At 45.7% G+C, this 72,089-nt stretch overlaps 1 protein-coding gene and 1 pseudogene across 1 annotated transcript; both read left to right on the forward strand.

The window, feature by feature from the left end:
• Window positions 1-25,569: 25,569 nt before the first annotated feature.
• Window positions 25,570-27,013, forward strand: LOC123116489 (uncharacterized). Its single transcript, XM_044537441.1, has one exon. It carries the CDS (start codon window positions 25,580-25,582, stop codon window positions 26,702-26,704), a length of 1,125 nt encoding a protein of 374 aa, XP_044393376.1. The 5' UTR covers window positions 25,570-25,579; the 3' UTR covers window positions 26,705-27,013.
• A 10,816-nt stretch (window positions 27,014-37,829) lies between these two features.
• On the forward strand, window positions 37,830-43,027 carry LOC123114891 (uncharacterized; annotated as a pseudogene).
• Window positions 43,028-72,089: the final 29,062 nt, after the last annotated feature.

Below are 72,089 nucleotides of genomic sequence, written 5' to 3' on the forward strand. Positions count from 1 at the left end.
GCACGTGATGAAGAACCTTTGCGCGAACCTGCTAGGCTTCTCGGGCGTGTATGGGAAGACAAAAGATACAGCTGAGGCACGGGAGGACCTGTAACGTTTGCACGAAAAAGACAGCATGCCTCCAAAGCAGTATGAAGGTCCTGCCAGCTACGCTCTTACCAAATAAGAGAAGGAAACCTTCTTTGAATGCCTGCTTAGTATGAAGATCCCGACTGGCTTCTCGTCGAATATAAAGGGAATAATAAATATGCCAGAGAAAAAGTTCCAGAAGCTAAAGTCTCATGACTGCCACGTGATTATGACGCAACTGCTTCCGGTTGCATTGAGGGGGCTTCTACCGGAAAACGTCCGATTAGCCATTGTGAAGCTATGTGCATTCCTCAATGAAATCTCTCATAAGGTGATCGATCCAGAAATCATACCAAGGCTAAGGAGTGATGCGGTGCAATGTCTTGTCAGTTTCGAGCTGGTGTTACCACCATCCTTCTTCAATATCATGACGCACGTCCTAGTTCATCTAGTTGACGAGATTGTCATTCTGGGCCCCATATTTCTACACAATATGTACCCCTTTGAGAGGTTCATGGGAGTCCTAAAGAAATATGTCTGTAACCGCGCTAGGCCAAAACGAAGCATCTCCATGGGCCATCAAATAGAGGATGTCATTGGGTTTTGTGTTCACTTCATTCCTGGCCTTAAGAAGATAGGTCTTCCTAATTCGCGGTATGAGGGGAGACTGACTGGAAAAGGCACGCTTGGAGGGGACTCAATAATATGCAAGGACATATATTCTTGGTCTCAAGCACACTACACAGTTCTACAGAACTCTACCTTGGTGACCCCGTATGTCGATGAACACAAGAACAGTCTGCGCTCCAAACACCCGGAGCAGTGCGACGACTGGATTACATGTGAACACATCAGGACTTTCAGCAGTTGGTTGGAAACACGTCTCAAAGGTGGAAACACTGTTTGTGATGAGTGGTACTCGTTGTCCAGGGGACCATCTTCGACTGTAATGACTTACAAAGGATACGAGATAAATGGGAATACATTTTACACGATCGCCCAAGATCAAAAGAGCACCAACCAAAACAATGGTGTCCGCTTTGATGCAACAACTGAGAGGGGAAAGGACACATATTATGGTTACATAGTGGACATATGGGAACTTGACTACAGAATAGATTTTAAGGTCCCTTTGTTTAAATGCAAATGGGTCAATCTGTTAGGAGGCGGGGTTCAGGTAGACCCACAGTACGGAATGACAACAGTGGATCTGTACAATCTTGGGTACACTGACGAACCGTTCGTCCTAGCCAATGATGTGGCACAGGTTATCTATGTGAAGGACATGTCTACCAAACCGAGAAAAAGAAAAAGTAAGGAAGAGAATACATCATATGATGAGCCAAAGCGCCACATAGTTCTTTCAGGAAAAAGGGACATCATGGGAGTGGAGGGCAAGACATACATGTCCGAAGATTATGAAAAGTTTCATGAAATTCCTCCCTTCAAAGTCAAGGCTGACCCAAGCATCCTGATAAATGATGAGGATTATCCATGGATACGGTGCAATAAGTAAAGGACACAAGTGAAGAAAAAGTGAAAGACTTTCTCCACAACTATTATGATGATACCATGGAAACTTTCAACCTATTCGTAGTTCATTTGAAATGCCTGTTGTCACACACAAGTTTCCGTATGAAATCCTGATACTTCGAAAGAGATTGTCCGTTTTGTACATGAAGTGCATCCAGTTTTTGCCGTAACCCTCTCAACTTTCTTGCACATGCTATGTGGATAAAATGATGATACCATGCCAACTTCCAACCTTTTCAGGGTTCATTTGAAATGCTTTTCAATTTCAGGGTCTTATAGCTCAAAATAATCAGTAAATGCATGCAAAATAACAAATGAAGTCAGAAAGGGTTGAAAATTGATGATGTGCCTTTGAATGATGCATTTTGAATGCACAAAAAGTCAGGAGTTCAAATAAGTTTTAAAAAATGAAATCCCTTTGTAACACATGAGTTTCCGTATGAAATCCTGATACTTCGAAAGAGATTGTCCATTTTGTACACGAAGTGCATCCAGTTTTTTCCATAACCCTCTCAACTTTCTTGCACATGCTATGTGGATGAAATGATGATACCATGCCAACTTCCAACCTTTTCAGAGTTCATTTGAAATGCTTTTCAATTTCAGGGTCTTATAGCTCAAAATAATCAGTAAATGCATGAAAAATAACAAATGAAGTCAAAAAGGGTTGAAAATTGATGATGTGGCTTTGGGTGCATTTTGAACACACAAAAAGTCAAGAGTTCAAATAAGTTTAAAAAAATGAAATCCCTTTGTAACAGACGAGTTTCCGTATGAAATCCTGATACTTCAAAAGAGATTGTCTGTTTTGTACACGAAGTGCATCAAGTTTTTACCGTAACCCTCTCAACTTTCTTGCACATGGTATGTGGATGAAATGATGATACCATGCCAACTTTCAACCTTTTCAGAGTTCATTTGAAATGCTTTTCAATTTCAGGGTCTTATAGCTCAAAATAATCAGTAAATGCATGCCAAATAACAAATAAAGTCAGAAAGGGATGAAAATTAATTATGCAAGTAGAAACCAAACAAAATAAAATAAATTTTAATAAATTATATAAGTAGAACAAAATAAAATAAAATAAACTTTGATAACATAAATAAAATTTATGGACCTAAAATTAACAAAGTATTTTCTGTTCAAAACATTATAAGCAAAAAGAATTTTCCTGAAATAAATAAAATAGCAACGGTAAGTATTTTGTTGTAAGTAGAAACAAAATAAAATAAATAAAGCAAAAAAGAAAATAAAAAATTGGGAAAAAATTTAAAAAATGCCACCTACTAGGTCACCACGGCCTGAATACGACTAGAAACCCATCCATGGGCCAGGATTCAGGCCCGCAGAAGGCCGGGCAGGCCCACGGGCATAGCAGTGCGAGATTAGGCCCAGAGGCCTGCGGTTGAGAGGAGCTCAACAGAGCTGGTGGGGCAGGGCTTATAAACCGGTCGTGCCGCTCCTCGGCTAGCGAGGTGGGACTAAACATCCCACCGCACCGCGGCTTTGGCAGAAGGACATTGGTCCCGGTTCATGGCACCAACTGGTACCAATGCCCATCCATTAGTCCCGGTTGGTGCCACCAACCGGGACCAAAGCCCTCTGCTTCCCGCCCTTTGGGCTGCTGAAAAGAGGCATTTGGTCCCGGTTGGTGCCACCAACCAGGACTAAAGGGGCATTGGTCCCGGTTGGTGCAACGAACCAGGACCAAAGCCTTTGCTATATAAGCCAGCAATTAGGAAATTCTCATATTTCCATAACCAGTTTCCCCCCGCCCGATGATGCCGCAAGCTCGATCCACGCCACCAGGCTGCCCCGCCGCCGTCGCCGTCGCCCGTGCCCCCGAGCCCACACCGTCACCCGTCGCCGTCGCCCTCTGCCCCCCGTCGACGTTGTCGTCGCCCTCCATCGCGCGCCCCTGAGTCGTCGCCCGTCACCGTCGCCGTCGCCCTCCGCCCCCGGCCCACCGCCGTCGCCGTCGCCCTCCGCCCCCGGCCCGCCGCCGTCACCGTCGCCCTCCGCCACCCACGCTGTTGCCCTCCGCTGCCCACGCCGTCGCCCTCCGTCGAACGATGTGAGCCACCGCTCGAGAACGAAAGGAGGAGCTACCATCACCGACGGTCGCAAATGTCAGAGAGGAATCAGTGAGGGAGAGTCTCCAACCATATATATATATGATAGGACGAAGAATACTGACTGTTGTCGTGGGGGTAGCATCTCCTTCATTCCCGTGTGCTAGACAATTTGGTGTAATATAATGCACTCGGGAATGAAAGGAGTAGCTACCATCACCGACGGTCGAATATGTACACCACATGAGCTGAGAGTTTTCAAGAAAAGGCTCGACAGACCGATAGTCAACCCGTGATGAATAATAATGATCTAATTTAGGTTTTTTAGTACATATATGTAATTGTACAAGTTTAATATTTGAATTATGAACATAGGAAATGTCGTACTCGGACGATGAAAACCGCCCAGGGGAGTGCGACTGGTGCCACGGCGACCGAGGTATGTGCGACAGGTTCCTTGAGCTAGATGAAGATCGGCGCTTCAGCATTAAGCTCGAGGAGACCTTCGATGTTGAAACGGTACGCAACGACGACAATAGTTTTTTTTGTAATTAAGCCCGACTTCAACTATTTTAACGTGTACTTTTCATCTTTTCCAATTCGACTAGCTTATCCCATGCTATGCAAGACGCTATGTCTTGGAGAGGATGGGTTTTGAAGACCATGAAAGTATGGAAACAAAGAAAATTCACCTAAGGACCCATCATGGTGTGGATTTTGAAGTAAAGTTGTACAATTCTGAGAGTGTAACCCAGTTTGGTTGCAAAAATTGGGAAGCATTTTGCAAGATGTATGGTTTTGATGAGGGTATGCTTGTCACGATGGATCTGGGTGATCCTAAAATCAAGCAAGACAATATGGACATTTGGGTCGTTGTTGATACGCTTCCAATTCTTCCCCTATGTGAGCTTCTCAAACATAGTTATTAAGTAATTTATATTGTTTATTTCAAAATAGTTGACAACTTATTTCCATTGACAACTTATTTTCATTCTTCAAAGAATGTGCGGAAGATGGTAGACAAAACCCACTACACCGATGGCTCCGAATTAACTTATAAGGAGAAAAATTATCTGATCGCATTTTGGACTGATCTTGAGAATTACAATATCTACAATCAAACTCCTCAACATTATGGTCAATACGTGCCACTAGTGCACGTGTTGAACTACGGTAACTACCATGGAGATACCCTCGTAAGATTTTTTACTATTACGACATCTGTGCATCTTTTGCATACTTCTAAAACTAGTACATCATTGCTAACTACAAAGTTATTACTATGTTTTTCAACAGATAATCCCAAATGATTGTGTGCCTCATCTCATGTATACGCATGGTTGCCTTGATATTTTGAACATACAACCAGGTCATCCTATGAATCTCAATTGTCCATACCGGATTTCTAAAAGAAGTGGAGACATGACAATCAAAGAATGGAAAAATGTATGGACAGTCGTAAGGAGGTTCTTGGAAGCAAAAGGAAGCGAAGCACAAGAATTGGAGACAGGATGATCTCCATTCTCCATAATGGAGAGTCAGGGTCTATATTGTTTTATGCTATTTTACCTTAAGGGTATTTAGGTCCTACCTGATACTGATGATCATGTGCTAAGAACAATTAAGTAGGGTTGGTTCGATGACTATGAGGATGATGATCGTATGACTTGTTATTAGTAACGAGTAGAAGTTGTATGATGATGCATGATTAGTAGGACTTGTTATTATATATGATGATGCATGATGCGAGCATGAAGAGTTATTATATATCAGTGGGTGAAATGAACATAGCAGTAGCGTTGGTAAACCAAGCACGAAGATATAAGAGAGGACACTTCTCTCTATTAGCTAGCTAATAACAACCTAAATTAACCCCCAAAACCCCTAAACCAGCCCCTTTAAAAAAAACCTCAGCTCCAGCCAGCTGCTGACGCGTGGATGCCTTTTGGTCCCGGTTTATGTCACCAACTGGGACCAAAGGCCCCCCTGACTGGGCTGGCCGCAGCGGCCACGTGGAGGCCCATATGTCCCGGTTCGTGTAAGAACCGGGACTAAAGGCCAAGGGCATTAGTACCGACCTTTTAGTCCCGGTTCTTAAACCGGGACAGAAGGCCCTTACGAACAGGGACAAATGGCCCTTTTTCTACTAGTGATCGTCTGTTGTCTAATAGCACATTATTTTGCAATTACAGGAACCATTCTAATATTTAGGTTTTTAACAATTTGGTCTTGCACATGAAGGTCCTGCTATCAGAGGTTTCGATCCACTGTTCGACCTGTTTTGCATATGGGGCAATGAGTTGTCCATGAATATCAATCAAGTCAAGAAACATATAAAGATTGTTAAGATAAAGAAATTAGCGACAAAAAACAACAAGATCTTTGTCTGGACAATGAAGAAGACATCAGTTCACTACAAGATGATACTAACTATTATACCTTGCCTTTTTTTATTCCTTTGCCCCATTTCCAATATAGAGAAGATATTTATGCACATCCTTATTTTCAGGCCTTTCCAAAGCAGTTCACTGATGATTACCTCTCAAACCACCTCTATGGTCAGGAGGCGAGGAAGGTTTTCATACAACACACACGGTTCAATATTGAAGTGTTCCTGAAGAGGACGAAGGATGGACGGTCAATCATCCACAAGCATTGGCCTAAAGTTGCAAAGACCTTCAACATGAATGAAGGCTCAATATTCGCCTTCCACTTTAGCAGTTTTCCATATGAGATGCATCTATCTATGTACCATCTATGATGCTAATTTCAAAACGTTCTAGATGTTGCATATGAAACTTGGTGCTGGTGCAGTTGTATAATGGGGTAGCTGAGTGCTGAAGCTATATCATGTTGTACTCTGATGTATTTCAATTATGAAATCATGCTTCCTTAATATGCAAATGAAACATATTATGTGCTTAATACAAATGTTAATTAGATTAATAAATGGATTATTAATAATAGGGCAATTAGCCTGCTAATGGCTAATTAGCCTGCTAATTGGGTTTATTGCAAACGGTTATTAAGAAAACACCGTGGGCGATGACCTCAGGCAGCGGACACAGTTTCTAGGAATAAACCGTGTTGGATCAATGAACAATCACACACGACATCCTCTTGAAAACTGTTTGTGTTAGGCCACCTTGCGCAAACGTTTACCACATAAAAATTGTGTGTGATGGACAGCCTTTTCCACATAGTTTCTTCTACGCACTGTGTGTGATGCATTCAATAACGCAAATGATAAAATTGTTAATATCGTGTGCAATGGCAACGCTATCACAAACGATTTAACGGGAAAAATTGTGTGTGATGTACCTGCGAACGGAAACGTTTTCCTTGGCGCGACTGTGTGGGATGTATATACGGACGGAAACGTTTAGCGGGGACTGACTGTGTGGGATGTACTTATGACCGAAAATGATTTCGCATGTATAATTGTATTTTTTAGCACTACTGTATGTATAATCGTATTTGATCGCTCGCCGGTCGCACACGACCTCATTTTGCCGAGCGTGTGTGCTAGGAGGGCATATCCCCGATGGTTTCTGGGTCGTGTGGGAAGGACCCCCTATCATAGTCACTCACTAGGTGACGGTTCAAAACACTATCGTGGAAAGGGGTTAAAAACCATTTGTATAGCACCTCGCTGTACCAGTGGATGTTGGACGGGTTTAAAGGTGACAAGTACCTAGGCCATGGCGGGTGCTTTGCATCTTGCCAGACGGTGGGAATCAGGTTAGAAACATCAAGGGTGATTATGTTGTGCTGGCTGTTGGGGTCCAGTAAGGAGATCTAGAACCGTCGAGTAGGGTGTTTGTGGAGTGGCTCCGGTAGGGCGGACTACGGTGTGGTCGAAGCGGATCTGAGGCCGTGGACGAGGGCATCAGTGAAGCTGCTCCGGTGGTTGGGTTCAGGATGGTGTCGACGATGCGGATCTGTGGCCCTGGACGGGGCATCAGAAGTTGCTCCGGTAGGTTGGACGAGGGTGCGAGGAAGTGGATCTGAGGCCGTGGACTTGTGCGTTGGCAAAGCGGCCCGGTAGGGTTGAGAATGGTACATGCAAAGCTACTCCGGTAGGGTTGACGATGGTGTTGGCGAAGCGGCTCCGGTAGGGTTGAGGAAGGTGTCGGCTAAGAGGATCAGAGGCCGTTGACAGGGGCGTCGGTGGGCGGCCCCGGGGGTGTGGACGAAGCGTCTTCGGTGGGGAGTATGAAGGAGCCGCTGCAGATGCGCTGGAGTTGACGAAAGTACCGGCGAAGCAGATCCGGCGCCGTGGACAAGGCCGACACTGAATGGGCTGTGGTACAATGGCGGATGAGCAGTCTACTTGTTTCTAGGGAAGGTGGGGGGTAGATGCGGCCACAGAAGCAGATCCGGCGAGGTGGACTCCGCTGGCAGTGAATGGGCTCTGGTACGCTGGTGGATGAGCAGTCTAGGGTTTCGAGAGGGGAGGGGTAGAAAGGCCGATGAAGTACGGACGGCGTGATGTAAGATGCTCTCGTGCTATGGAGTTAGTCATTTTTGCGGGAGGGGGAGAGGAAATGGGGGTGCCGTGTGGTGGGGGGAATCGGAAGTTACCAAAGCAGCCCCGACCTATTATGTAAATGAGGGCCGTATTGTAACTATTGTTCTCCGTGCACCAAGGACAAAAGGGGAATTTCACATGCTAAAGACTAGATGGCAGAAATTTTAGGAGGCGAGAGATTTTGCCGCCCGCGGGATCGTTCATATCTAGTTTCAACTAATTTTGGACAGTGCTAGCGGGAAGGTCATGCGAGACTGTGTACACGGGGCACACGTCAGCAGTTAATAACTGGTGTGACGTCCACCCCAGAAAAAAGACAATAACTCGGGATGATGCACCGATAACTTGGACGTTCACACGGGCGCAGCCAATCATACCGGTGTAGAGGCACGTTCACAAAAAAGAATCAAACACTCAGCCTATGTATTTCTTGTGTAAATATATAATTTAGTGCCATTGGTTATTTACTTTAAACATAATGCATTGACGTGTTATTGTAGAGGCGCACAAAAAGAAATGGATATTGTAGTCCGCTACTTAAAAGTGTTACCTCATATGATTACATAGCCTCCATTTCATAAATTGCGTACCCATTGAATTCATATATGAATATTACATATATTACTTCATAATAGAACCTTAAATCATCCAAGACTAATGAATTTGAATGCAACACTAACAATGGTGCATGTACATGATAGCTACAGTGGTTGTTTGAAGAAACATCATTGTAACTTTGGCATGCACAATTGAAAAGGATTATTGGGAAAAAAATGTGATATGTGAGTGTCTAATCTTTATAGCGTTGAATCGATATTGTATCTTTGGCCACGATACGAAGTAGATATTGATTTATGTTCAAGCGATGCACGTACACGATCGCTAGATAGTGATACATGAATGAATTGTGCAATCTCTCTCACAAGCATACATATCTCATTTCTCTGTGGGCATCGGAATCACACACGCGCACTTCGTGTATTTCTCTCCCTCCGTCAAGGTTAGAACTTGTCTTTCTACCACATGCTACAAGTCTCTCACACAGAAACACAGACGCTCTCTCTATCGAACACGCCCACTCCTTTAATTCCGCCCACCCACCGCCACTAATGTCTCAAAGTATAATTATGCCTCGCACACATATGCCTAAGGTTAACTCGAGTCCCGGAACCATATGAATACATACAATGGGATTCCGGGAGAGCACCTTTTGTTTTGAGATTACTCTCTCTCTCTCTCTCTATCTATCTATCTATCTATCTATCTATCTCTCTCTCTCTCACACACACACACGCGCGCGTAGACATTGTTTCTCTCTTCATTTTTTCGGCACTTGCATGCACACCGCTTGTTTATCTCCGTGATGCTTTAAGTATGCCTCGCACACATGCTATCTACCTATCCCTTAATATAGATATGTGTCACACAAACTCCTTCTCCCTATATCTAAGTGTCACTGCCCCCCCAACACCCCCACACACACACTTCCCGACACCGAAGGAGTAGGGTGACACCTCGATCTTGATACTAATCTATCTACTGGCTTCTCTCTCAAACACACACACACACACACACACACTACCCGACACCGAAGGAGTAGGGTGGCACCTCGATCTTGATAGATACGTCTTTCTCTCCCTCCCCCCTCTCCCCCCCCAACAATGACAGCAGAAGGGTGACAACTCGATCTTGATCTTAATCTATCAATTGGTCTCTCTCTCTCTCTCTCTCTCTCTCTCTCGCACACACACACACACACACACGCGCGCGCTAGTTGTGTCTCAATGCCTCGCTCACACACACTCGATTCGTCTTTCTCTCCGTAGCCCCCTCGATATGTAGACTTCTCGCGCGTGCACAGCTGTAGTGACGATGATGCTGAACCCAGTGTACCTTATTTTTACCGGCCTCATGTGATAGTTTTCACCCTATTTTCTGTTAATTAACAAGGCAACCTTTTCTCTGTTACTACTAGTGAATCTGAGATCATTCGGGGCAGACATAAAATATATCACCTCAACCGAATTATCGCAGTAACTATTTTAAAAGAAACTAGCTAGATGCATGTGCATTGCATGGAACATCAAGATGCATTTGTATGAGTAATTTATCTTGTGAGAAAGGATGAACGAGGGAAAGCCTTATTTGCAAATGTGGATTGGGGTGTGGGTATCTTTTTGCAAAATTATCATAGTTTCCTTCCTATCTGTTAGATATAAATTCGATGGCCTATATTGCAGGATGGCAGGCACACCATCATCACCAACTCTGTTTTCTACTCCCTCCATTCCTAAATATTTGCCTTTTTAGAGATTTCAACAAGTGACTACATACGAAGAAAAATGAGTGAATCTACACTCTAAAATATGTCTATATACACATCTGTATGTGGTAGTCCATTTGAAATCTGAAAAATACAAATATTTAGGAACGGGGGGAGTATAAGAGTAAACATAGAGATATATCTCCAGCATCGTCCACAACAAACATGTGTTGGACTGGTTAGCGCCGGATGCTCGCAACGCGATGACCTGAGTTCGAATTCTGTCTTTAACTTTAGATTTTTATATTATACTTGTAAGCTTGCACGTGCAACGCACGTCTTAACTCCATCACATAATTATGATTATGAAAAGAAAAAAGTCCATTTTACTACCCTGAATAAAGTGGGTAGTTCACTTTACCCCCTGATTTATTTTTCGGTTCCTATACCCCCCTAAACAATCTCATACCGGACAAAAAAGCACCCTAGGTGGTTTACCCAGACCAGATGATGACGTGGACACAGTCAAAGGTGGTATTTGACCTGCCGGTGGGTCCCACTCGTTAGTTTTTTTAAAAAAACAAAGAAACAGAAAAAAGAAAAAAGGGGTGGCCCCCTACTCCAGTAGCAGCCGGCCACAGCGGCGGCACCCGGTGCACGCAGAGCCAGCAGGCGGCCGTGGCGAGCGGAGCCGGCGCGCGCCGAACGGGGGAGGCCGAGCGCGGCCAGGCGTTGCGATGGGTTTGCGCGCATGAGGGCAGGGCGACACGGACCGGCTTGGCGTGGACTGGGCTGCGCGCGCGAGGGCAGAGCATGCGTGGTCGGAGCCGGCGAGCGGAGCCGGTGTGCGTCGAGCGGGGGAGGCCGGGCGTGGCTAGGCTCAACGATGGGTTCGCGCGCGCGAGGGTAGAACGGCGCGGACCGGCTTGGGCGCGGACAGGGCCGCGCGCGCGTGGGCAGAGCGGGGGCGGTCGGAGCCGGCAGGCGTCCGGGGACGACGGCGCGAGCAGCGCGCGAGGGCGCCTGGGGTCTACAACGCAAGCTCGGGGAGGAGGCGCGGCGGCGCAAGCGCGCGGCCGGAGCGGCGACGGGGCGGACGGTGTCGGAGCCAATGCCACGGAGGAGCGAGGCAAGGCCGAGCGGGGTGCTCACCGAGAGCGTCACGGCGAACGGCGGGTTGGCGTAGCCGCGGGAGGAGGCAGGCCAGCGCGGGGTGGAGCAGGTGGCGACGCGGCTCGTCGGCGGGGTCGCGCTGGAGCCGGAGCGAAGCGCGAGGGAGCGACGGGGATGCCCATGCCCGACCTGACAAGGGGGGCCCACCGAGGTCAAAACCACCGTTGACTAGTGCCACATCAGCAGCGAGTGGAGACAAACCAGCCGGGGGGGTGTTTTGTTCGGTTTTGGTTTGTTTGTGGGGTAGAAGGAGCCAAAAATAGATCGGGGGTAAAGTGAACCACCCACTTTATTCAGGGTAGTAAAATGGACTTTTTTCTTATGAAAACAATTTTTAGTTTTACGTAGTTTTTCACCAGCATATGTTTCACCAAAAAATAGTATTTGTGTGGGTGAAAGAAAAATTAAATCACATGAAATGTGTAAATAATACCCCCTCCATTCACAAATATAAGATGTTTTGGACAGGGACGGAGCCAGGATTTAACCATAGGGGGGCGAAGACATTGGCACAAGAGATATTTTTTTAGGTTAACCCGCTTTTCACCAAGTTCTTAATAGATTCTCAGCACTGATAGAAAGACAACTACACAATTCATGTACATTCATGGAATTTTATTTGTGCATATACAATTTATTGATTAGAAGCTTGCATATCGACTAAATTAATTATGGTCAGGCGATTACTTTGGTTCTTAGAATAATTATTAGATACCAAAAAAATTTAAATGTCTGAAATTAAATAATTCTTGCTTACCTCATGGCATCAATGGAATTCTTTAGCCTCAGTTAGGATTGGGCTTGTTCTCTTCACTAGATTGCACAGTAGCGTCATTTTCTGATGGTTGAGAACTTGAACCAACTGGTTTGGAAAAATAACGAATCGATTCATCTCTCTTCATCTTCATGTCTACACAAACACAAATAAATAACTGAGAATGTTATAATTCTTGATTAATGCCTTTAGTTTGTGTATGATTATACTTATATATATATATATATATATATATATATATATATATATATATATATATAGAGTTTTTAAAGGGACAAACTAATCTGATGTGAAAACAAATTACCTTTTTTTCCTTTGTATTGTTGCCGCTCAACCGCCGTGTGTCCGGGCTGCCGGCAACTTTTCCGTGGATCCGGCGCAGCGGCGCTTGCATGTCCCAGCGTCCGCTTCCCATCTTCGCTTCTCGATGGCGGCGCGATGGAGAGATCTGATCTGAGCGCCAGCCGGTATCCAGTCTCGATCGCAGCAGCAGGCAGCGGCTTGGAAACGAACAGGGCCTTTTTCTTTCCACGATGGCCTGGTTGGCATTTTTGTGCTTCATAACTATTGGGCTGTATCCATACATGGGCTGACGCATGAGGTTCACGTTAATTACGAAGGCCGAAGGGGAATAGGGGGGGCGAAGCAGAAATATTATGGATCCCCCCCCCCACCCGCGTCCCCCCTTGAATCCGTCCCTGTTTTTGGATAGCAAGCCCCTTTGTTGTGTAGCAAAAACCTTCGTCGGTGACAGCGTTACCATATAATTTTCTATCATTCCTGAGTTTGAGAGGTAGAGGTTAGAACAATTACAAAGTCAGCAAAGGTCTAGACCAATGGCGGATCCAAGATTTGAAGTTACCGGGGGCAGACTTTTAAAGTAAAAAATATCCAAATCCATGATGTTATCAAACATGACAATCAACACAATAAATTTAGCAAGCAGTATGCATACATATCAGACAATCAACACAAACAATTGTTCAAAGTAGTTTCAATCTCAAGAACTAGGTAAAAAAGCATTAAATAAACCAAAACAATTATAAGGCCTAACTTGGGCTCCCGCTGATTGAATCTTTCGTTCTTCATCCCAAAAAATGTCCAATCTTCAAGTCCAGGTACCTAAAACATGGATAGATTGCTCAAAAAGAAATGCACAAAAAATAAACTATAAATCGTAGCATAATATGACACTTATTCCAACAAAAGATAAGAAAAGAAGATCGAGGGAGAGCCGAAGAACCTGCTGCTTGTTTCCTCCATGGCTGCTTGCTTGTACTTGTAAGCGCGGCGCATGGCTATTCCGGTGGCGATGTTGCCAGAAATTGGGAACGGCGAGGCGGCGACCCGGCTCTTAGATCTCCATTAAGCACCATCTATCAGGCTTGGGCAGCAACACGGTGAGGCGACGAGCCGACGGTGGAAGACGTGATGGCCTAATGCCCAGATTTGTTTAGTGTGTCGATCGTGATGGGAAGTTAGAGAAATTGGGGAACGTTAAGGCTTAAAGCTGTACATAAAAATGGGCTCTTGCTTAATTGGGCCTTTACTACAAACTTATAAGACGTACTAGCTGGTCCATCTCAAAAGCGAATCGTTATTTCTCTTCTTGTCTTCCTCCTCGGCTGATCCCACGACCGAACACAGAGGTTTCAGGGAACTCGTCTCATCTTCCATGGCGGCCACTAGCCAAAGTAGTAGAGGTAGGTCCCAAAATTTACCCGGGGCGGCCGCCCCTACACGACCCCACGCTGGCGCCGCCCCTGGTCTAGACGAACATGATTGAAGCACTCAAAATAACGTAATATCTTGTTCGTGCATAAATCAACAATTATATGTCCAATTTGTACTTGCCAGTCAAAGGTCGAAGCCGGAATCACAGATCTTACAATTGTACTACCAAAAATACCCATTCAACATGAGACTTTTATCATTGCTAAACTCCGTACGTGATCTCCCAGATTAGTACAATAATAAAATAATGAACAAATAAAATAACTACAATTTGGAGCTTCAAGTAAAGCGAATGGTCAACTTAATTCTTCAGTGGTCGACTATGTTGGTACCTAAAGGAGTCATCATCCTCCTGCTGTCAGTTCAACACCTTGACCACCTGTTCTTGGCGCAAGCATCCATTCCCTAATCTCCAACCTGGTAGACAGTTCTGGTCAACAGATGGTAGCATGGAATACTTCCACAGCTAATTTAGAATAAGAATAAAATACATGCTTACCGTGTCAGCGTATGACACTGGCACCACCTCATCCAACGGCAGCTGACAAGCCAGCCAGGGCCACCACGACGGCGGTCACCTCTAGCAGCAACAGATATATGCCGTCTCGGGATGGCAGCGCCTTGAGGAAAGAGTGGCGCGGCACCATGGCGCCTACAGCCGCCGCTCATGGAGCACCCTTTGGTCAGGGAGGAGGGGTAGATCAAGCGAATCACAACACATTAAGAGCTAAAGTGATAACTAAAACCGTCTTATCCACTACATTCTCACGATATGCTTAAGTTAAAAAGCTTATACAAACAAATAAATAAATGATTGGTTGCAAATTGTAGTTCGCTCCAAAGATAAAATAACGCTTATTTGAGTCTTGTTCATAGATCAGTACTTCAATACCTACGACTAACTGGAACTATATATTTTTGCGATCCATGGGCATAGTCGACTTCAAACATAAACCAAAAAAAGTTGAATCCTTCATATTTTGAAATTTCAGCATTGGTGCATATCAGCTATATGGATTTGTCATATTATCAGGTTCGGTCAGTACATTAGTAAATTAGTCACATGCACTGTTTGTTCAAACCAATTCCAATAATAATCAATAGACATGCATTTCTCTGAGAAGAAAAGCAATACACATGAGTGTCTCAAGGTCAAGGGCCAAACTATTCTGGAAAATATCATAGCTTACATCATACTTTTTACAAACCTGTACTAAAAGGGGATGCAGGTACACTTATCTTGGCTTGATCACCTATACAATCAAATCTTACTACTGGACATTGGTACTCTCAGATGCTTCCCATTGAACATCATGCAATTTATGAATTACCACTGCCCTAGGCACTCCATAGTCCAGCTATCTTGCTTGTGAAGATCTTATATTTGCTCAGCATATCATCCTAATATACAGCCGCAGGATCGCGAAGTAAAAGCAGAGAGAACAATTATACGGAAGAAAGTGTGAACAAAAATTAGCTAGTGCCTGCGGCTAGTGGCTGATCATATGATGAAGGAAGCCACTGCATGGAGAAGGTTTCAGCAACAACTATAAATAATGCGGAATAGAAGGCAATCACATTTGAAATGACAGGAGACAAATTGTATCCGGTTCTTTGAGTGATAGAGGCTACAATACTACTTTGAGGTGCTGGGCATATATTAGAAATGTGAGATGGCACAATGAGATTCTGTTTATACCAGAAAAAAGGATCAACAGAGGTGTGGGAAGGCGTGCATTCGACCGCTTGCCATGTAGTTGTGAAGAACAAATCTCCTCCCAATTATAATTGTTTACATAAGCCAACAAACATAAATATTCAGTGTGATAGTTAAGAAAGAAAATACCAGATAAGTCGTTGGAGCTCAGTTGATTGACATCATCATCATACTGTAAAATGACTTGTGTGTCAACTGTCAACCTGCATACTTATGCATGTCTATCTAGCAGTGTATAATTGGTATAAGCACACGAAGATTAAGTATGCGAAAAAACAACACATTTTAGAAATGATAAGGTTTGTTGTTCTCAAGCTATTCATCATCTAAGATGCAGGTAATCCAGCTATGCTATCAAACTGAAAAAGGCCAACAATAATAAGAAGCTAAGCTGCTCACTGCTCACGGCTTCATGCATATATTCTCCATGGCTGCCACGGTCTCATTGCACCTGAATCAAAAACAGCAACTTAACATGAGTCACCAATGACATCGCCGAACACATCATATGTAAGTCAGAACTATGCACATGAGCAGAAAAATTATGCATAGACAAATGACAGGTGCATATCCTATACTTAAGCACTACCAAAATACCCAATAATGCAGGTGCCCCTTGAATCAGTAAGAGTAAGCCTTCATGAACTTCAAGACGGTAACGAATATCCCTTATGCTCACACTACCGGCAAGTTTCCTCTTAGAGCATCTCCAACAGGCGCGGCAAAAGGCGCACGCGCGCGGTAAAATTACGTTTTAGCGTGCGCCGGTTGATTCCGCGCGCTCCAGCGGTGGCGGGAACTTACCGCGCGCGGGAGAAAGCGGCACGCGGCGCGGTAGATTTGGCGCGCCGCTTACCGCGCGCCTATAAATTGCCGCGCCCACCACGCCCACCGCACACAGCCACGCGCCCTCCCCTCGCGAGCTCGCCGCTTCGCAGCTTTTCGCGCCACCACCGCGCCACCATGCCGCCGCGCCGCCCGGGTGCTTCGGTCTATCGCGGCGTCCGCGCGCGCCCAACGGCTGGTTCTCCGCCGAGATACGGTCCGGCGACATGCGGCTCGGCCTCGGGACATTCCGGAGCGCGCACGAGGCGGCCCGCGCGTACGACGTGGCGGCGTGGCGCTTGGACAGGCCCCGGTCGCAGATGAACTTCCGGGACGTCTTCACGCGCGAGCAGGCGCAGCGCGTCGCCCCTCCGCCGCGTCTCATCACCGACCTCGACCGTGCCGACCATGCTCGGCGGCAGCGCCGCCTCCTCGTCGCCGAGGAGGACGAGCGAGCCATGCGGAGTGGCGCCGTCGCCACTCGGAGGACGTCGCCGACGAGCACGCCTACTGGGCGGAGAGGACGGCAAGGCGCCGTGCGGAGCGGGCTGACCGGCGTCAGCGGAAGGCATTGGCGAATGAGCAGTGCGACATAGTTTCAGCAGGTGGGAGGTCGTTCTTCACGGCCGACGATGACCGTTGGGACGACATATGGCTCTCAACCTCGGACGACACCGACGAGGATGATGATGATGATGGTAGCGACTTGGAGTAGTTTCTATCTATCTATCTATGCCGTAGTAGTGGTTATCTATCTATGTATGTCGAACTATCTATCTATGTATGTTGAACTATCTATCTATCTATGTAAAATATCTTGCATCGTTTTTTTTTATCTATGCAAAAAAAAATGTTCGCGCGTTGTATTTTTACCGCGCCTGCTAGAGCTGCGCGCGCGCGCTGCTTTACAGCGCGGCTGCTGGAGCAAACGCCGCGCGCCGCGCCAAACCAGGCGTTGGGCGCGCGCCAAACCAGGCGTTGGGCGCGTGCTAAATCAGTTTTTAGCGCGCGGCGCGTTGGGCGCCTGTTGGAGATGCTCTTAGGACCTTCTGCTACTGTACGCCGCCAATTTTATTATCCTTCATGCACTTCTAAGATTAGATCATCACTGTTAACCGTAATAACCTGAAGAAAACACATTGTAATTCACTTAACATTTAGACCAGGTATGGACAAACAATTTCACTTGTCAAACCATCTGTCGATTGTACATATATTCATCAGGATTCAGGAGCAACAGAAATCCAAATATCCATTTGCTCCTCCTTCACGAACTCAGATCCAATGTCGTCTCCTCCCACAACAAGGAAACGTCATTCGGACTTGAGAAGTACAGAACTGCTTTTGAGAGAGAGAGAGAGAGAGAGAGAGAGAGATGAGAGAAACAAAGATGTGGATCTGTTGGTGTCTGTGCCCTGTGATACATACCATGAACAGAGGCATGGTTCATCGCCATCGGTAAGGCACAGAGATCTCCACCAGCGGATGGCCGCGAGGCAGTTGGGCGGTGGCCGTGCGTGGCGCAGTACCCATCGTCCTCAGCAGGGGTGGTTCCGGCTTGGATCTTTAGCGAGGGGCTCTTAGACCTCGGCAGATGCAGATCCCGAGCCGCCTCCGTCGCCGCCCGACTGCTTCCCCATCACCACTGACTGCTGGGGGGCGACGGCATGGAAACCATAGCGCCCCGACCCAACCCCACGCGCCAGGTGGCCGCCGGAGCACGCTTGCCGGCGAGCACCTTGTCAGCCGCCGCCAGGTATCTCATTCTCCTCCTGTCCTGAAGATGCGCCGCAGGCCGAACCAATGCATGTGAATGCCATACTGCTGAACGTGCCATACAGATCACCATGCCGTATGCAAATCCGATGAAGTTAGTCGGACGCAAAGCAATTTCGAATAAAATAATAGGATGATGTGCATGCACTCCATGGCAGTGGCAGAGATCAGTTTGGAAGCCAAATAAAATATTCATGAACTCAGTAGGCATTATTACGTTTCCATGCAACCAACCGAACGGACGCTTCCATGTTTTACTATGGCTTTTTCGTTCCTTTGTTTTGCAGGTGTGATCCTTTTCCATTCCTGCGCTTGCTAATATTCCTATGCTTTACTCACCTGTGTCCCGAACAGGGCCTTAATAACTTGTCACAACGTTTACAAGCCTGCACGTGCCTGTCGCGCCCTTCCCCTCCATGGCTCCATCGGACCAGCCCAAAAGATGCCCAAAGATCAACCTCCCAGAGATCGGCCAATTCCTAGGGATCTCCTATATGCCGCGTATTGCGGCGAACTGACGAGGTTTCGCACAGGGAGGTCGCTGGCCTGGGCCGGCCCATTTGCGTGACACGCGTTTAAAAATCAACAAAAATACCTGCACCTGGTGGGATTCGAACCACCGACCTCCTGCTTACACACACACCTTGCTAGCCAGTCAGACCAGGCGCCTCCTACTAAAGATTTGCAGCGCGGATCTTAAAGAAACGTGCAACAGCGGCAAAAGACAAAGGAATATCTCACAAAAATTTCCCAAAAAAACGTGTTTAGTGGGACCGAATAACATTTTCTTCTCCAAACGTAAATTATTTTTTCCAAAAAATTGTTTTGTGTTTTCAATTTTTGGTCGGTTGTTTCAAAAATGTTTCTGATTTCACGAAAAATTCACATATTCAAAAAATGTTCACTTTTTAAAAAAATGTTCACGTTTTGAAATTTTGGTTTGGGAGTTTCAAAAAATGTTCGGGTTTTAAATTTTGTTCGGAATTTCAAAAAATGACCCCATATTCAAATTTTGTTCATAGATCCGGAAAATGTTCATTCTTTTGAATTTTGTTCTGAGTTTCAAAAAATGTTCATGTTTTCAAAATTTCAAAAATGCTCCGATTTTTTAGAAATTGTTGAAAATCATGACCAGTTGTTTTTAACTGGGAACATTTTATAAAATTCTAGAACAAAAATTGAAAATATGAACATTTTTTGATTCATGAATAATTTTTGAAACTAGAACATGTTTTGAAACATCTAAAAAAGAAAACATGAACATTTTTGGAATTTATGAACAAATTTTGAAAACAGAAACATATTTTGAAATCCCAATATTTTTCGAAAAGTTGTGAAAATTTTGAATAAAAAATTCCGAGCTGAAAAAAAAGAATGTTTTTCAAATTCCTGAACAAATTTAAAAAATGTGAACATTTTTTGAAATTGTGAACAATTTCTGAAATTATAAACATTTTTTATTTTTGAATGTTTCAAATCATGAACATTTTTTGAAAAGTCCAAACAATTTTCGAAACATGAACCTTTCGAAAAAAGAAGAATAGAAAACAACATACACAAAACTGAAAATGAAAAGAAAAGGAAAAAGAAAAAGGAAAAAAAGAAAAAACAAGAAACACAAAAACAAAAGAAAAAGAAAAATCCGGAAAAACATGAAAACCGGTATAGGAATAAAAAACCAGTCAGGAAAACCGGCCCAGTTTTTACTTTTTTCTCTGATTTCTAAACTGCAAAAAGGTGCGTGAGAACTGGGTCTCGAACCCGCTACTAGTGTGATTGGAGTACGACACCACGACCAACGTACTACATAACCTTATGTGATAGCTTACTTATTTTCCCGTCTTTTAGTTCTTCTTATTTTCCTTTTTTCTTTCTTTTTCCAAATTCGTGAAACTTTCTTCCTTCATGAACATTTTTGCAAATCGATGAACTTTTTCTTGAATTTTGATGATTTTTTCGAAAATTTGATGAACGTGTTTTAAATCCGACGAACTTTTTTCAATTTTGATGAACTTTTTCCGAATTAGATGAACTTTTTCGGGATTCGGTGAACTTTTTCCGAATTCAGTGAACTTTTTTTGAATTCGGTGAACTTATTTTCGAATTCGGTGAACTTTTTCCAAATTTGATGAACTTTTTCGGGATTCGGTGAATTTATTTTCAAATTCGGTGAACTTTTTCCGAATTCGGTGAACTTTTTTTTGAATTCGGTGAACTTTTTTCTGAATTTGGTGAACTTTTTCCGAATTCGGTGAACTTTTTTCGAATTTGATAAACTGTTTTCAAAGGACAATAGTTCGTACTGTAGCGAACCAGTTCGTTTTTCCAAGAAAACTAGTACTTCTTTTAAGGGAAAACCAGTATGTACTGTAGCATTTTTTGAGTGAAGAAAAAAAGTGATCGAGAAGGGAGCTTTTTTTTTAGCAAGCGACACAGCTAGCGAGCGAGCGCAGGAGCCCACGATCGAGCAAGGCCAGCCAGCCAGCAGCGAGCAAGCAGCGGCAGCCAGCGAGCATTGCTGGGCCCGGCCCATGCAAGCGACGCAACGGGCGCTGACTTGGCTAACGGGCGCTAAAGGCGCCAGGGAGGAGGTCTCCAGAGATCGACCGCACCAACCGGACGACAAACTCTAAAGGGCTCCCTCTGCGCCCGGCCCATATTGCCTCCCATTTCTGTTTTAAAGTGGTGCAAAAAAAGAGCGAGCAACAGGTTTCTAACCTACGACCTCGTCATGCAAGCAAGTTACGACAGCCAACTAGACCAATCACAACGATGTCGTTATCAACAACCTTTACACACCTTTGTACTCCTTCATTTCCTTTTCCTTTTTCTTTTTTCCTATTCTTTTTTCATTTTTCTAATTCCATGAGAAAAGTTCAATGTTTTATGAATCTTTTTTGAAATTGGTAAAAAAAAAATCAAATTCGATGATTTATTTTTTCAAAACCTATAAATTGTAAAATCAGTGATTTTTTTCAAATTCGATCAACTTTTTTCAAATATAATGAACTTTTTTAAACTTAATGATTTTCTTTCAAAATCGATGAACATTTTTTCAAAATCAATTATTGTTTTTAAATTTTTTTATATTTTTTAAAACAATGAACTTTTTTTTCAAAGTCAGTGAACTATTTTTCAAAGGACAGTGATATTTGGCAACCGTGTGACAGATTGCAAAAATACCAACCCACCTCCCACCTTGCGATCCAACGTCCTCCCGAACAGTCCGCCTCCTTCGATCCCGCGTCCTTCCCGATTTTCTGGGCTGCTTCGATCCCGCGTCCTTCCCGTTTTACTGGGCTGCTCCTGATCCCCGCACAAAAATAGGTAAAAGAAACGGCGACCTCCTACCCTTCGATACCACGTCCTCCCGAACAACCCCGTGCTTCGATCCCGCGTGTACCCCATGTTTTCCCTGGAAAGAGTAAAAAATAAGGGATTGGTGGGGGGTCGAACTCACAACCCACATAGCAAATTTAGCAACGACATCCAGTTGGTCTACTCAGCTCTACTTATTACAAACAATTTACACACTAATTGTATCTTGTTGAGACAAGATTGAGCAAAAAAGACAATAACTTAAAATTCAAACCGGCAGCCCCACTAGTTCGGGTATTAGGACTATACACCCTAGTTCCATATATTTTTCTACATGTTTCACACCGGTTGACAGAGTCCACAAATCCGAGCGTCCCTTTCCCTCCTTTTCAGATGCAAAATACCATGGTGACTGCACGTTTATCATGTATGGGGTTCATCTTTTATCATGCTAATTACATAGAAGTTACCGGGGTATATTTTTGGTCAAATATTACCGTGGCGTTTGTACTTAAGTTATTAGGTATGCGGTTCGTATATTACATGCTATTTAGATACAAGTTTTCGTGGTATATTTTTCAACAACTCCTTCCCCCCTCCCCATAGTAAAAAATGTTACCACAATGGTTGTACTTAAGTTATCAGGTATGGATTTGGTTTATTACCATATAGTTTACATAGAAATTATCAAGGGTATGTTTTTCAACAACTTTTCTCCCTTGGTCAAATTTACTGTGGCGTTTGTACGTAAGTTATCAGGTATACAATTCATATTTTACCGTGCTATTTTCGTACAAGTTACCGGGGGTATGGCTTTCAACAACTTTCCCCCCTTTGGTGAAATTTACCTAGGTGTTTGTATGTAAGTTATTGTCCATGTTAACAAGGGTATGTTTTTCAAATAACTTTGTTCGTTTGGTATCCAGTGGCATCTTGAACACCTGCCTGTCGAGCGCTGAATTTGTTTGAGCCGCGTCCAGACATGGGTACGATGGTGCCATTCCAGCAACAATGCTCAACTTCCCCATCTGGATATCATTGTACTTGAACAGCCGTGTCCAGACTTGGGCAAGATGGTTCATCCACGGCCGCTCGCGAGCCCTCTACCACTTCCGTCGTCAACCTTCCGCCGTCTCGAACCCTTCTCGGCGCATGTGGATGCGACCACCCTCGATCACCTCCGTCGCGTCACGAGGGCGCGGATCCGGACCTACCGCAGTGGCCGTGGTGGATCTAGCCGCCGACTGACCTGGATGCTCGATTTGGGGCCTCAGATAGGATGATGGGGTGAGGGAAGGGGAGGTGGAGATGCTAGGGGTAGCGGCGGAGGACGGCGCAAGACGGTGAGGTCGCCGGCGTAAGCGATAGCTGTTGGTTTGGGGTTGGGGAGTAAATCGAAAGAGAGGATGAAGAAAGTGTGTGGTTGGGTTTCCCCCACGAATCGAGCGGGGATGGAGGAGGCAGTGAACATCGTTTTGGATCTAACGATCGGGATCAAAGGGCAGCCAGGTCATTCGGCAGTTTTGTCAAAACGATGTGGTGTGCCAGATAGATATTTTGTAGAAGTTATTAGGGGATATGTTTTTCAACAATTTTTTACCTTCTTGATTGAAGTTACCGTGATTTTTGTAGGTAACTTATCGGGTATACGGTTTATAAATTATCGTGTTATTTTCACATATGTTATCGAGTGGTTATATTTTTCAACAATTATTCACATCATTGGTTAAAGTTATCGGGGTATTTGTATGCAAGGTATTGGGTATGGGGGATATATATTACCATAGTATTTACACGTAAGTTAGCCAGGGCATGTATTTCAATAACTTTTTTCCCGTATCAAAAAGTTACCAAGGTGTTTGTATGTAAGTTATCGGGTATGTGGTGTTTATATTACCATATTATTTACACAAATTATCGGAGGCACGTTTTTAACAACACTTCATTGGGTCAAAGTTATCGATGTTTGTACATAATTTATCAAGTCTGTGAAGCATAAAATACTATGATATGAGCTTAAGTTAGAGAGGTTATTCCCTGCAAAAAAAAGTTAGCGAGGTTATGCTTTTCAGCAACTCTTTCCCGGAGACAGTGTTACCACCAGATTGGTGTGTAAGTTATCAGGTGTGTGTTACGTACGTTATCACACTATTTATCCAAAAAATGATGGCGGATATGTTTTCAGCAACTCTTTTTTCTGGGTCAAAATCGTCCAAAGTTATCAATGTCCGTACATAATTTATCAAGTCTATGAGGCATAAAACTACCATGATATACGCATAAGTTAGCGAGGTTATTCTCCGCAAAAATAAGTTAGCGAGTTATGCTTTTCAACAACTCTTTTCTCAAGTCAAAAGTTACCATGAAATTTGTGTGTAAGTTATCAGGTGTGTGTCTACGTATATTACCACACTATTTATACAAAAAAATGACGGTGGATATGTTTTCAACAACTCTTTTTTCTGGGATCAAAATTGTTACCACAGTAATTGTCAATAGTTTTTTTCTCGGGGCCAAAATGATCCTCATTACCTACTATTCTTTTTACCACCCACAAACTGCTCAACACCAGCATGGCAAAAAAAATCAGAGATACAAACAAATTGGGCAAAACTACGAATTGATCCCTGGTGGTCTAGGCTATGATTCATAGCACTAGCCACTTGGTAGTAGTTAGTTTCATGTTGTTGTATCGGCGCGAGGTTTTTTATAAGCAGACAGGCACCAGGCTTCACTTGGTCTGCAGCCATGGCTGCTGCTTGCGACGGAGCTTCACCCTGAATTACCAGGCTTCACCTTGGCATCTTGGGGGTGCGCGGGGCTGCGGATGAGCACATGCATGGTGCAGCGGGTTTGAAAAAAGTTCACTGATTTTTCAAAAAGTTCATCGAGTTTAGAAAAAGTTCACAGAGTTTGAAGAAAGTTCATCACAAGAAAAGTGCATCGAGTTTGAAAAAAGTTCGCCGATTTTTTAAAAAGTTCATTGAGTTTAGAAAAAGTTCATCAAAATTGAAGAAAAGTTCATCAAACTTGAAAATCTCATCGAATTTGAAAAAAGTTCAGCCATTTTGAAAAAGGATTATCGAATTTGCTAAGAAGCTTATCGATATTTAAGAAAAAAAATCATCGAACAAGGAAGAAGAAAAGGTAAAATATAAAAGTGGAAAGAAGAATAGAAGGAAAAGATGCAAGTGGCGGGATGGCTAGTGCGGGCTAGTTCGACGCAAGAGGTCGCCGGTTCGACTGTCAGCTCAGCCGCATTTTTTGTTCCCGCTGGGACACAGCAAAAACAGAAGGGAAAAAAGCTGATGGGCCGGCCCAGCGCGGAGAGTGGGGGTATGCGCCACTTTGCAAAAACGCCTATAACCGGCGCTAAAGGCGCCGAATATGGTTTGCCCGCAGATAAACTTTAGTTCTTAAACGTTTCGCATTGTAATCTTTCAGTTGGGCATAGTTGATCTTAGCCGGGTCTAATTTTTTGCGCCATAAATACATTTTTCACAGTGCCCTGCGTGTTCATGGGCCGGCCCACTAACGGGCTGCAGTGGGGGCCCGGATCCTCAACCGGCGCAAAAGGCCAATCAGACAACCCTCGAAAGAAAAGAAAAGAAAAAAGACCAGCTCAGAGAAGCCGAGCCTAACCAGTCTGGCGATAAGCCCAGCCAGCGTATGATCGAAACGCAACATCGGCAGCGTTTCTGACTCGGATGTGACGTACCACGCGCGCCCTAATAAAAAGACCAAGAGACCACACACGACCGTCCAACGCATCCCCTCTCTACCCCTCAAAAGATGGCCGGCTGGACCTCCATCCCGGCGGAGCTACTCGCGGAAATCTCCGGCCGCCTGCCAGGCGACGCGGACCGGATCCACATCCATCAGGTATGCTCCCACTGGCGCGCATCCACTTCCCGGCTGGCCGCCTGCCGTCCATGGATCATCGCCGGCCGCGAACCATGGAGCCTGGTTGGCCCGGTCGGCGAACACTCGTTTTGGCTACCGCTTGGCGGCCGACGGATCTACTTGGGCACGCCCACGCCGGCGGGCCTACCATATTGCTGCGGCACGCCCCTTGGCTGGCTTGCTCTCATGGACAACCTGCAATCCCCAACGCGGTTTGTCCTCTGGGAGCCCCTCTCTGAAGCTGAGATCTTTCTGCCCTGTTTGCCCGCCGTTGTCCAAGTCTTCCTCTCAGGAGACCCGCTCACCTCGCCTGACTGGATGGCGATCGCAAGCCAGAAGCTCTACAGCACTGGCACTTGCATGGGCCAGACGCTCTTCTTCTGGCGGCCTGGAGATGCCGCATGGACTATGCAGCTCGAGCGGCCAAACGGCAGAATCGATAGCGCAGCATTCCATCAGGGGAAATTCTACTTCACCGACATCGGGTGGACCCTTCACGTCTATGATCTTGACCGCTCCCCTCCCAAGCTTGTCCGGAGCACGTACCTTTACAGTGCTCTGCGAGAGCGCCATGGATTTCGACAGTTCCCTGGCGGTGGCAGGCCGACGTGGTATGTGGTCGCATTCAATGGCGAGTTGCTGCTTGTTGTGATGTACCGTGCGCCCAACATAAAGGCTGTCGAAGTTTACCGCCCGGATTGGGCAGCGGAGCGCCTGGAGCTGCGGGACAAGGTCACGGATCTCGGCGAGTACTCGCTCTTCTTGGGCCGCGGTGACGCGTTTGCCCTCTGTGCAAAGGACTTCACTATGATCAGGAGAAATTGTCTCTACTTTGTAGAGCACGATACAGTCAAGCATCAAGATTGGGCTATTGTGTTAGACTTGGGGTCAAATGTTTTTCAACAAATTCCATATCCCGGAGAGCAGATGGAGGGCACGGGCAGAAATAATCACTGGACGGCGTATTCGTGGTTCTGTCTCAGAAGACCCTTCTTGAAGGGTGAAGCCCAGTAAGGTGGTAGATCTTCACTGACCATCTTATTATATGAAAGTAACCGAATCAGTATTGGAGCAGCAACAGAGCTTCCCATGTTTGAATGATCTAAACACCACACCAACACCAACACGTATGTCTTGTCACTTCAGATTATTCCTCCCATGAATCCTTGTTGAATCATGGACTCCAACAGCCCAATTACTAACCCTTTGGCATGGAAGTGTTAAGAGCTGATTTATACTCCTAGATAGCACCATTGTTGTATCTCTATTTCTCTTGCTACTAATATAACTGTCATTATTCAGTCCGTTGGCAAGTTTGGTTCATTCTTTTTACTGGCAACACTAAGTGCCTTGTTCTGGTTGGACTAGCAGCTGTGTTATGGTCGGTCTGGAATTAATACTAGAAACAGAGCATGCTTCCAACATACTCACTCTGTCCCAAAAAGCTTGTCTTAGATTTGTCTAGATACGGATGTATCTACACACGTTTTGCGATAGCGAAACTAGCTGTATACAGATGTTCCTGTTGTATACAGATGTCTTAGTTTAGCTAATGGGCAACTAGCTAAACTTGTTACCTCGTATGTTATGCATGATTTTGGATACGATGAACTAGTGAGACTATGTATATAAAAAATTTGTGCATCTATATGCAAGCACTTGTCAATATTTGCCCTATGATTTTTTTGCGATACCGCGAGGCCTCCTTGCGGGACGGGTTTAGAGGATTTGTTTTGCGCAGAGGCCTCACACAATTTTTTTTACAGGGGGCCCACGAAATTTGCAGGACGCGGTTTTATTATTTATTTTTTAAGGGGAAAACATTGCCAATTTATTCATAGTTCATGGTCCTCTCGATCGTTACCTCCACCTCCGAGCGAATACACTCCGGAGGAACATGGTGTTGGTTGATCTGACGGCTAAACAAGCCAGTTAGATCTAATTCTCTAACAAAAAAAGGAACAGATAACGTTAAGTGAAGGGGGCCATGCACCAACGTACATGAGTCTCGATCGAACTAACGTGCCCTGGTCGGGGGCGCTGATGAGGATACAGACCCGGGGTAGGGTCATAGGCCTGAATTATACGTCCTATCCAAAGTCACTACCTTAGAAGATAAGAAGTCCAAGAGGGAACGAAGAACCCCCAGTCAAAGGTGTCGAGTGCAATCCACTCGACCAACCATATCACTCGGGTGCCCCTCCTACCTGTTGTCACTCGACCATGTGAGGAATCACTCGACCTACTGAAGGCCAGGAGTCACTCATCACTGCAACTGTCGGACATTCACTCCGTAGTCTTTAAGGTCATTAATAGCACTTATGACTGGCGTTATCAGTAACGCCCCTAATTTATGTACATTAAGCCCCTTGTAATGGAGGATGACTGGGGTCCTGACACACTATATAAGCCACCCCCTCCTCTGGGACAAGGGTTCGCACCCCCTGTAACATCACACACATATAATCCAGTCGACCGCCTCCGGGCACCGAGATGTAGGGCTATTACTTCCTCCGCGAAGGGCCTGAACTCGTAAATCCCGTGTGTACATCTTCACCATAGCTGAGATCTTGCCTCTCCATACCTACCCCCTTTCTACTATCAGTCTTAGAACCACGACAGTTGGCGCCCACCTTGGGGCAGGTGTCTTAGCGACTTATTGGCGAAGTTGCAATTTTTTCGATCCCCATCATCATGGTTTCCGGCGGTGGATTGGCTGAAGGCCGCGAGATCCGTCTCGGCGCGCTCGTTTTCATCGCCGATGATTCCGCTTCGCTTCAGGAAGCTCCCCTTGACGTCGAGGCGCTCCCTGTCCGAGGGGCGACGCACTTTCGCGCGTGCATACGGGGCGTCCTTCTCCGGCAGCCGTCGACCCAGTATCGGTCGGCTCTGATGATGTCTTCTCTCCCTGTTGTTCGCCGCCGCAAGCGATCCGGTCGGTCGCGGCTTCAGCGGTGGGTGAAACACGCGGTGGCTCGACATTCGGCCACCCATTAAGTCGCGGCAATCGAGCCCGACGAAACTCTCCACAGCATGTTCGATCTGGCGACTGGCTCCGTCGAGACCGCATCCGAGTGCGATAGCAGCAACCCTGTGGCTGAAGTCCTGATGGTCGACAGACCACGTAGTCCGCCTGGTTTCCGCCGTGAAGATGGCGGAGATGGTGGCGGCGATCCGTCGCGCGTCCACGAGGAGTACCATCCTGAACCCCTCTCTTCGCAGCAGAGGGAAGAACTTCGTTGCCGCAACATGGATGCACTCCACACGCCCATCGTTGGAGAAACCCCCGAGGCTCGGGCCTTGGAAGAGGTGCGCTTGGCTAATTTGGCTGAGCACACTCGACTGGAGAACCTCCAGCGCGCACTCGACGAGCGTGCTCGGGAACGGATCCCTGAGTCCAGTCGACGACAGCTTTTCCCACCTCCACCTAAGGTATACCGCACTCCGATTCAAAATCTCACAGCTGCGGCCTGAATAGCAGAGTCAATTCAACCTTCCCAGTCGGAGGCTGGCAGGGGCAGTAGGTGAACAGAACACAGCAATGTCTCAGTCACGGAATAGGATTCATAGCAGATCCGTGGTAGCAGATACTGTTCAGTCGGCCCACAGTCCAAGATCGCCCCTGCGGCGTGAAGGCCGTGGGCAGTATGATCACCGACTCGATCGCGACAATCATCTTCGAGTGCCCACACCTCCTCCGAGGAGTGCATCATATGTGCCTCAACAGTACGATGATAGACGCCTTCACAGTGGCGAGCGCAGAGCACCTGTCGACCCAAGAGATCCATGCTTTGATGCAAGATCTATCCTCATTCAAGGTCTAGTTGACCGGAACAGAGCGCATAGGGAAGACCTTGGCAGAGATCGTCCGACTGGCAGCAGAGTTCATGTTTCGGGTCCAGAGTGTTTCAGCAGAGCCATCAGGGCTGCAGTGATTCCTCCCAACTTCAGGTTGGCGACTGGAGTCAGCAAGTTCACTGGAGAGTCCAAGCCTGAAACTTGGCTTGAGGATTACCGAGTGGCTATGCAGATTGGTGGCGGGAATGATGAAGTGGCAATGAAGCATCTTCCTCTGATGTTGGAAGGGTCAGCCAGAGCGTGGTTGACTCAGTTAGCCCCATGTAGTATATATAGTTGGGAAGAGCTTGCTCGAGTGTTCTTCAGAACTTTTGAGGGCACTTGCAAGCGACCAGCAGGGTTGACAGAGTTGCAGCATTGTGTGCAGAAAACGAGTGAGACTCTAAGGGATTTCATTCAGAGGCGGATCACTTTGCACCACACAGTGGAAAATGTATCTGAGCACCAAGCAGTGTGTGCCTTCAAGGAATGCGTTAAATACCGAGAGCTGGTCCTGAAGTTCGGTCGGACTGGAGATATGACTCTGACTCAGATGATGGAAATAGCCACCCGGTACGCTAACGGGGAAGAATAGGATCGACTCCGCAGCGGAAAGGGTAAACCAGTCGGTCAAGACGTCGGCGGGGGTAATTCCAATCGGAAACAGAAACGTAAGGCTGAGCCTGGAGCACCCGGTGAAATTGCAGCAGTGGTTCAAGGAAAGTTTAAAGGAAAACCTAAGGGGCCCTGGACCCCTAAGAAGGTAAAAGATCAAGCAGGAAATGATGTGTTGGATTTACCATGTCACATTCATACGAGGAAGGATGAAGAAGGTAATCTGATTTATCCTAAACACACCACTCGACAATGTTGACTCCTGGTCTAGCAGTTCCGAGAGAAACAACCCAGTGAGAAGGAAAAAGAGTCGGACAAAGACGAGGATGAAGAGGAAGATGATGGTTATCCCAAAGTCAATTCCACCCTGATGATTTTTGCTGATGTTGAGAGCAAAAGTCGATTGAAAGTTATCAACAGAGAAGTAAATATGGTTGCTCCGGCGACGACGACCACATACCTGAAATGGTCGTAAACATCCATCACATTTGACCAGTCTGATCACCCGGCGCGCATAGTCACCCCTGGGAGGCAAGCGTTGGTGGTCGACCCAGTGGTCGAAGGCACTCGACTGACCAAAGTGCTAATGGATGGTGGTAGCGGCCTGAATATCCTTTATGATGAAACCTTGAAGGGGATGGGCATTCCGATGTCCAAACTTAGCGAGAGCAATATGAGTTTTCATGGCGTTATCCCTGGAAAGAAAGCCGAATCACTCGGCCAGATCACCCTTTGGTTTTTGGTGACTCCAAGAACTACCGTAAGGAAAAGTTGACATTTGAAATTGTGGATTTCCAGAGTGCTTATCATGCTATTCTGGGTAGGCCTGCCTATGCACGTTTTATGGCTCGACCATGTTACGTGTACCTCAAGTTGAAGATGCCTGGCCCCAGAGATGTGATCACAGTCACTGGCAATCGACATAAAGGAGAGGAATGCTTCTAGAAGGGTTCCAAAAATTGCCGATGCACAAATGGCAGTAGTTGAGTTTCAAGAATATCAAAAGAATGCAGATCCAAGTGATTTGCTCCGAGCTAAGAAGCCTGCCACGGATTCTGCATTTCAGTCATCTGGAGAAACGAAGCCGATTCATATTCACCTGACCGATCCCAATGTTGCACCGACTCATATCTCAACGACACTTGACAGCAAATAGGAAGAAGCGCTCATCCAGTTCCTCCGTGAGAATTGGGACATCTTCGCATGGAAACCTTCCGACATGCCGAGTGTACCCAGAGAACTGGCTGTGCACCGTCTGCGTGTCGATCCCAAGGTAAAACCCGTCAAAGAGCATCTTCGGCGGTCCGGCGTGCAGAAGAGAAAGGCAATTGGCGAGGAAATGGCTCGGCTCCTAGCAGCAGAGTTCATCCGAGAGATCTACCACTCCGAGTGGCTTGCCAATGTGGTCATGGTCCCTAAGAAAGACGATTCACTTCATATGTGCATCGATTTCAAGCATATCAATCGGGCCTGCCCGAAAGATCGTTTCCCTCTCCCCCGCATTGGTCAGATTGTTGACTCGACTAAGGGGTGTGAGCGCTTGTCTTTTCTAGATGCATATTCCGGGTATCATCAGATCCAACTGTATGGTCCTGATGAAATAAAAACAACTTTCATCACCCCATTCGGGTGCTTTTGCTATGTCACCATGCCATTTGGTCTTAAAAATGCCGGCGCCACATTCATGAGGATGATTCAGAAGTGCCTGGTCACTCAAATCAGTCGGAATGTGGAAGCATACATGGATGACACTGTGGTCAAGTCACGTAAAGGTTCCGACCTGCTGACCGACCTCGCAGAAACCTTTGCCAACCTAAGAAGGTATGATATCAAGCTTAATCCGTCAAAGTGCACATTCGGAGTCCCATGTGGAAAATTACTCAGTTTCCTCGTTTCCGAACAAGGGATCGACGCAAATCCAGAAAAAGTCAATACCATCCTCCGAATGAAATGCCCTGTGCGTGTGCATGACGTTCAAAAGCTTACTGGTTGTTTGGCCGCCTTGAGTCGATTCATTTCCCGTCTCAGTGAAAAGGCCTTACCTCTTTACCAATTGATGAAGAAATTTGATAAGTTCAAGTGGACTGATGAAGCTGACGCAGCGTTTGCAGAGCTCAAAACCCTGCTTTCCACCCAACCGGTGCTTGCTGCACCAATCAGCAAAGAGCCTTTACTGCTTTACATTGCAGCCACTGGACAAGTTGTCAGTATAGTACTCACGGCCGAGCGGGAAGAAGAAGGAAAAGCTTACAAAGTTCAACGCCCAGTGTATTATCTCTCTGAAGTTTTGACTCCATCCAAGCAAAGATATCCACATTATCAAAAGCTTGTCTATGGAATCTACATGACCATGAAGAAGGTTGCACACTATTTCTCTAATCACTCCATTACAGTCGTCACCAACACACCATTATCTGAAATTTTGAACAGCAGAGATGCAACTGGTCGAGTGGCAAAATGGGCGATTGAACTCCTTCCATTGGATATCAAGTTTGAGGCAAAGAAGGCTATCAAGTCCCAAGCAATCACAGATTTCCTTGCCGAGTGGATTGAGCAGCAACTGCCGACTCAAGTTCACTCGGAGCATTAGACCATGTTCTTCGATGGCTCCAAGATGCTGAATGGTTCCGGTGCTGGGGTAGTATTGGTGTCCCCCAGTGGAGACAAGCTTAGCTATGTTCTCCAGATTCATTTTGATTCCTCTAACAATGAAGCTGAATATGAAGCACTTTTATACGGGTTGCGTATGGCCATTTCACTCGGCGTCCGTCGCCTTATGGTCTATGGGGACTCGGATTTGGTGGTTAATCAAGTGATGAAAGAGTGGGATGTCAGGATCCCGGCCATGACTGGTTATTGCAACGCAGTAAGAAAGCTAGAAAAGAAGTTTGAAGGGTCGGAGCTACACCATATACCCCGACTGAAAAATCAAGCTACAGATGAATTGGCAAAGATAGGATCTAAGAGAGAGACCATTCCTAGCAATGTGTTTTTGGGGCATATTCATTCACCTTCAGTTCAGGAAGATCCTTTCACTGAAGGCCCCCACAGCCTAAGAGTGCCACAGATCCGACTGAAGTCAAAATTCCAGTCGTGGTCAACTTAGTCATGGAGGTTGTGGTCGTCACTCCTGACTGGACAATGCCATACATTGCATACATTCTTAGGAATGAACTTCCAGAGGATGAAGAAGAGGCTCGACAGATCGTCTGACGATCTAAAGCCTTTACTGTGATAAAAAGTTAGTTGTTCAGAGAAAGTGTAACTGGAATCTGCCAGAAATGCATCACGCCAGAAGAAGGCCGAATGATCCTCAATGATATTCACTCAGGGACCTGTGGTCACCATGCGTCCTCTCGGACCATCATAGCCAAAGCATACCGAGCCGGATTTTACTGGCCACATGCCAATGAGAAGGCGAAAGAAATAGTAGACAAATGTGAAGGCTGTCAGTTTTACTCCAACATGTCCCATAAGCCTGCGTCAGCTCTGAAGACTATTCCACTCGTCTGGCCTTTCGCTGTCTGGGGATTGGATATGGTTGGACCTCTGAGGACTGGTAGGAGTGGATTTACCCATGTGCTAGTAGCAGTCGACAAGTTTACCAAATGGATTGAAGCCAAGCCCATTAAAAACCTTGAAGCAAGTACAGCTGTAAGTTTCATCAGAGAATTGACATTCAGATATGGTGTTCCGCACATCATCATCACTGATAATGGGTCAAACTTCTGACGAGTTCAGAGCTTTTTGTGCTTCACAAGGCACGAGGGTCGACTACGCTTCAGTCGCCCATCCTCAGTCAAATGGGCAGGTAGAAAGAGCAAATGGATTGATTCTCAAAGGACTGAAACCCCGGTTGATGCGTGACCTCAAGCATGCAGCAGGTGCCTGGGTCGACGAACTTCCATCCGTACTTTGGGGATTGAGGACAACTCCTAATAGGTCGACTGGACGAACTCCATTCTTCTTGGTCTATGGAGCCAAAGTTGTACTCCCGAGTGATTTGCTTCACAATGCACCCCGAGTCAAACTTTTCTCAGAAGAAGAAGCGGAACAGGCTCGGCAAGATGCAGTCGATCTCCTGGAAGAGGAAAGAGAAATGGCCTTGATTCGGTCGAACATTTATCAGCAAGACCTGCATTGATTCCATGCCAGAAACGTAAGGAGTCGGGCATTTCAGGAAGGAGACTTGGTTCTTCGAGTGGACCAGCAGAAACCACACAAGCTCGCCCCTTCATCGTCACCAGAGTGCTCCACAATGGAGCATGTCATCTTTTCAATGTCGAACACAATAAAGACGAGCCACGCGCTTGGAATGCGGAGCTGCTCCGCCCCTTTTACTCTTAAGCATTCAGACTGTTGAAATGTAATAAGAAATACCTTTTTTTATTATCAAAGACATAATTTTACAGTCTTCTGAATGATTGTTGTTCATTTTTTACATGTTCTAAATCCCCTAGTGGGTGCCTTAGCTGCGAATCCGTTTCGCCTAAGTTGAAAAGAAAAATCCTACCGAGTGGTGAGCCAGCCTCTCACTCGGGGGCTTAGCTGCGAATTTGTTTCGCCTAAGTTGAAAAGAAAAATCCTACCGAGTGGTGAGCCAGCCTCCCACTCGGGGGCTTAGCTGCGAATCCGTTTCGCCTAAGTTGCAGTCCAGTACTCGCCTAAGTTTGAAAAATCCTACCGAGTGGTGAGCCAGCCTCTCACTCGGGGGCTTAGCTGCAGTCCAGTACTCGCCTAAGTTTGAAAAATCCTACTGAGTGGTGAGGCAGCCTCTCACTCGGGGGCTTAGCTGCAGTCTAGTACTCACTAGGTTTGAAAAATCCTACCGAGTGGTGAGCCAGCCTCTCACTCGGGGGCTTAGCTACAGTCCAGTACTCGCCTAAGTTTGAAAAATCCTATCGAGTGGTGAGCCAGCTTCTCACTCGGGGGCTTAGCTGTAGTCCAGTACTCGCCTAAGTTTGAAAAATCCTACCGAGTGGTGAGCCAGTCTCTCACTCGGGGGCTTAGCTGCAGTCCAGTACTTGCCTAAGTTTTAAAAATCCTACCGAGTAGTGCAGGTCGACCACGACCCCCCCCCCCCGAGGTTTGATACGTCTCCAACGTATCAATAATTTATGAAGCATTCATGCTATTTTATTACCTGTTTTGAATGATTATGGGATTTATTATACACTTTTATATTACTTTTGGGACTAACCTATTAACCGGAGGCCCAGCCCATATTGATGTTTTATTGCCTGTTTCAGTATTTCGAAGAAAAGGAATATCAAATGGAGTCCAAACGGAATGAAACCTTTGGCATCGTGATTTTTTGGAAGAATATCATCTTGGAGGCTTGGAGATCAAGTCAGAAGACCCTCGAGGAGCCCAGGAGATAGCCCCCCCTACAGGGCATGACCCCTTGTCTCGTGGACCCCTCGAGCACCCCCCCCGACCGACTTCTTTCGCCTATATAAGCCTACGTACCCTAAAACCATCGAATATCAAGATAGATCGGGAGTTCCGCCGCTAGAAGCCTCTGTAGCCACCAAAAACCTCTCGGGAGCATGTTCCAGCACCCTGCCGGAGGGGGAACCCATCACCGGTGGCCATCTTCCTCATCTCGGTACTATCCATGACGAGGAAGGAGTAGTTCACCCTCGGGGCTGAGGGTATGTACCAGTAGCTATGTGTTTGATCTCTCTCTCTCTCTCTCGTGTTCTCTCTTGTGTTCCCTCTATGGCACGATCTTGATGTATCCTGAGCTTTGCTATTGTAGTTGGATCTTATGATGTTTCTCCCCCTCTACTCGCTTGTGATGAATTGAGTTTCCCCTTTGAAGTTATCTTATCGGATTGAGTCTTTTATGAGAACACTTGATGTATGTCTTGCCGTGTTTATCTGTGGTGACAATGGGATATCATGTGCCTCTTGATGTATGTTTTGGTGACCAACTTGCGGGTTCCGCCCATGAACCTATGCATAGGGGTTTGCACACGTTCTTGACTCTCCGGCAGAAACTTTGGGGCACTCTTTGAAGTATTTTTGTGTTGGTTGGATGAATCTGAGATTGTGTGATGCATATCGTATAATCATGCCTGTGGATACTTGAAGTGACAATGGAGTATCTAGGTGACATTAGGGTTTTGGTTGATTTGTGTCTTAAGGTGTTATTCTAGTACGGACTCTTTAATAGATCGATCTGAAAGAATAACTTTGAGGTGGTTTCGTACCCTACCATAATCTCTACGTTTGTTCTCCGCTATTAGTGGCTTTGGAGTGACTCTTTGTTGCATGTTGAGGGATTTTTATATGATCTATCTATGTTATTATTGTTGAGAGAACTTGCACTAGTGAAAGTATGAACCCTAGGCCTTGTTTCCTATCATTGCAATACCGTTTACGCTCACTTTCACCACTTGTTACCTTCTGTTTTTATTATTTCAGATTACAAATACCTTTATCTACCATCCATTTTGCACTTGTATCACCATCTCTTCGCCGAATTAGTGCACCTATACAATTTACCACTGTATTGGGTGTGTTGGGGACACAAGAGACTCTTTGTTATTTGGTTGCAGGGTTGTTTGAGAGAGACCATCTTCATCCTACGCCTCCTACGGATTGATAAACCTTAGGTCATCCACTTGAGGGAAATTTGCTACTGTCCTACAAACCTGTGCACTTGCAGGCCCAACAACGTCTACAAGAAGAAGGTTGTGTAGTAGACATCAAGCTCTTTTCTGGCGCCGTTGCCGGGGAGGCTAGGTAAAAGGCACTCACTCACACCCCGTCAACTAAGCTCTTTTCTGGCGCAGTTGCCGTGGAGGTGAGTGCTTGAAGGTATATCTTTAGATCTTGCAATTGAATCTTTTTGTTTCTTGTTTTATCACTAGTTTAGTTTATAAAAGAAAACTACCAAAAAATGGAATTAAGTTTGTCTCATACGCTTCGTCTCTTTAATATCTTTCGTGAGAATGATGGTAAGGAAAATTGTGCTCAAGTGCTAGAAGAAGAAATCTATAGAATGTTTGATACTAAATCTTTTAATGATGAGCATGATTGCAATGTTGTTAGTATGAATTCTTTGAATATCCATGATGCTAATGATATGCAAAGCCACAAGCTTGGGGAAGCTATGTTTGATGAATATGATATTTCTAGTCCCCCATGTTTTCATGAGAATATTTATTATGATGAAAACATGCCTCCTATTTATGATGATTATATTGATGAAAGTAGGTTTGGAAGAGTGTCAACTTTAGGAAGTAGTGATCCCACTATTTTGGAGGATGTTGAATCTTATTGTGATAAACATGAAAGTGGATTTGGAAGAGTGTCAACTTTATTTAGTGATGATTCCACTATTTCGAAAGAGGTTCCAATTGATTATGAGAACAAAGTTGCTATCTATGATGATTATTGTGATGACTTGTATGCTATTAGGAATAATGATAACCATGAAACTTGTCATCATGATTTTAGTTTTCAATTGGATTATACCTCACATGATAATTATTTTGTTGAGTTTACTCCCACTACTATTCATGAGAAGAAATTTTCTTATGTGGAGAATAGTAAATTTTCTATGCTTGTAGATCATGAAAAGAATACTTTAGGTGCTGGTTATATTGTTGAATTCATTCATGATGCTACTGAAAATTATTATGAGGGAGGAACATACAACCCATTAACAGTCGCGTGAATGGCGCCTCCTAGCGCTTGCCACGTCGAATGCATGGGTTGGCCAGAAAAGTAAAAGGGATAAAAAAGGGAAAGAGTGGAAAAGTTCTCTAGGAAACCCTCTCACCCCACGTCCTCCGCCTCCCTTCGCCTCGAGCGCCTCCTCCTCCCTTCTCTAGCGTCGCCGCCCCTGTATGCTTGCCGCCGCCTCGCTGGTGCCCCTCCTCCTCCTCCTCCTACCTGCCGCCGTCTCACCGCTGCAGCCGTCCCCCAGATACACCCTCCCCCGAGACAAGCGCGCAATCCCCTGGTGGTCCGGACTGGATCCCGCCATCACCACCAGCCACAACCTCGTCCGTCCGTGTCCATCTCGGCGAGACCAAGGGCGCGCCTCGTGGCCGTCGCTCGGCGCTGCTACTCCGGCCGCCACGCCTTCGTCCTCCAGGGCGGGACTGCGCCGGGAGCTTCAAGGAGTTCAACGCCAACAACATCCATGACACATTCCGTCTACAGCTCCAGATGGGAAATGTCCTCATGTTCGGCGGCCAGGTCCCCGTCGTCAAGGTACAAGCCGATTGCCCAAATCGAATTGGTCATTTTATTTGTGAGATCTCATCTGATCTGCTCACTGTTGTTTGCACAATAGACGGATGGCTGGCCAGTTTGCCAGGCGAGGTCTGATAACTTTGAAGAGAAGGACGGGGTTAAGCTGCCCAGCTACAAGGAGACAACGTCAATGGCAACGCGTTCGACCTGCAAGTTTGTAGTAGAGTTTTGTTGTGGTGCCTGTAGTCATTGTCCTCTTTAAATACCCCATGTTGAATTTCTTCCACATATCTCCTTATCACGACAAGGCAAGTGATAGGTTGCTGGTTTTATATACTATTATGTTGCTATTACTAGGGTGATGTTATCCAGTGAATCTTATGAAAGCTTCTCCATGAATCGAATTCTTGATACTCATTGGGGTGCCATGACTGATAGTGATGTAAGTTTTTGCATGCTGAAAATTAGTGGCAAGAGCCCTGAAGTGTACTTAAACACTAAAATTGTTAAAATTTGTTTGCATTGAACTACAATTACAACTTTAATACCCATTTACTTTGTCGATCCTTGTGAATGATTCCCTAGAACTTTTCGTCGTCTCTTATCTGGCATTTTTCTATCTCGCTGTCTAATGCGTTGGTGAGACTAATTAGATGCATTAGTGATTTTCTTTTGAAGCATCACTACTAATGTTTTGGAAGCATGCCCACCATGATTTGTCAGAATGACATGCTGAATGTGCTATCTGTATTAGTAATGCATTTTCTTATTTCACCCAGAGTAATTCTGTTTAGTTACACCTTTGCACAGATATTTTAGTGTTTCTTGCTTTCACCGGTTGATTTGTTTCGATGAGTTACTGAGAGCTACTCTGTATTTTGTTCCTATTGATGTACAGGTTATACTGATGAAACTTCGGTTATCAAGGATGTACCATATATCTACTAAGTAATGCTAATAGTTTGCTCTTTGTTGTCCAATACTTCTAAATATGGATTGGTTGCTCCACTTCATGTGACTTCGTGAGAAGTGGGATTAGATTTCCTGTTTAGTTTATGTGTTTCAAGAAAGATATTTGGATAATTTGAGATTGCCATTTATATTTGGATGTTCATTCTTCTCCGCGGGTATATTCCCACATTGAACTGGATTATTGCTATGATTCGGTTGATTCAGACATATTGTATCTTGAATGGCTTTCACCGTTGGGCAAATCAAGCGATGGAAGGTATTTTTTTCAGTAATATTGAAGCACATTGATACTGGTATACAATGCATCATTTCTTTTTTCTAATCTGAATGTGCTAGCGTTCAGAAAATTATTTGTTCATTTTTGCTTTTTGAGGCATATACCAGGATATAACTTTGTTGTTGAAAATCCATTAAAGAGATGGAAGATAAAATTATTTGCAATCAAATCTGAGATGCATACTATTGAATGCCAATATTGATGCTAGATCTTTGAATAGTTTAGTGTCCAGTATATGAAGCAGTGAAGTGAGAGCATGTAGTAAAGGTAGGGTAGGTATGATTTTATCTCAAGTTGTGTGTGAAACATCCTAGCAATTACTCATGTGGTTAGATAATGATATATTTAGGATGGGCCTTTAGCTGCTGACCTGAAAATTAGAAAGCTGGCAGTTTATTTGTATTAATTCCTCTGTTGCCATTTCCTAGAATTTCTTACTTTTTTAATAGGTGTTATGCTTTACAGATCCATGCCACTTGTGATGTTATCTGCTACTCATTTGCGGGCCTTGCGGTTGTCATTCTCATGGCTCTACCATTCGCGTTTATCCAGGGTGAGCTCTCATCTGTTTGTCTGTTTACTTGGTCGTTCGTAGAGAATATATTTCTGGTGCTTTGTCTTGGTTGATAGCGTATTCTGCTCTTGCATTCTTAGTATCAAGGAGATGGATAGATATAGATTCTAGGCATGTCCTTGGTCCCTGCAAAGTAGTTTTTTTTGCCTTCCATGCTTTATTGGTACCTTGCTCTTTTCCACCGTTGGCCAGGAGACAAATATAGCATCAAATTGGGTAGCAGAAAATAAGATTTGTTCTTTTACAAGGATTACAGTGTGTCCTTTTGACATCTGGTTTCAGAGCTTGTCAGATTGGTTTCCAGTTCATGCTTCTTAGGTTCTGTGGATAACTATGGAGCAATGGACATTCTTTGCTCCACTGATCAATGCATGCACAAAAGTTGTTCCCTCATTTATTTTTCTGTGCAATTCATGATTTATTGCCTGGTGGTGTGCATTCATGTTAGCTTTTCGGATTGTTCTTTGGTGGTTGATACAGATGCAAAAGAAAATTTGAAAAGTTCGACCAATGATATAGTGCTTGCTGAAAACAACTACTCTAAATAATTGTTGCAGGTTATTTGTGAGGATAGACCCAAAACTTCTTTCTACATATATACCTTCATGTTCCTTGTTAAAAGTGTCTTCAAGAAATGCCATCTGTTCACTTATTTCTTTGCTCTTTGCCTTTTCTTCATTTACATGTACTCACTAAAACCTGACATGGCATGTGTAGTTTAGGAGGCGAGCCATCAGTGTGAGTTTCAGTAAGAGATGATAACACAAGTGATCTTGATTGGTAACATGTTTGGAATTGTTGTGCATGCATGGTACGAACATGTGCAACACTAAGAAAACGAAAACAAAAGTGAGCTTGTGGTTTGCGGTGTTTTCCCTCTGAATTTTCTCATTAGTATGTCCAGAAAGGCATATTAGTGTAAGAGCATACAAGAAAACCTTAACATGAGTTGTTGTACATAAACTTCTAAAACCATCTCATAATCTTAGATTTCCCACTAGTTGGTTGTTGGTCAGTTCTAAAACTATCTGTGCATTTTGCCCAAGGAATTTGTTTTCTTATAGTTCATTGATTATTTTGGATTAACTGAATGTTATCTTCCCAATCTAATATATGTAATTTTAGCTCTAAGGACTAGCAAGAGTTAATGATGCAGGTTGTGATTGTGAATGAAGTACCGGTTGTTACTAATATCATATTTTTGTTTGTCAACTCAGGTGTTTGATGCATTTCTTCTCTAGAAAAGGGATAAGTATCTGAGGTGATTTCTTGTTTGCATGATATTATAGTGTCCTCCCATTTTTTTTGTAGGCATGTTAAAATGTTGATGTTCCTTTTGACCATGCTAATGTGTTTGTCCACTCACTGCGCCTAATATGTTTTATTTATTTTGTCGCAGGGAATCTACTTGGCTTCCAGTCTATGAATATTTAGATCAATATATTTTAAGGTTGTAAAGACTAAAGATCATAAAATCATTGTTTACTCTACCAAGTTTGTTCCTCTTCGAGGATGATTGTAGAAACTATCAGACCATTGCTACTTTGTTTGCAACCTATGGTATATTCTCATATATGTCAAGAGGTCCTTCTCATGCACCTTTTCATTATGATCTGCGTTAGCCTCCTTTGCACCAATTACCTTGAGTTTCAAAGTGAATATGTTGATATTTATGTCATTTGATTCTTGGATAAATCAAGACTAATCTTACTCTTGAATTTTTCTTGGGATGCCAAGTATGAGACAAGCATGCTTCGGTATTTAGGACAAACTAGAAAGAGTGACTGGGTTTAAACAAAACATATTACAAAAAGTAAAACAATTTAGGTTTGGGGGTTTCTGTAGGAATTTGATGGGATTAATGATCAGCATCAAGTATTCTATTGATGAGTTGTGTGTTTTATGAAGGATCTGTGTTTTTTTTGCAGTCATATCGGATCGAGTGATAGCAGAGGGTCTCAGGCCTGATGAATCGAATGTTGACGTGGGACCATTTTTTGTGATGTCCAGCTCATCGTCCACTGAGGCACCGCAGAAGATGGTCCAAGGTCTGCTTGTTATTTTTCTTCATTACCCAAATCAGTAGTATCCCTTGACAGTCTTACCTTTAGTAAGATCATTCTTAATTAGTTTTGTGCACTAATGGATTGCTTATGACTGATAATGGGTGAGATCCAGTTCAAGTTAGCATGAACACATTAAACAGTTCAAGTTAGCATGCTCTCGTAATCCGAGGACTTTATTTGCTCAATAATCGAAGTTACAGTGACCATAAGCCTACGATACGATACCGTATATTTGAGAAAACAAATCATGTGAGTCAATTTGAACTGGGGATAGATCATGATGAGTAATGTTAATGTCTTGGCTAATAATCAAAGACAATAACTGCAAGAGGAATAATGTAATTCGAAGTACAAAAAATGTTCTGTTAAGAAATTCCCAGCATGTTTTATACTGACATCTTGTTGTCATTCTTATGTACCTCTTCTATCTTGTCTTCTTGATTTGTTTTTGGTCATATGGCTTTCATGTACGGACAAAGTTAGGCATCTTCCTGCAGTGTGGTCATTGCCATGTTGGACACTGCCAAATTCCTCTGTGATGCGATTTCAAGAATGGAAAAGGTAGCAGAACAAGGCAGTGCTATAGCGCTATGGAAGGGGTCGATGGGGAAATAGATTTGCAGATAGCCTTTTCCAGCTTCTCAAGGCCACCCATGACATATTCTATTCAGGCCTCTTTGATTAACTAGCTGATGTTATATTTTGGGTCCTTCAGGTCCTCACACACTCATAGAAAATCTTTGAGATCATATGTTCAAGCCTTCCTTGTTTGTCCACTATCATGATTGAAAATAGCAGGTAAATTGGTACTTCCAAGAATACATATGATGCGAAAAATTTGTATGACCGAATCATTTTAGTATGACTGAATCTACACTTATAACTTGTCTCTAGAAGTGAGAAGGGGCCTAATGAATCTCCGTAAGATTTTTAAATTACACTCTAAGCACAATTCAGTTTCTAAATATGGTTTATCAAGCATGATACTGAACTCTTACAACATACGCAGATGACCTTATCTTTAAATTCTGGATTGATCGGTCTAACATTTAAACTAATATTTCTAACTAAAATCGCTCTGGAGCGACATTGAGAACCAAATAAGGCGGCCCAATGTGCTGAGAAAAGATAGGGGCGCACAAGAATGCCTAAGAGACGCGCAAAGGCGCGCCCCAACCACTAGTATGCTTGTAGGAATTGCAATAATATCAAGTTTCCTCCCTATGTGCTGAAAATTTTGAAGCTATGCTTGTTTTTCCTTCCTATGCTAGTTGATTATTGTTCCCATAAGTTGTTTGCTCACAAAATCCCTATGCATAGGAAGTGGGTTAGACTTAAATGTGCTAGTCATATTCTTCATGATGCTCTCTTTATGTTTCAATTCTTATCTTTTATGTGAGCATCATTGCCATCATCATGCCTAGCTAAAAAGGCATTAAAGAAAAGCGCTTGTTGGGAGACAACCCAATATTTACCCTTACTGTTTTTGTGTGTCCACATGATTATGCTACTGTAGTAATCATGTTTTATAGCTTTTGTTTCAATAAAGTGCCAAGTAGAACCTTTGGGAAGACTTGGGTGAAGTTTATATGATCTTGCTGTAAAAAACAGAAACTTTAGCTCTTACAGGATTAGCTCCCATTTTTTACTGAAGGGTGCTTTTAGGTTGATTCTTTTTGAAGATGATTAATAGACAAACTCCTCAGGTCTAGCAATTTATTTCAGAATTTTTTGAGTTCCATAAGTACAAGTTTGATACAGATTACTACAGACTGTTCTGTTTTTGACAGATTCTGTTTTCATTGTGTTGTTTGCTTATTTTGATGAATCTATGAGTAGTATTGGAGGGTATGAACCATAGAGAAGTTAGAATACAGTAGATATTACACCAATATGAATTTAGAATGAGTTCATTACAGAACCTAAGTGGTGGTTTTATTTTCTTATACTAACGGAGCTTACGAGTTTTGTGTTGAGTTTTGAGTGGTTGAAGTTTTCAAGTTTTGGGTAAAGATTCGATGGACTATGGAATAAGGAGTGGAAAGAGCCTAAGATTGGGGATGCCCAAGTCACCTCAAGGTAATATTCAAGGACAACCAAGAGCCTAAGCTTGGGGATGCCCCGGAAGGCATCCCCTCTTTCGTCTTCGTTCATCGGTAACTTTACTTGGAGCTATATTTTTATTCACCACATGATATGTGTTTTGCTTGGAGTGTTAATTTTTTTGTTAGTTTTTGCTTTCTGTTAGTTATAACAATGTTTTGCACCTTTAGTTTCAATAAAAAGTCAAGGATAGCCTTTACCATGCTTATTCTGCTAGTATAAATGTTGCTGTTTGAAAACAGAAAGTTTACCGCTGTTGCAAAAATCCCCTAGAAAAGTCATAGAATGGTATAACATTGAATATTTTTTCATATTAAGCTCTGATAAATTTATTAAAGTGGGAATTTTAGTTCATAATTTTTGGAGTTAGGGAAGTATTGATACTCTTGCATTCTTTACAGACTGTACTGTTTTGGCAGATTGCTGTTATGGTTGCATTGTTTGCATATGTTTGCTTGTTTAATGATTCTATTTGAGGATAGGAGTATTAAATATGCAGAGGCATTTAGTATGCAATGTTGAATAATAATTTAAGTAATTTGTTACAGTAGAAAATGATAAGGTTTTGCATTGGTTTATACTAACCTATCTCACGAGTTCTTGTTGAGTTTGTTGTGAATGAAGCTTTTGATAAAAAGAGAAACCATGATATGAGAGGAATTAAGGAGACATAAAAGCTCAAGCTTGGGGATGACCAAGGCACTCCAAGATAATATTTCAAGAAGTCTCAAGCATCTAAGCTTGGGGATGCCCCGGTAGGCATCCCACCTTTCTTCTTCAACAACTATCGGTTAGTATCGGTTGAGCCTAAGTTTTTGCTTCTTCACATGAGTTGTGCTATCCTTGCAATGCCATTTTATTTTGTTTTGCTTGCTGCTTGAATAAGATACCAAGATCTGAAATTCTTAAATGAAAGAGAGTCTTCATATATCTACATAATTATTTTGCTACTCATTGATCTTCACTTATATCTTTTTGGAGTAGTTTGTCATTTACTCGTGTGCTTCACTTATATCCTATGAGTAAATTGTTGAATGAGTTGAATGTAATAAATCTTAATTTATATATATTTCATTTGCTTATCCCATAGGGAGTAATGACTTCACATATAAGAAGTATAGGTTGTAAATTTATTGACGATTAGCAAGCATTGTATTAGTCATTTGAACAATTCATGAAAGAATATTGAAGGAAGAGAGATTTCACATATAAATATATTATCATAGACATCTTTTATAATTGTGAGCACTCATTAAGTATGACATGCTAAAGAGTTGATGTTGGACAAGGAAGACAATGTAATGTGTTATGTTTTCTCGCATCTCAGTTAAAGTATATTGTCATGGATCATTCAAACATGTTGAGCTTGACTTTCCCCTCATGCTAGCCAAAAATTCCTAGCACTAAGTAGAGATACTACTTGTGCTTCCAAATATCCTTAAACCCAGTTTTGTCATGAGAGTCCACATATCTACCTATGGATTGAGTAAGATCCTTCAAGTAAGTTTTCATCGGTGCAAGCAATAAAAAATGCTCTCTAAATATGCATGACTTATTAGTGCGGAGAAAATAAGCTTTGTACGAACTTGTTATGGAAGCAATAAAAGCGACGGACTGCATAATAAAGGTCCATATACAAGGGGCAATATAAAGTGATGTTCTTCCGCATTAAGATTTTGTGTATCCAACCCTCAAAGCGCATGACAACCTCTGCTTCCCTCTGTGAAGGGCCTATGTTTTACTTTATGTCTTTTACTTTATGCAAGAGTCAAGGTGATCTTCACCTTTCCCTTTTTAATTTTATCCTTTAGCAAGCACTTTGTGTTGGGGTGATCCTGATATATATATATCCAATTGGATGTACGTTAGCATGAACTATTATTGTTGGCATCACCCAAAGGTGAATACGTTTGGAGGCAACATTATAAGCCCCAATCTTTCTTTGTGTCTGATTAAAACTTCGTAACCACAAGTATTGCGTGAGTGTTAGCTATTGTAGAAGACTATATGATGGTTGAGTATGTGAAGTTTGCTAAATCAAAGCTCTGACATAGACTCTTCCTGAAAGTAACATGAACTGCAATTGTTTGATGACTAAGAATGAAGTTTGCTAGTTTTCAAGAAAGTTTATGGTCTATGCTTTAACATGTGAATTGCTTGTTACTAGTTCGTGAAAAGTTTTATGAGATGAACTACTGTTATGACATATTATCATGCTAGAAAAGGTGATTGAAATCATTGATCAAACTTGTGCACCTTCTAGCATTCACACTTCATAAATTCTTTCTTTTATCTTTTACCTACTCGAGGACGAGTAGGAATTAAGCTTGGGGATGCTGATACGTCTCCAACGTATCTATAATTTATGAAGCATTCATGCTATTTTATTACCTGTTTTGAATGATTATGGGCTTTATTATACACTTTTATATTACTTTTGGGACTAACCTATTAAACGGAGGCCCAGCCCATATTGCTGTTTTATTGCCTGTTTCAGTATTTCGAAGAAAAGGAATATCAAACGGAGTCCAAACGGAATGAAACCTTCGGCATCGTGATTTTTTGGAAGAATATCATCCTGGAGGCTTGGAGATCAAGTCAGAAGACCCTCGAGGAGCCCAGGAGATAGGGGGCGCGTCCCCCCCTACAGGGCGCGGCCCCCTGTCTCATGGACCCCTCGAGCACCCCCTGTCGTGGTTCTAAGCCTGACAGTAGAGTGGGGGGTAGGTATGGAGAGGCAAGGTCCTAGCTATGGAGAGGTTGTAAGCACAAAGGATGTACGAGTTCAGGCCCTTCTCGGAAGAAGTAACAGCCCTACGTCTCGGAGCCCGGAGGCGGTCGAGTGGATTATGAATGTATGAATTACAAGGTGCCGAACCCCTCTGCCTGTGGAGGAGGGTGGCTTATATAGAGTGCGCCAGGACCCTAGCCAGCCCACGCAGGAGAGGGTTTAAGGTGAGTTAAGTCTGGGGCGTTACTGGTAACGCCCCACATAAAGTGCCTTTACTATCATAAAGTCTACTTGATTACAGGCCGTTGCAGTGCAGAGTGCCTCTTGACCTCCTGGTGGTCGAGTGAGTCTTCGTGGTCGAGTCCTTCAGGCCAGTCGAGTGAATCCTCGTTGGTCGACTGGAAGGCGACCTCTTCTAAGGATGTCCTAGGGTAAGTTACTTGGATCAGGTCCATGATCCTACCCTAGGTACACAACCCCATCATTAGCCCCCGAATGGATCGAGGCTTCGAGTGAAGAAGGAGTTGATGTCGTTTCCGATTAACCTTTGCGCTCCGGTTGTGCGCTGTTCTGGACCAAAGAATCCCTTTGTCGACAGGAAACAAATTGCCTTCAGTCAACTTGATCCATTCTGTTTTTGCGTCGAGTGATCTTTCAGGCTTCGACGATCTCCGAGCGACGGATCGCCGGAAACACCGCGCCTGACAGACTGATTTGTTGCTCGCGGATTCCGCGGGATGCGAAATTTTGGGGCGCGCGCGAAGCGGGGCGGACCGCGGCGTTCGGATGGGACGGGGCATGGACGCCTCGATCTCCGCGCCACCTTTTTCGCCACGTATCCCGGCTGCATAACTGTTCCAGATATGATTAGATCGCCCGGGCCCACCTGTCATCCACTCGGAAGGGACCTTATAAATGTGCCCGGCGAGGATTTCTGTGCTGCGCCTTAGCATTCTTCCCCTCTCTCTGCTTCCTTCCTCCCTGCTCAGCGTGCTCGCTCTCGCCCCCGCACCACTTCCCTTTGCGCATCTCGCCGGCGACCATGGCCAAGGAGAAGACGGCGGCGCTGGAGCGCGCAAAGAAGGCATCGGCATCGGAGAAGGCGAAAGGAAGATCCACCAGCCGCGGAGGGTCCTCGTCCAGATCCCGCCTGCCGAAGGGCTGGGTCCAAGGAGACTGGATCCAGTCGACCATCACGGAGAATGACCTCCTCGACATGGTCAACGAGGGCTTGATCCCCCACGGAGCTGCGAGGCTTCCGGGGAAGGAGTGGCAGCCCCAGCCAGAAGAGGGTGAGTGTGTGCTTTTGGCCACCCATGTTGATCGCGGGTTTTCCTTGCCACCGAGTGTTTTCTTTCGTGGCTTTTTGAACTTCTTCGGAGCGCAGCTCCACCACTTTACCCCAAACTCCATTGCCTATCTTGCCGCGTTCGTGTCCATGTGTGAGGGTTTCTTGGGCTGTCGACCGCACTGGGGTTTGTTCAAACATATATTCACGTGTCGATCTCAGACCGTGAAGAAGGCGAGCCCAGGTGATGAGAGAACCCGAGTCGTCCAAATGTGCGGAGGCCAGGGGATTCAGGTGAGGAATAAGAGCACCTTCCCGCCCATGACCTTTCCCGAGTCCGTCAGAGGCTGGCAGTCGACTTGGTTCTACTGCCAGGTCCAGTCGACGCCAGGGCAGTCGAGTGGACTCCCTCCGTTCACCATGGACCGAGTGAGCAAGCCTTCCCCTCTGAAGCTGATTCCGGAGGAGAAAGCTGACGTGAAGATGTTGATGGAGCGCGTGGTGCAGTTGGTTCGGGAGGGAGTGACGGGCATGGACCTCCTGGAGGTTTTCCTCAGGCGTCGCATCCAGCCTCTCCAGTTCCGGAGCCACTGCATGTGGTTGTACTGTGGGACCGAAGACGAGACTAGAGTCCATCCAGAAGCAGTCGACGATGTCACTCTGGAAAGATGGATGGTAGCCGTCACCGGAAACAAGGACAACCCACGCGGAGCCAGAAGGATTCCTCCACTCGACCACAACAGTGATCCAAATAAGGTACACTTGCCCTGCTCTCCACTGCATTCTTGTCGCATTCATCTCTGTTTACTCTGCCAACTGGTCGACTGATCATTGTCTTGATATCTGCTAGGCCCTCACCGAGCTGTACTCGATGCCCAATGGGGCACAAACTCCGACTGAGGAGGGTGAGGCGAGTGGGGGCGAGAGCCAGGACGAGGAGGAATGGGACTCGGACGTTGCAGGGGACGACGACGACGATGATGATGACGACGGCGATGATGATGACGCCGAAGACAAGGAGGAAGAGGAGGAGGTCGTGCCACCGCGCTCGGAAAGGCGGTCGAAGCTCGTCCACGACCCTTCGACTGAACGTGGCAAGGGGGTTGCGACGCAGTCGACCAAGCGCCCTAGGACCACTTCTCCAGCGCCGACTGAAAAGGCGCCGAAGCAGCCTAGGGGGGCTCCGCCAAAGCCGACCAAGCTCCTGCCGAAGATGAAGGTGTCCATCCCCACCATATCTGGGTAATTGTGCTGCTCATATTTTCTTATTCTGTGCGAACTTTATCTCTGGTCGACGCTGAAGTTAGTCGACTGATCCTTTGGAGTTGCAGTGCTGCTACTTCTGAGACCTCGGCCCGGGCTGATGACCACGAGATGGAGGATGCAGCAACTTCGAATCCAGGTACTGTGTTCTTAACACCGTTCTTAGTCGACTGACTCGCGATCTCTGATCCTGATCCTTCTCCGCAGCTCCACCCAACACTGTTATCAATCTCCCTGACGACGACGAGGATGAAGAACCACTGACACGCAGGAGGAGTCGGAAAGCGTCCGCCAGTAAGGTACCTCAGGATGTGACGGCGCCTGAGATTCTGACTGTGGAGGAAGGGAACACCACTCGACACACGGTGTCCTTCGCAAATCCACTGACGAGTGCTCAGCAGCCCTCCCTCTTTACGACGCACCACGTCCCAGAGGACCAAGCTGGCGCAGCGAAGGAGGCAATACGCCAGGCGGGACTCATGATGGAGCAGCTGAAGACCATCCGGGACGCGAGCCAGGCAGCTTATGACGCCAGTTCTGCCCTCCAAAGCAATGTCCAGGTCAGTCGACTGCTGTTTGTTCTGTTGGATATGCTACCAAAAACTTTTCTTTTCCGGAATTTATATTAGTCACCCACTGGGTGTGTCGAATAAACTCCGTGTTAGCGGGGGCACGCTGAGTGCACCCGCTGGGTGTAGTCCCCAAGGCTAAGGTCGACTGCTGGCAGTCGGCCTTAGGCTTTATGATGTCAATCTTTCTGTCAGTCGACTGGTCGACTGGACTTCACAAACCGGTGGGGGCACGCTGAGTGCACCCACTGGGTGTAGTCCCCGAGACTGTGGTCGACTGCTTGCAGTTGATCACAGTCTTAGAGAATGCATCTCTCTTTTTTTTTTGAGGTCGACTGGTCGACTTTGTCTTCAACAGGATTAGTGGGGGCACGCTGAGTGCACCCACTGGGTGTAGTCCCCGAGACTACGGTCGAATGCTTGTATTTGGCTGTAGTCTTAGAAACGTGTGTTTATCCCTTTTTCACTCGGAAGTGAATTATATTTGACATTTAGTCGATTGGTTCTTCACAGAACTCCTGTGATCTTGTGGCTCGCTACTCAGAGCTGGAACAAAAACATACTCAAGTCGAGCTGAGCTTGAAGCTGGTTCAGGAGAAGCTGACAAAGGCAAAGGAGGAGACCGAAGGTATGTTTGGTGAGACCCTGACGACTGCTTTTCCCCTTGCTTGCTTCAACATCTGATCTTGCTGTAACTTGCAGGTAAGGTAAGGGAGGCCCAGCAGAAGAAAGACCTTGAGCTAGCTGAGAAGATCAAGCTTGCTGACGAGAAGTTAGCTTCAGTCACCAAGCTCGAACAAGACAATACCAATCTGAAAGCTGCTCTTGGGATTGCCAACAAGGAGGTCAGTCGACTGAAAACTGACAAAGCTGCCCTGACCGACCAAGTCAGCAAATTGACTGAGAAGAAAACTGAACTGGAGACCTTCCTGAGTGGCCTTGCCAAGAAGTTGTTCCTTATGCTTGAAGGTAGACCTCCATGTTTGGCAAATATTTACAATTGTGGCTTTTTCCATTCGACTATCTCCTTGACTTAGTGATCACCCTTGCAGAATTTTGTCAAAACTTTGAAGAAGAAACCAGCCGACTGGAGCCAAACCTTGACCCCGTCAATTCTCTGGTGAACGACGAAGTTGCCATGGATGTTTTCCGACTGGAGTCTCGTGTTGCAGCTGTCGTGGACTATCTCGCAAGGCTGAAGGCCGCCACATCTCGCATCGACTCGACGCTCTGGCCTGAGGAGACACTTCAGAATGACCTTGAGTCGCTGATGGCCCGCTTGAACACGATCCCTGGTCGAGTGCAGGAGTGGAAGAAGTCCTCGGCTCGGTGTGGTGCAGATGTCGCTCTGTGTCTGGCCCGAGTCCACTGCAAAGATGCGCGAGAAGAGAAGCTGGCGGCCCTTCGGGTGGCCAATACCAAGAAGCACGACTTCAAATCCTTTATGGAAACTTTCCTTGCAGCTGCCACTCGGATCGCCGACGGGATTGACCTTGATGAATTTGTTGCACCTTCCAGCCCTCCACAGGAGGGGTAAAAAACTTCTTCTGGCTCGACGCTTTAAATTTGCCTCGGTATGCCGAGTGAAATTGTAACCGACAAACCTTAACAGGCTTGACGCCTGAGCACTTTCGGTTCCTTTAGATGTCGATTCAAACTTGGATTTGGTGCTTGAATACGATTGCCTTCGGCTCGGAATGTCTTTTGCAGGTTCAAAGCAAGGTGCCTGTGCTGCAATCGACTTATTCTTTAGTCCACTTAGACGAGCACTGGGCTGCAGCTAAGCCCTCCGAATGAGAGGGTTGCTCTCCACTTGGCAGGGTTTTTATACCTTAGGCGAGCGCTTGGACTGCAGCTAAGCCCCCGAGTGAGAGGGTTGCTCTTCACTCGGTAGGATTTTTGTAACTTAGGCGAGCACAGGGCTGCAGCTAAGCCCCCGAGTGAGAGGGTTGCTCTTCACTCGGTAGGATTTTCACAACTTAGGCGAGTGCTTGGACTGCAGCTAAGCCCCCGAGTGAGAGGGTTGCTCTTCACTCGGTAGGATTTTTATAACTTATGCGAGCACGAGGCTGCAGCTAAGCCTCCGAGTGGAAGGCTGGCTTACCACTCGGTAGGATTTTGATAACTTAGGCGAGCACGAGGCTGCAGCTAAGCCTCCGAGTGGGAGGATTGCTCTTCACTCGGTAGGATTTTCACAACTTAGGCGAGTGCTTGGACTGCAGCTAAGCCCCCGAGTGAGAGGGTTGCTCTTCACTCGGTAGGATTTTTATAACTTAGGCGAGCACGAGGCTGCAGCTAAGCCTCCGAGTGGAAGGCTGGCTTACCACTCGGTAGGATTTTGATAACTTAGACGAGCACATGGCTGCAGCTAAGCCCCCGAGTGAGAGGATTGCTCTTCACTCGGCAGGATTTTGATAACTTAGGCAAGCACGAGGCTGCAGCTAAGCCTCCGAGTGAGAGGATTGCTCTTCACTCGGCAGGATTTTGATAACTTAGGCGAGCACAAGGCTGCAGCTAAGCCTCCGAGTGGAAGGCTGGCTTACCACTCGGTAGGATTTTGATAACTTAGGCGAAACGGATTCGCAGCTAAGCCTCCGAGTGGGAGCCTGGCTCACCACTCGGTAGGATTTTTACAACTTAGGCGAGTGCTTGGACTGCAGCTAAGCCCCCGAGTGAGAGGGTTGCTCTTCACTCGGTAGGATTTTTATAACTTAGGCGAAACGGATTCGCAGCTAAGCCTCTGAGTGGGAGTCTGGCTCACCACTCGGTAGGATTTTTACAAACTTAGGCGAAACGGATTCGCAACTAAGTCACCCACTGAGGGGAATTTTATTGGAAAATAAAAATAAAAAGTGACAGATATTGTGGAGGAACTATGACACTATTATTTTGAGGTCCATGAACTACAAAAGTACTTTATTGCAACTCATCCGAGTGATAAAACTTAAGTGTAAAATGGGCGGAGTAGCTCCGCGTTCCAAGCTCGGGGCTCGTCGATATTATGCTCGACGTTGTAAAGACGGTACGCCCGTTGTGGAGAACCTTGGTGACGATGAAGGGGCCTTCCCAAGAAGGAGCAAGCTTGTGAGGTTTGTGCTGATCCACTCGGAGAACCAAATCCCCTTCCTGGAAGGCTCGACCTCTCACATTTCGGGCGTGGAAACGGCGCAGAACTTGTTGGTAGATGGTCGATCGGATCAGAGCCATCTCCCTTTCTTCCTCTAAAAGGTCGACTGCGTCCTGCCGCGCTTGTTCAGCTTCTGCTTCGTTGTAGATTTCAACTCGAGGAGCATTGTGGAGAAGATCACTCGGCAAGACTGCTTCAGCTCCATAGACCAAGAAGAATGGAGTTCTTCCGGTCGACCGATTAGGCGTGGTCCGCAGTCCCCAGAGTACAGATGGAAGTTCGTCGACCCAAGCTCCAGCCGCGTGTTTGAGATCACGCAATAGTCAAGGCTTCAGTCCCTTGAGAATCAGTCCATTAGCTCGCTCTGCTTGTCCATTCGACTGCGGATGGGCGACTGATGCGTAGTCGACCCGTGTGCCCTGGGAGTCGCAGAAAGCTCTGAATTCCTCTGAGTCAAAGTTCGACCCATTATCCGTAATGATGCTGTGCGGGACTCCATATCTGAATATTAGTTCCCTGATGAAGCTAACAGCAGTACCGGTGTCAAGGCTCTTGATTGGTTTAGCCTCGATCCACTTGGTGAACTTGTCGACTGCCACCAGTACATGCGTGAAGCCACTTCGTCCTGTTCTCAAAGGACCGATCATGTCCAGCCCCCAAACTGCAAAAGGCCAGACGAGTGGGATGGTCTTCAAAGCTGACGCAGGCTTGTGCGACATATTCGAGTACAACTGACATCCCTCGCACTTATCTACTATCTCTTTTGCCATCTCATTCGCCTTGGGCCAGTAAAATCCGGCTCGGTATGCTTTGGCCACGATGGTCCGAGAGGACGCATGATGACCACAGGTCCCCGAGTGAATATCATTGAGGATGAGTCGACCTTCTTCTGGTGTTATGCACTTCTGACCGACTCCAGTCGCGCTTTCTCTGTATAATTGTCCTTTGATTATGGTAAAGGCCTTAGATCGACGGACGATCTGTCGAGCCTCTTCCTCATCCTCCGGAAGCTCTTTCCTCAAGATATATGCGACATACGGAATCGTCCAGTCGGGAATGACCACCAAAACCTCCATGATCAAGTCGACCACCGCTGGGACTTCAACTTCAGTCGGATCTGTGGCGCTCTTGGGCTGCGGAGTTTCTTCGGTGAAAGGATCTTCTTTGACTGACGGAGTGTGTATATGCTCCAAGAACACACCACTCGGAATGGCTTCTCTCTTGGAACCTATCTTTGCTAGATCATCAGCTGCTTGATTTTTCAGTCGGGGTATATGATGGAGCTCCAACCCCTCGAACTTCTTCTCCAGCTTCCTCACTGCACTGCAGTATCCAGTCATGGCTGGGCTTCTCACGTCCCACTCTTTCATCACCTGATTGACCACTAAATCCGAGTCGCCATAGACCATTAGGCGACGGACGCCGAGTGAAATGGCCATGCGCAACCCATATAGGAGGGCCTCATATTCTGCCTCATTGTTGGAGGAATCAAAGTGAATCTGGAGCACATATCTGAGCTTATCTCCTCTGGGGGAAACCAGGACAACCCCAGCACCGGAACCATTCAACATCTTAGAGCCATCGAAAAACATGGTCCAATGCTCCGAGTGAACTTCAGTCGGCTGCTGTTGTTCAATCCACTCGGCGAGGAAATCTGCTATCGCCTGGGACTTAATGGCTTTCTTTGCCTCAAACTTGATATCAAGGGGAAGAAGTTCAATCGCCCATTTGGCCACTCGACCAGTTGCATCTCTGTTGTGCAAAATCTCTGATAGTGGAGCGTCGCTGACGACTGTGATGGAATGGTCAGAGAAATAATGAGCAACCTTCTTTGTGGTCATGTATATTCCATACACAAGCTTCTGATAATGAGGATATCTCTGCTTGGATGGAGTCAAGACTTCAGACAAATAATACACTGGGCGCTGAACTTTGAGAGCTTTTCCTTCTTCTTCCCGCTCGACCGTTAGCACAGTACTGACGACTTGTCCTGTGGCTGCGATGTAGAGCAACAGAGGCTCTTTGCTGATTGGAGCAGCAAGCACTGGCTGGGTGGAGAGCAGAGCTTTTAGCTCGGCAAACGCTGCATCAGCTTCTGGAGTCCACTCGAACTTGTCAGCCTTCTTCATCAGTCGGTAAAGAGGCAGTGCCTTTTCACCGAGTCGTGAGATGAATCGACTTAATGCGGCCAAGCATCCAGTAAGCTTCTGGACATCGTGCACTCGCACAGGGCGTTTCATTCGGAGAATAGTGCCAATCTTCTCTGGGTTAGCGTCGATTCCCCGTTCGGAAACGAGAAAACCGAGTAACTTGCCACCAGGAACTCCAAATGTGCACTTTGATGGATTGAGCTTGATATCATACCTTCTGAGGTTGGCAAATGTTTCGGCGAGGTCAGCGAGCAGGTCGGAACCTTTTCGTGACTTGACAACAATATCATCCATATAAGCTTCCACATTCCGACTGATTTGGGTGAGTAGACACTTCTGAATCATTCGCATAAATGTGGCTCCGGCATTCTTGAGGCCGAATGGCATGGTGATATAGCAGAAGCACCCGAATGGAGTGATGAAAGCCGTTTTTACCTCATCGGGCCCGTACAGACGAATCTGGTGGTACCCGGAGTAAGCATCTAAAAAAGACAACCTCTCGCATCCCGCGGTCGAGTCAACAATTTGATCTATGCGAGGGAGAGGAAAGTGATCTTTCGGGCAGGCCCGGTTGATGTGCTTGAAATCAATGCACATTCGGAGCGACTTGTCCTTCTTAGGAACCATGACGACATTAGCGAGCCACTCGGAGTGGTATATCTCTCGGATAAATCCTGCCGCCAACAGTCGAGCCACTTCTTCACCGATGGCCTTTCTCTTCTGGACGGCGGACCGCCGAAGATGCTCTTTGACTGGTTTTGCAGACGAGTCGACTCTTAGGCGATGCTCAGCCAGTCCCCTGGGAACACCTGGCATGTCAGCGGGCTTCCATGAAAAAATGTCCCAGTTCTCACGGAGGAACTGGATGAGCGCTTCTTCCTATTTTGGGTCGAGTGTTGTGGAGATGCGGGTCGGAGCTGCTTCGGGGTCGGTCGGGTGAATGTGAACAGGCTTCGTCTCACCGGACGACTGGAATGCAGACTCTGTGGCGGGCTTCTTGGATCGCAGCAAGTCACTCGGATCTGCGTTTTGCTTGTATTCTTCGAACTCGACCGCTGTCACTTGGGAATCGGCAATCTTGGAGCCCTTCTGAAAGCACTCCTCTGCCTTTTTCCTATCACCGGTGACAGTGATCACACCTTTGGGACCGGGCATCTTCAATTTGAGGTACACGTAACATGGTCGAGCCATGAACCGTGCATAGGCTGGTCTCCCCAAAATGGCATGATATGCACTTTGAAAATCCACGACCTCAAACGTCAACTTTTCTTTGCGAAAATGCTTCGAATCACCAAACACTACGTCCAAAGCTATCTGGCCGAGTGACTCGGCCTTCTTCCCTGGTATAACTCCATGGAAGCTCATGTTACTAGTGCTCAGTCGGGACATCGGAATGCCCATACCTTTCAATGTGTCTGCATACAATAAGTTCAGCCCACATCCACCATCCATCAGCACCTTTGTCAGTCGAGTGCCTTCGACAACTGGATCGACCACCAAAGCTTGCCTCCCGGGGGTGGCAATATGAGTCGGGTGATCAGATTGGTCGAATGTGATGGGTGTTTGAGACCACTTCAGATAATTTGCCTTTGCTGGGGCAACCATGTTCACCTCTCGGTTAATCACTTTCAGTCGACTTCTGCTTTCCACATCTGCAAAGATCATCAGAGTGGAGTTGATATGCGGATATCCTCCCTCACTGTCCTCTTTGTCTTCGGCCTTGTCCGACTCCTTCTCCTTGTCCTTAGACTGTTTTCCCTGAAACTGCTGGATCAGGAGTCGACATTGGCGAGTGGTGTGCTTTGGGTAAATGATATTCCCCTCTTCATCTTTCTTCGTGTGAATGTGACACGGCATATCCATCACGTCGTTCCCTTCTTTATCCTTTACCTTCTTGGGGTTCCAGGATCCTTTTGGTTTCCCCTTAAACTTTCCTTGAGTCACGGCCAGAGCCTCTCCAGGAGCTGCCGGTTCAGCCTTCCGCTTCTGTTTCCGACTGGTGTTTCCTTTTTCCGACTGACTTGGCTTGTGCTTGCCGCTTCGGAGTCGGTATTCTTCTTCGCCGTTGGCGTACTTGGTAGCAATCTCCATCATCCGACTCAAGGTCATGTCACCGGTTCGACCAAATTTCAAACTCAGTTCTCTGTTCTTGACGCCGTCTTTGAAGGCGCATACTGCCTGATGATCAGAGACATTTTCCACAGTGTGGTGCAAAGTGATCCACCTCTGAATATACTCTCTGAGAGTCTCATTAGTTTTCTGCACGCAGACTTGCAACTCTGTCAATCCCGCTGGTCGCTTGCAAGTCTCTTCAAACGTTCTGACGAACACTCGGGACAGATCTTCCCAAGTGTAAATGCTGCTAGGAGGTAATTGAGTCAACCATGCCCTGGCAGAACCTTCCAACATGAGGGGCAAATGCTTCATGGCCACCTCGTCGTTCCCACCACCGATCTGAACTGCCACTCGGTAGTCTTCAAGCCAAGTTTCAGGCTTAGACTCACCAGTGAACTTGTTGACTCCTGTTGCCAACCTGAAATTGGGGGGGATAACTGCGGCTCTGATAGCTCTGCTGAAACATTCAGGACCAGAAACATGTACTCGACTGCTCGTGGGTACATCTCTGTCGAGTGCGCCTCGATGGGCTCTGTTCCGGTCGACCAACCCTTGCACGATAATGGATCGCGCGTCGAAGCCTGGCTCTCTGGGGTCAACTGGAACCCTACGCCCTGTACTGTACCGACGCCTATCATCTGGCTGCCGAGGAGCGTAAGACCCACCCCTCGGAGGGGAATAGGGCACTCGACGCCTATCATCTCGGTCGAGTCTGTCGCCATATTGATCTCGCCGATTCTCACGCCCTTCGCGCCGCGGAGGTGATCTGGGGCTGTGAGCCGACTGAACCGTATTCACAGTGACAGATCGACTGTGAATTCTGTTGCGCGACTGAGACACGGCTGAATTCTGATCTCCTGCTGCCCGGAGCAGATCCCTGATCTGCAGCAAACCTCTGCCAGCTTCCGACTGCGAAGGCTGAATGGACTCTGCTATACGGGTCGCAGCTGCTAAATTCTGAATTGGGGTTCGATATACCTGAGTCTGTGGGAAGAGTTGACGTCGACTGGTGTCGGGAACTCGTTGCCGCGCGCGCTCGTCGAGTGCTCGCTGAAGGTTCTCCAGTCGAGTGTGCTCGGCCAAATTGGCCAGACGCGCCTCCTCCAAGGCACGAGCCTCGGGGGTTTCTCCTGCGATGGGAATACGCAGGGGATCCTCGTTCCTGCGGCGAAGCTCTTCTCTTTGCAGAGAGTCGAGTGGCTCGGGCTGGTACTCTTCGTAGTCTCGTGCAGGGTCGCCGCCGTCACCTGCTCCACCACCACGGGCGAAGCCAGGAGGGCTGTGGGGCCCGTCGACCATCAAGATTTCCGCCGCTGGATCACTGCTTCCGCACTCGGATGCAGTCTCTTCGGAGCCAGTCGACTGATCGAACAAGCCGTAGAGAGATTCGTTGGGCTCGATTGCCGCAACTTGTGTAGTGGCCGATTGGCGAGCCACCGCGTGACTCACCCATCGCTGAAGCCTCGATCGGCCTGAGCGCTTGCGCTGGCGGGAGACCGGGAGGGTGGACGATGGAGGAGCCGACCGATACTGGGTCGACGGTTGCCGCAGCAGAACGCCGCGGACACATGCGCGAAAATGCGTCGCACCGCGGACGGGGAGCGCGTCTACGTCGAGTGGAGCCTCCTGGAGCCATGCGGAGTCGTCGGCGATGAAGGTGAGAGTGCCGAGACGGATCTCTTGACCCTTGACCAAAACTCCAGCAGACATCATGATGAGAGTACTCGGAAGAATCGCAACGTCTCCACAAAATCGCTAAAACACCGGCCCCAAGGTGGGCGCCAACTGTCGTGGTTCTAAGCCTGACAGTAGAGTGGGGGGTAGGTATGGAGAGGCAAGGTCCTAGCTATGGAGAGGTTGTAAGCACAAAGGATGTACGAGTTCAGGCCCTTCTCGGAAGAAGTAACAGCCCTATGTCTCGGAGCCCGGAGGCGGTCGAGTGGATTATGAATGTATGAATTACAAGGTGCCGAACCCCTCTGCCTGTGGAGGAGGGTGGCTTATATAGAGTGCGCCAGGACCCTAGCCAGCCCACACAGGAGAGGGTTTAAGGTGAGTTAAGTCTGGGGCGTTACTGGTAACGCCCCACATAAAGTGCCTTTACTATCATAAAGTCTACTTGATTACAGGCCGTTGCAGTGCAGAGTGCCTCTTGACCTCCTGGTGGTCGAGTGAGTCTTCGTGGTCGAGTCCTTCAGGCCAGTCGAGTGAATCCTCGTTGGTCGACTGGAAGGCGACCTCTTCTAAGGATGTCCTAGGGTAAGTTACTTGGATCAGGTCCATGATCCTACCCTAGGTACACAACCCCATCACCCCCCGACCAACTTATTTCGCCTATATAAGCCTACGTACCCTAAAACCATCGAATATCAAGATAGATCGGGAGTTCCGCCGCTAGAAGCCTCTGTAGCCACCAAAAACCTCTCGGGAGCCCGTTCCGACACCCTACCGGAGGGGGAACCCATCACCGGTGGCCATCTTCATCATCCCGGTGCTATCCATGACGAGCAGGGAGTAGTTCACCCTCGGGGCTGAGGGTATGTACTAGTAGCTATGTGTTTGATCTCTCTCTCTCGTGTTCTCTCTCGTGTTCCCTCTATGGCACGATCTTGATGTATCCCGAGCTTTGCTACTGTAGTTGGATCTTATGATGTTTCTCCCCCTCTACTCTCTTGTGATGAATATAGTTTCCCCTTTGAAGTTATCTTATCGGATTGAGTCTTTTATGAGAACACTTGATGTATGTCTTGCCGTGTTTATCTGTGGTGACAATGGGATATCATGTGCCTCTTGATGTATGTTTTGGTGACCAACTTGCGGGTTCCGCCCATGAACTATGCATAGGGGTTTGCACACGTTCTTGACTCTCCGGCAGAAACTTTGGGGCACTCTTTGAAGTATTTTTGTGTTGGTTGGATGAATCTGAGATTGTGTGATGCATATCGTATAATCATGCCTGCGGATACTTGAAGTGACAATGGAGTATCTAGGTGACATTAGGGTTTTGATTGATTTGTGTCTTAAGGTGTTATTCTAGTACGAACTCTTTAATAGATCGATCCGAAAGAATAACTTTGAGGTGGTTTCGTACCCTACCATAATCTCTACGTTTGTTCTCCGCTATTAGTGGCTTTGGAGTGACTCTTTGTTGCATGTTGAGGGATTGTTATATGATCTATCTATGTTATTATTGTTGAGAGAACTTTCACTAGTGAAAGTATGAACCCTAGGCCTTCTTTCCTATCATTGCAATACCGTTTACGCTCACTTTCACCACTTGTTACCTTCTGTTTTTATTATTTCAGATTACAAATACCTTTATCTACCATCCATTTTGCACTTGTATCACCATCTCTTCGCCGAACTAGTGCACCTATACAATTTACCATTGTATTGGGTGTGTTGGGGACACAAGAGACTCTTTGTTATTTGGTTGCAGGGTTGTTTGAGAGAGACCATCTTCATCCTACTCCTCCTACGGATTGATAAACCTTAGGTCATCCACTTGAGGGAAATTTGCTACTGTCCTACAAACCTGTGCACTTGCAGGCCCAACAATGTCTACAAGAAGAAGGTTGTGTAGTAGACATCAAGGTTGCACCGTCAAGAAGAAGGACGAGATTGTGCGAGCGATCCTCCCACTCGGGGACTTAGCTACAATCCAATACTCGCCTAAGTTTAAAAAATCCTACTGAGTGGCGAGTGATCCTCCCACTCGGGGGCTTAGCTGCAGTCCAGTACTCGCCTAAGTTTTAAAAATCCTACCGAGTGGTGAGCGATCCTCCCACTCGGGGGCTTAGCTGCAGTCCAGTACTCGCCTAAGTGTAAAAAATCCTACTGAGTGGTGAGTGATCCTCCCACTCGGGGGCTTAGCTGCAGTCCAGTACTCGCCTAAGTGTAAAAAATCCTACCGAGTGGGGAGCGATCCTCGCACTCAGGGGCTTAGCTGCAGTCCAGTACTCGCCTAAGTGTAAAAAATCCTACCGAGTGGTGAGCGATCCTCCCACTCGGAGGCTTAGTTGCAGTCCAGTACTCACCTAAGTGAAAAAAATCTTACCGAGTGGTGCGGGTCGACCACGACCCCCCCCGGGGCTGCACCATCAAGAAGAAGGACGAGATTGTGTGTGCTGCCAAAGGCTTATTCAACAGCTGGTGCCAAGGTGAGCTGCTTTCAGGAACGTCAAGACCATTGCTAAATGCCTCGCTGATGAGCTGATCAATGCTGCCAAAGGCTCACCCAATAGCTAGTGCCATGACGAGCGGCTTTCAGGAACGTCAAGGCCATTGCTGAGTGCCTCGCTGATGAGATGATCAATGCTGCTCAGGGCTCATCCAACAGGTCGACTGCGACCTCTTCCTCAAAAGCTGCATCAAAAGTACAAGAACCAATCAGAGTGAAGAACGAGTTCCGCTCGAAGGCAAACACAACATATTCAAAGATAAACCAAGTTCAGATAAATCCAAAGGTTCCAAACCACGGATTAAAGTGCTCGGGAGTCAGGCCCGAAGGAGTTTCAACTATTACAAAATCACTCGGCATTCCGAGGCAAATAAAGGTGAAGCATAATGTTTTTCGATCACTCGTCAGGAGAAGGGCTGGCTGGATCACAGAAGCTGTCAAGATCAATACTGTCTGCAATACGAGTGGCAGCCTCAAGGAAGGTGTCCATGAAGGACTGTAAGGTGTGCTTCTTAGTATTCACAACCTTGAGAGCTGCCAACTTGTCTTCTCTAGCGTCCTTGCAGTGCACTCGGACCAATGACAGGGCGATGTCGGCGCCACAGCGAGCGGACGACTTCTTCCATTCCTGCACTCGAGCAGGGATCTGATTTAGTTGAGTCATCAACGACTCGAGATCTTCCGAAAGTTCTTCCTGAGGCCAGAGTTCAGCGTCAACCCGAGTCATTGCTGCCTTCAGTCGAGCCAGATAAGCAACGGTGTCGTCCAAGCATGATTCCAACCGCAGCAAGTTCATCTCAACGTCATCTTTCACAGGGCAATTGATGGGGTCGAGACCTGTCTCGACCCGCCCGGTCTCAGCTTCAAAATCCTGACAAAGTTTTGCAGAATCATGAAAAATAGTGAGTCGACAATATAACAACATACTTGAATCGACGACAACTAACCAGTCGAGCGGCAGTACCTTCAAGCTTCAGAACTAGTTTTGTGGCAAGTTGTCCCGGATAGGACTCTAGCTCGCCTGTCCTGGCTCTGAGGCCTCCAACTTCATTGGTCAGGTTCTCCTTGTCCTTATTTAGTTGCTCAACTTCCCGATTGGCTTCAGAGATGGCGGTCTTTAGCTTCGTGTTCTCCTCTTCCAACTTGCCGACCGAAGCCAGCTTCTTGTCCGCAAGCACTGTCTTCTCTCGTGCTTCCTTCTGAGCAGCAGCAAGGTCCCAATCCTTCTTCTCCAGAGCTTCCTTCATTCTCTCTAAAATAACAACACTCTTCAGACGAGCCTGAAGCTGGCGGTTTTCACTACGCACATCTGCTTGTGTGAAGTCACTCGGTTCAAAGAGACTGAAAGAAAAAACACTGAAAGGCGTGAGCTACTAGGTGGACAAGTGTCGATTGATTACCTCCCATGATGGTTTTTTCTTATTGAGGAGTCTTGAGGTTCTTCTTTGCAAGTTCAAGATCAAGTTCGAGGCTGATGTGCTTCTTGTTTAACTCAGAAAGCCGAGCTCCAAGATCACAAGACCTTTGCAGTCAGCGAGAGAGATATATCAGTCGACAGAAATAAAAGACAATGACAGTGAAAGTTACTCTAAGACTACTCCCGAATCAAATATTCAACAGTAGTCTCAGGGACTACACCCAGTGGGTGCACTTAGCGTGCCCCCACTGATCTAGATCAACACTCAGCATGGTCTGCCCTGCGTGAGTAAAAAAACAAGGTAAAAAAGAAGATTCTAAGACCTCAGCCGACTGCCAACAGTCGACCGTGGTCTCGGAGACTACACCAAGTGGGTGCACTCGGCGTGCCCCCATTGGTCCAGACAGAATACTAAGACTCAGCACGAGTCGAGTGGAGTGGAAGACTTCCTAAACTCTAAAAACAGGCACACCCCAGTGGGTGATCAGATATAAAACAACATTCAAAAGTTCAGTTGGGAGTTCACTGACCTTAACATTGGTCTGCAGAGCGGTGCTGGCATTATAGGCCACCTGGCTGGCCTCGTGCATCACCTTCACCTGCTCCATAACAAGGTTCACCTAGCGAAGAGCCTCCCTGGCAGCACTTGGTGAATCATCTGGGGTCTGGTATGTAGCAAAAAGTGATGGCTCCAAGGCGGCCGAGGCAGTTAATGGGTCGGATGCGTGGAGTTGCACTGGAGCAGCTGGAGCTGGAGCAGTCGACCCCGACAGACGATCAGTCGTCATCGGGTTGGCGAATGTGACGTTGGTCCAAATCGGATCTCTGGAACGCTCGACCACCGCCTCAAGCATCAGCGTCGACTGAGGGACTTGAACTTCAAGCCCTCTCTTTCTTGAGCCCCCGCCTCTCCTCCTCCTCTCCTATAGAGGCACTTCTTCTTCATCATCATCGGGAAGCACGATGATGTCTCGCGGAACTGCAGTGAAAGCAAAACATCGGAAATTCAGCCGACCGATAACTCAATCGACTAATGAGTTCTGGTCGAACGGACTTACCAGCTCGGGAGGTGGCCGCGTCGTCGCTCTCCTCGTCTCCTGGAGCTTTGTCGATATCCATGTCAGTCGCAGCTGAGGTTGGGCTAGAAAGATACATGATCCATTTGGTCAGAACAAAAGCTTCAGTCAGCCTAGATAAATGCAAGAAAGATACTCACCCTAAAGCAACAGGGACGTCCATCTTGATCCTTGGCAAAGTCTTCCGAGTCTTTGGAGGAGCAACCTTGGGCTGCTTGGCGACCTTCTCTGTCGGCTCCGGAGTCGACGTCCGAGTCCGCTTCTGCGTGTGGGTACTTGGGGCCACGTTCTTTCCCCGCCCGCCCATCGGGTCATGGTGTTGCTTGGATCAGCGTTCAGAGCGCGGCGGTGAGTTGACCGCTTCCTCATTTTCTGACTCCTCGCTTTACTCCTCCTTGTCTTCATCCTAAGATTCCCATTCACCGCTCTCCTCCGCGCTGGACTCTCCCTCCTGGTCCTGCTCTAGAACTTGTTCACCGTTGGGCATCGAATACATGTCAGTGAAAACCTACAAGGCAAGAAGTGGAGTAAAAGTCAGTCAAGCTCAAGGACAGTCGGAATGTGTATGCAAAGACAGTCGGAATAAAGAACATACCTTGTCGGGCTGATTGTCGTCACTGAAGGGGACGACTCCCCTGGCTCCTCTAGGGTTTTCCTGGTTGCCTATAACGCTCTTCAACCACATGGCCACGGTCTTGGCTGGCACTTCCTCTGGATGAACATGAGTGGTGTCGTCAGCCCCAGAGTAGATCCACATGGGATGGTCACGGGCCTGAAGAGGCTGCATGCATCGACTGAGGAATACTTCCAGCAGGTCCATGCCAGTGACACCCTCATTGATCAGTTGGACCACTTTCTCCACCAGCATCTTCGTCTCCATGTTCTCAGCAGCAGTCACTTTCAGTGAGGAAGGAGTCTGGACACTGTTACATCTGGAGCTTGCGTTGGTTTTCCTTGAAGAGGAAAGGGTGATGCAACAATAGTAGCATAAGTATTTCCCTCAGTTTTTGAGAACCAAGGTATCAATCCAGTAGGAGGCTCCTCAAAAGTCCCACGCACCTACACAAACAAACAAAGAACTCGCAACCAACGCAATAAAGGGGTTGTCAATCCCTTCACGACCACTTGCGAAAGTGAGATCTGATAGAGATAGTATGATAAGATAAATATATTTTTGGTATTTTATAATATAGATGCAGAAAGTAAAGATGCAAATAAAAGTAGATTGGAAGCAAATAAGATAAGAGATAGACCCGGGGGCCATAGGTTTCACTAGTGGCTTCTCTCAAGATAGCATAAGTATTACGGTGGGTGAACAAATTATTGTCGAGCAATTGATAGAAAAGCGAATAATTATGAGATTATCTAGGCATGATCATGTATATAGGCATCACGTCCGCAACAAGTAGACCGACTCCTGCCTGCATCTACTACTATTACTCCACACATCGACCGACTCCTGCCTGCATCTAGAGTATTAAGTTCATAAGAACAGAGTAACGCTTTAAGCAAGATGACATGATGTAGAGGGATAAACTCAAGCAATATGATATAAACCCCATCTTGTTATCCTCGATGGCAACAATACAATATGTTCCTTGCAACCCTTTCTGTCACTGGGTAAGGACACCGCAAGATTGAACCCAAAGCTAAGCACTTCTCCCATGGCAAGAAAGATCAATCTAGTAGGCCAAACCAAACTGATAATTCGAAGAGACTTGCAAAGATAACTCAATCATACATAAAAGAATTCAGAGAAGATTCAAATATTATTCATAGATAAACTTGATCATAAACCCACAATTCATCGGATCTCGACAAACACACCGCAAAAAGAGTTTACATCGAATAGATCTCCACATGAGAGGGGGAGAACATTGTATTGAGATCCAAAAAGAGAGAAGAAGCCATCTAGCTAATAACTATGGACCCATAGGTCTGAGGTAAACTACTCACAACTCATCGGAGGGGCTATGGTGTTGATGTAGAAGCCCTCCGTGGTCGATTCCCCCTCCGGCAGAACACCGGCGAAGGCTCCAAGATGGGATCTCGCGGATACAGAAGGTTACGGTGGTGGAAATTGTGTTTCGTCTGCTCCCTGGATGTTTTCGGGGTACGTAGGCTTATATAGGAGGAAGAAGTACGTCGATGGACGCCCGAGGGGCCCACGAGACAGGGGGCGCGCCCTATAGGGGGGGCGCCCTCCTATCTCGTGGAGCCTCGGCTGCTTCTTGACTTGCACTCCAAGTCCTCTGGATCACGTTCGTTCCAAAAATCACGCTCCCGAAGGTTTCATTCCGTTTGGACTCCGTTTGATATTCCTTTTCTTCGAAATACTGAAATAGGCAAAAAAACAGCAATACGGGCTGGGCCTCCGGTTAGTAGGTTAGTCCCAAAAATGATATAAATGTGTAAAATAAAGCCCATAAACATCCAAAAGGGGTAATATAATAGCATGGAGCAATAAAAAATTATAGATACGTTGGAGACGTATCAAGCATCCCCAAGCTTAATTCCTGCTCGTCCTCGAGTAGGTAAATGATAAAAAAGAAATTTTTGATGTGGAATGCTACCTAGCATAATTCTCAATGTAATTTTCTTTGTTATGGCATGAATGCTCAGATCCAAAAGATACAAAATAAAAGTTCATATTAACATGAAAATGGTGATACTTTAAGCATACTAATCAAAGTAATCATGTCTTCTCTAAATAACATGGCCAAAGAAAGTTATCGCTACAAAATCATACAGTCTGGCTGTTGCTCCATCTTCATCACACAAAGTATTTAATCATGCACAACCCCGATGAAAAGCCAAGCAATTGTTTCATACTTTAATAATCTCAAACTCTTTCAACTTTCACGCAATACATGAGCGTGAGCCATGACATAGCACTATATGTGGGATAGAATGGTGGTTGTGGAGAAGACAAAAAGGAGAAGATAGTCTCACATCAACTAGGCGTATCAACGGGCTATGGAGATGCCCATTAATAGATATCAATGTGAGTGAGTAGGGATTGCCATGCAACGGATGCACTAGAGGTATAAATATATGAAAGCTCAACAAAAGAAACTAAGTGGGTGTGCATCCAACTTGCTTGCTCATGAAGACCTAGGGCATTTTTGAGGAAGCCCATCATTGGAATATACAAGCCAAGTTCTATAATGAAAAATTCCCACTAGTATATGAAAGTGACAACATATGAGACTCTCTATCATGAAGATCATGGTGCTATTTTGAAGCACAAGTGTGGAAAAAGAGATAGTAGCATTGTCCCTTCTCTCTTTTTCTCTCATTTTATTTTTTTACTTTTTTCTTTTTTTCTTTGGCCTTCTTTTTTTTCTTTTTGGCCTTTCTCTTTTTCTCTTTTTTTCTTTTTTTTGTAAAGTCCGAAGTCTCATCCCGACTTGTGGGGGAATCATAGTCTTCATCATCCTTTCCTCACTAGGACAATGCTCTAATAATGAAGATCATCACACTTTTATCGATTTACAACTCAAGAATTACAACTCAAAGCTAGAACAAGATATGACTCTATATGAATGCCTCCAGCGGTGTACCGGGATATGCAATGAATCAAGAGCGACATGTATGAAAATTATGAAGGTCGCCTTGCCACAAATACAATGTCAACTACATGATCATGCAAAGAGCAATATGACAAAAGTAATGCGTGTCATATGAACGGAACGGTGGAAAGTTGCATGGCAATATATCTCAGAATGGCTATGGAGATGCCATAGTTGGTAGGTATGGTGGCTGTTTTGAGGAAGGTATATGGTGGGTGTATGGTACCGGCGAAAGTTGCACGACACAAGAGAGGCTAGCAATGGTGGAAGGGTGAGGTGCGTATAATCCATGGACTCAACATTAATCAAAAGAACTCATATACTTGTTTTAAAAATCTAGAAGTCATCAAAAACCAAAGCACTATGCACATGCTCCTAGGGGGATAGATTGGTAGGAAAATACCATCGCTCGTCCCCGACCGCCACTCATAAGGAAGACAATCAATAAATAAAATTGTGCTCCAACTTCATCACAAAGCGGTTCACCATACGTGCATGCTACGAGAATCACAACCCTTAACACAAGTATTTTTCATAATCACCTCAACTAGCATGACTCTAATATCACTACCTCCATATCTCAAAACAATTATCAAGCATCATACTGATCATATCATCCAATTCACTTTTCTATGATAGTTTTTATTATACCCAACTTGGATGCTCATCATTCTAGGACCAACTTTGTAACCATAGCAAATACCATGCTGTTCTAAAAGACTCTCAAAAAGATATAAGTGAAGCATGAGAGACTAGCAATTTCTTCAAAATTAAGACACCACCGTGCTCTAAAAGATATAAGTGAAGCACTAGAGTGAAAACTATCAAGCTCAAAAGATATAAGTGAAGCACATAGAGTATTCTAGCAAATTCTAATCAAGTAGGCTTCTCCCAAAAGGTGTGTACAGCAAGGAGGATTGTGGTAAACTAAAAAGCAAAGACTTATATAATACACGACACTCCAAGAAAAACACATATCATGTGGCGAATAAAAATATAGCTCCAAGTAAAGTTACCAATGAACGAAGACGAAAGAGGGGATGCCTTCCCGGGGCATCCCCAAGCTTAGGCTTTTGGCTATCATTGAATATCTTGGGGTGCCTTGGGCATCCCCAAGCTTAGGCTATTGCCACTCCTTATTCCATAGTCCATAAAAGCTTTACCCAAAACTTGAAAACTTCACAACACAAAACTCAACAGGAAATCTTATAAGCTCCGTTAGTGAAAGAAAACAAAACCACCACATAAGATACTGTAATGAACTCATTATTTATTTATTTTGGTGTTAAACCTACTGTATTCCAACTTCTCTATGGTTTATAAACTATTTTACTAGCCATAGATGCATAAAAATAAGCAAACAACACACGTAAAACATAATCTGTCAAAAACAGAACAGTCTGTAGAAATCTGTAACTAACGCAAACTTATGGACCTCTAAAAATCCTACCAAAATAGGAAGTCCTGGAAAATTTGTTTATTGATCATCAGAAAAAAGAATCAACGCAAAAGCACGTTTCTCTGATTTAACAAAATTATATTCGTGCGTGCAAAGTTTCTGTTTTTCAGCAGAATCAAATCAACTATCATCATAGGTTATCCTATAGGTTCTACTTGGCACAAACACTAATTAAAAGATAAAAAATCATCTAAACAGAAGGTAGATGAAAAATTTATTACTAAACAGGAAAAACAAAAAACATAAAGAAAATTGGGTTGCCTCCCAACTAGCGCTATCGTTTAACGCCCCTAGCTAGGCATAAAAGCGAAGATAGATCTAACGAGTGCCATCTTTGGAACTCGGAGGGGAGGATCTTCTTTCTATGGCATTCATTCTTCTATTTAAGGTAAGCACATGGCCATTAATGGAATAAGTAAGATTAAGCACATTACGGAAGTTTGCCTCTAAACTAGACTTCATCTCTTTAATAATTTCATTTTGAGAAAAGCACAAGAGAGTAGTTGATTCCACCTTATCATTCATGGGGTGCCCAAATATGGTTTTCATTTTTTCATAGGTATCTATAGCATCCCCTTCAATAAAACCTTCTTCAAAGATAGAATCTAAAACTTGTTTGAAAGAAGCGGGCAAGCCAACATAGAAACTTTTTAAGTAAACTTCAATTTGATATTGTGGCACATAGCTAGCCCGAATCCTTAATAACCTATCCCAAGCATATTTTAAACACTCATCAAGTAAATAGCGAAAAATTCCAGAGTTATCCTCATCAAAATTATTCAAGCTCTCATTGGTGACCCCGGTGGGACTTTCTATAGCATCATTATTTATGAGCTTAGAGAGGATAGAGGGATTATCCAAGGTACTAGAACCTAGGAAAGAGCCCTTAGTTCTTTTTGATTCGGCCATGGCAATGGGAAGGCAAACGGAAAAGGAGAGGAGGAGATTGGGAAAAAGAGGGCGAATAAAACGGCAAGGGTGAAGTGGGGGAGAGGAAAATGAGAGGCAAATGGCAAATAATGTAAATGCGAGGGAGATGAGTTTCTGATGGGCACTTGGTATGTCTTGACTTGAGCGAAGACCTTCCCGGCAACGGCGCTAGAAATCCTTCTTGCTATGTCTTGAGATTGCGTTGGTTTTCCTTGAAGAGGAAAGGCTAATGCAGCAATAGTAGCGTAAGTATTTCCCTTAGTTTTTGAGAACCAAGGTATCAATCCAGTAGGAGGCTCCTCAAAAGTCCCACGCACCTACACAAACAAACAAAGAACTCGCAACCAATGCAATAAAGGGGTTGTCAATCCCTTCACGGCCACTTGCAAAAGTGAGATCTGATAGAGATAGTATGATAAGATAAATATATTTTTGGTATTTTATAATATAGATGCAAAAAGTAAAGATGCAAATAAAAGTAGATTGGAAGCAAATATGATAAGAGATAGACCCGGGGGCCATAGGTTTCACTAGTGTCTTCTCTCAAGATAGCATAAGTATTACGGTGGGTGAACAAATTACTGTCGAGCAATTGATAGAAAAGCGAATAATTATGAGATTATCTTGGCATGATCATGTATATAGGCATCACGTCCGCAACAAGTAGACCGACTCCTGCCTGCATCTACTACTATTACTCCACACATCGACCGACTCCTGCCTGCATCTAGAGTATTAAGTTCATAAGAACAGAGTAACGCTTTAAGCAAGATGACATGATGTAGAGGGATAAACTCAAGCAATATGATATAAACCCCATCTTGTTATCCTCGATGGCAACAATACAATACGTGCCTTGCAACCCTTTCTGTCACTGGGTAAGGACACCGCAAGATTGAACCCAAAGCTAAGCACTTCTCACATGGCAAGAAAGATCAATCTAGTAGGCCAAACCAAACTGATAATTCGAAGAGACTTGCAAAGATAACTCAATCATACATAAAAGAATTCAGAGAAGATTCAAATATTATTCATAGATAAACTTGATCATAAACCCACAATTCATCGGATCTCGACAAACACACCGCAAAAAGAGTTTACATCGAATAGATCTCCACAAGAGAGGGGGAGAACATTGTATTGAGATCCAAAAAGAGAGACGAAGCCATCTAGCTAATAACTATGGACCCATAGGTCTGAGATAAACTACTCACAACTCATCGGAGGGGCTATGGTGTTGATGTAGAAGCCCTCCGTGGTCGATTCCCCCTCCGGCAGAACACCGGCGAAGGCTCCAAGATGGGATCTCGCGGATACAGAAGGTTACGGTGGTGGAAATTGTGTTTTGTCTGCTCCCTGGATGTTTTCGGGGTACGTAGGCTTATATAGGAGGAAGAAGTACGTCGATGGACGCCCGAGGGGCCCACGAGACAGGGGGCGCGCCCTATAGGGGGGCGCGCCCTCCTATCTCGTGGGAGCATCGGCTGCTTCTTGACTTGCACCCCAAGTCCTCTGGATCATGTTCGTTCCAAAAATCACGCTCCCAAAGGTTTCATTCCGTTTGGACTCCGTTTGATATTCCTTTTCTTCGAAATACTGAAATAGGCAAAAAAACAGCAATACGGGTTGGGCCTCCGGTTAGTAGGTTAGTCCAAAAAATGATATAAATGTGTAAAATAAAGCCCATAAACATCCAAAAGGGGTAATATAATAGCATGGAACAATCAAAAATTATAGATACGTTGGAGACGTATCAGACACGGTCAAAAGTGAAGTGGGGAAGGCCGGTCGACTGACCTGGAGTTGGGAGGTCTTGGCAGTAGAACCAGGTCGACTGCCAGCCCCTAACCGACTCAGGGAGAGTCAT

This window comes from Triticum aestivum, chromosome 5B (genome assembly GCF_018294505.1).
Source record: "Triticum aestivum cultivar Chinese Spring chromosome 5B, IWGSC CS RefSeq v2.1, whole genome shotgun sequence".
NCBI lineage: Eukaryota > Viridiplantae > Streptophyta > Magnoliopsida > Poales > Poaceae > Triticum > Triticum aestivum.

Bases quoted from the DNA above. Each gene is read 5' to 3' on its own strand.
- LOC123116489 (XM_044537441.1), top strand. From the start codon at position 25,580: ATGGCCGGCTGGACCTCCATCCCGGCGGAGCTACTCGCGGAAATCTCC.